Source organism: Sprattus sprattus, assembly GCF_963457725.1.
Source record: "Sprattus sprattus genome assembly, chromosome: 4".
Classification (NCBI taxonomy): Eukaryota; Metazoa; Chordata; class Actinopteri; order Clupeiformes; family Clupeidae; genus Sprattus; species Sprattus sprattus.
The window spans coordinates 901,897-973,985 of NC_137923.1; the positions used below are offsets into that span (position 1 = coordinate 901,897).

At 41.9% G+C, this 72,089-nt stretch overlaps 3 protein-coding genes across 3 annotated transcripts; 2 read left to right on the forward strand and 1 right to left on the reverse strand.

Moving 5' to 3' along the window:
- Nucleotides 1-21,832: 21,832 nt before the first annotated feature.
- Nucleotides 21,833-24,573, reverse strand: LOC308364470 (H-2 class II histocompatibility antigen, A-R alpha chain-like; the record flags this gene model as incomplete). Its single annotated transcript, XM_080837604.1, has 5 exons — nt 21,833-21,855; nt 22,235-22,354; nt 22,733-23,014; nt 23,218-23,478; nt 24,570-24,573. 5 exons carry the CDS (start codon nt 24,571-24,573, stop codon nt 21,833-21,835), a joined length of 690 nt encoding a protein of 229 aa, XP_080693730.1.
- Nucleotides 24,574-24,987: 414 nt separating this feature from the next.
- LOC308364207 (rano class II histocompatibility antigen, A beta chain-like) lies at nt 24,988-28,840 on the forward strand (the record flags this gene model as incomplete). The annotated part of the gene is made up of 5 exons (XM_080837241.1): nt 24,988-25,054; nt 25,411-25,683; nt 27,793-28,074; nt 28,468-28,581; nt 28,789-28,840. 5 exons carry the CDS (start codon nt 24,988-24,990, stop codon nt 28,827-28,829), a joined length of 777 nt encoding a protein of 258 aa, XP_080693367.1. The 3' UTR covers nt 28,830-28,840.
- A 16,911-nt stretch (nt 28,841-45,751) lies between these two features.
- Nucleotides 45,752-59,312, forward strand: LOC308364000 (class I histocompatibility antigen, F10 alpha chain-like). Its single transcript, XM_080836933.1, has 8 exons — nt 45,752-45,883; nt 52,314-52,574; nt 56,181-56,459; nt 56,770-57,045; nt 57,960-58,058; nt 58,165-58,182; nt 58,511-58,545; nt 59,211-59,312. The coding sequence occupies exons 1-8, from the start codon at nt 45,817-45,819 to the stop codon at nt 59,238-59,240; spliced, it is 1,065 nt and encodes a 354-aa protein (XP_080693059.1). The 5' UTR covers nt 45,752-45,816; the 3' UTR covers nt 59,241-59,312.
- The last annotated feature ends 12,777 nt before the right edge of the window (nt 59,313-72,089 follow it).

Sequence of the window (72,089 nt, forward strand, 5' to 3'; positions counted from 1 at the left end):
TCTGTTACTCTGGCTGGTTGATCCCTGTTACTCTGGAGTCTCCCCAGTAAGTTGCCCCTTTCCAGGGCCCCCACGGCTGAGCCTCTCGTGGCCCAGAACGCCCCCCCGCGCCAGGTGCAGTTGTGGGTTATCGCTTCTCGGCCTTTTGGCTAAGATTCGATCGCTCTACGTGTGGCAAGATCCTTGTCTTCGTGACATTGGTCGTAAAGCACGTAGAGAAGATTGTCCTTGTCCTGGCTGGTAGGATCCGGTCCTAGGCGGTAGACCTTGGTCCTTCGCATTGGGGCTCATTCCTGGAAACGACATCAACATCGGTCACAGTAAGGTAAGAGCAACTTTTATTCTCATTGTCTGGTTTTTAGTGGTTTTAGGTTTTTTAAGTATTTATTGTATTAATTGTTTTAGCTATTTATTTGGTGCTAGTTTTAGAGTTTTAGCTGTAGCATAGCTGCTGGTGTCTCCAGCATGGCGGCTCCCCATGCCGGCATGCGGAGGCACCACAGCGTGCGGTTTTTATTCACCGAGGTGGAGGGTGTGCTACTGGAGTTGTCCCGGTTGGACTTCTCCAGAAAGCTACTCCAAAAAACCCTCGGTTTTAGCCCGGAATCGTTGAATTGCATTGTGACTCTGCCTCAAGGAAAGGGTTTTGACGTTAGCTTCTGCACGGCTTCCCTGCTAGCAGACTTTTGGACAGCTTTTGCTTTGAAGAAGGATCAGCCTATGTTTAAACTGTTTAAAGTGGAGAAACTTACGGACAACTCCCAGAAATGGGTGGTTGTCCGTATGTTCAATGAAATGGTGAGCGGTGAAGATATTTGTACATGGCTGAGACAGTATTGCCAGGTTCGGGGCCCACCTGTTAAGCAGGTAGATGAGGATGGCGTGTGGAACTGCGCGTGGAGAGTTCCCATTAAACAATGGGAAGATCCACGCGGGATCCACGGCCTGAGACATATACCTTCAATGATAGTGTTGGGCGAAAACCGAGGCTACATTCATTACAATGGTATGCCCAAGCTGTGCCGCAGGTGTGGAGAGCTTGGGCACCTAGTAGAAGCATGTACAAAAGTAGTGTGTGGGAAGTGTAGAGAAATCGGGCACACTTTCAGTGAGTGTCCCAATGGCAGAAAGTGTAACCTCTGTAGTGGATCAGACCATCTCTTCAGAGATTGCCCGAAATCTTTTGCCAACAAGCTAAAGGCTAGCAAAATGGACGCCCGGCCGCATGGCCCTCAGACAAAGGAATCGGAAAGGGAGAAGGAGGCGGACCCTGGGGCTGGGCAGGAGTTTCCCGCCAAAACCCCAGGGGCGGACCAGGAAGGGGAGGGCCAGGAAGCGGCGGGCGGAGCCTTGGAGGTGGCAAACGAGGTGGAGTGCAGAGCTAATGTAGGGGCGGAGTCACAGAGCAGCGAGGAAGGGATGGAGGCCACGCCCCCCGAGGAACAAGCTAGCGAAGGGAGTGGGGACACAGTGGCCTCACTCCATATTGACTTGGAGGTGAGTGTGGCCTCCACCGGGAGTGAGTTAGTTGGCTCACTCCCATGTGCGCAGGTGGGAAAGAGAAGTCGGGAGTCTCCCCCGCCAGAAATGGTGGGGAAGAAGTGCAGGGCGAAACAGCGGTCAGGTAGCTCCGAGTCGGGAGACTCGGCGGACCTGAACCGTCTGTGGCCGCCCAGCACAACTCCACCAAACGACTTCTTTTTAAACGAAGCGCTCAGAACATCCTCGCCGAAGGAGCCGCAAGAGCCTAGCTCTGTGGTGACTGAGGCGGGGGTTATCTGCCATCCCCCTGATCCCCGTTCAATGGGGATAAAGGAAGAGCAGATTTCAATAGACATCTGATGTCACACTGTTTTAAATGCACTCTGAAATGTTTTAAACTGGGTTTGAGGGGAGTTTTAGCAATTACAGGTAAGGTTTTATTTTTTAAAATAGAATTTTTACCTGGATTGTTATTAACATGTGTTGGTTTTAGTCCCCTTTTATGGCGAATTTCAGGTGCAGAGAGGGCGGCGGACCATGCCAGGTGGGGGCCCAAGTGGGAGAGGCCACCCCAGGAGCAGAGCCTCCCAGACCCCCACCTGGTCCGCGGAGATAAATCTGCTGCCCTCCCCCTGAAGTATTTTAAACCCAGTTTTAAAATAAAGTGTGTTTTTAACCTGCCTGTCCAGAGGAGTCTGGATGGGCGGGTTGTCACTGTTTTAATTTGTGTGTGTCTCTTCTGTGCAGGACTGGGAGGAAGGGAGCCCCTGCCCTCTGGACCAGACAGAGGAGTCCGTCGTGGAAGGCAGCCCATGAGACTTCACCGGTCAGGAGCTGTGATGCGCTCCCGGAGCACAAGAAAGAGCGTGTGCAGTCCACGGCCTGGGTGCGGCAGACCAGAGCCAGTGGGGCACGTGTGCCGGGAAGCGCAGCGTGGCAGGGGACCCGTGGGCCACGACCGGCCCCCTGGCAAGCCCGAATCCATCGGTGGGGGAGGTCCGCCCACTGTTGTATCGGGCAGCGGTACATGGGGTGAGTCAGAGGCTGGAGGGTCTACCAGCCGCAGATGTCCATGCGCTCTGGCTCACTCTGACCAGTGTGAGTACCGCACTGCGGACCTCCAGGACCTGATGGTGGAGGCGTGCGACGCTGCCCCTCCTCGTGCCTTGGCGGCTGGAAACATCTGCACAGCAGGAGGCGGCGAGCATGGCCATTCGGAGGGGGTCGGGGCTTCACGCAGGAGGGTCTCGGCCACCACGGCTCCTGATTCCCGCCGGATGCCCCCCCGACAAGTGTCGAAGACCACAAGAGGGCTGGAGCTGCGGGCTTGGGGTGTTTCGTCTCCGCTGGGCCGCAAGAAGCGGCGGCCCTGCTGCTGTGATGGGGGGTGGGGGCGACGCTACCCTGGATGTGGCGAACCCCGGTCCTGCATGGAGAGATTTTTAAATTTTGATTACAGGTTTTTTCTAGGATTTTTACATACCCCATGGATTTTACAGACACAGACAAAGACTCTTTTACATACACACACACCACCGGTTTTAAAACAAAAATTGTGTAATGTATTTATTTATAATGTGTTTAAAAAATGTGGTGAAAATCTGTGAAATGTAAAACTGTAAAACTGTAAAACTGTGAAAATGAAGAAGTGAAAAAATGTAAAATGAAAAACGAAATGAAACTGTAACGGAAAGTGACAATACATTTTTTTCGAAAGAAAAAATCTGTTCTTATCAGTTTAATATCTGATACGTCCTCTACCCGAGGACTATATATTAAATGGATTTTTTGAACAGGGAGTCGGAAGAGGGGCTTGCTCCGTCCGCTCCACGCATCGACCCGGTATTGCAGTGCCACTGGGAACGGTGCACTCCTTTCTTTGTCTAAAAACAGGATGATTACCCATGATGCAGTGCAGCTGCCTGCTGCCCAAGGAGCGCTCTGTCTTCCAGGAGCAGTAGCCGAGAACTTTTCCACGCCTGTGTCCAGTCTGCAGTCCTCTAGTGAGTTTCCCCTCCTTTCTAATAAATAAATAAATAAATAATGAAAGACATAAATCCATAGATAAATCCTGTTTTTTTTTTTTTTTTTTTTTCAAAAACAAGATTGCAACTGATTGATTGATTGATTGATTGACTGACTGACTGACTGACTGACTGATTGATTGATTGTGTGTGTGTGTGTGTGTGTGTGTGTGTGTGTGTTTGCTCGTTTGATAGTTGAGTGTCCAGAAGCCACGTCTACGCAGTTCCAGTGCCTGCAACAGACAGACACACCGTGAGGGCCGCGCCCGGCGCCTTACGAGCCCCCGGGCCAGAGGCCGTGTGGAAGGCACGCTCGGGTTTCTCTTCAACTCGTACAAATCTTTCGCCTTTTACTAAAGATTTCCGTGGAGGGGAACACCCCCGAGTTTACGGTATTTTTGGAAGCTCTGCTTCGGCGGAGCATCACCTACCTGTCTAAAGTCAAGTTTTTTAGTCTGTCCTGTTCTCCTCTGGCTAGTTGATCTCTTCTAGTTGATCTCTCCTGGTTGATCTCTGTTCCTCTGCCTAGTTGATCTCTGTTACTCTGGCTGGTTGATCCCTGTTACTCTGGAGTCTCCCCAGTAAGTAGCCCCTTTCCAGGGCCCCCACGGCTGAGCCTCTCGTGGCCCAGAACGCCCCCCCGCGCCAGGTGCAGTTGTGGGTTATCGCTTCTCGGCCTTTTGGCTAAGATTCGATCGCTCAGAGTGTCCCTAGATCCTTATCCTTGTGATACTGATCCTAAGCACTCTGAGTATATTGAACTTGTCCTAGCTGACCGGGATCGGGTCCTAGGCAGTTGGCCTTGGTCCTCGAGCATTGGGGCTCATCTCGTCGAAAGACCATCTACGACCCAGCAGGTAAGCGCAATTTTTATTCTTCTTTGTCTGGTTTTTAAAGTTTTAGTGTGTTTTAGTATTTATCTATTTATTGTTTTAGTTATTTATTGGCTAGTTTTTAGTTGTTTTAGCAGTTAGCCTCACTGGTGGTGTCTCCACCATGTCGGCTGCCAGAGGCACCACAGTGTGCGCTTCGTTTTTAAGGAGGTGGAGGGCAAGCTCCTGGGGATGTCACGTTTGGACTTCTCCAGGAGGCTAATCCAGGGAGCCCTCCATTTTAAACCTACTGACCTGAATTGTTTGGTGACTCTGCCCTATAACAAGGGATTCGATGTTAGCTTCCGCTCGGCTATACATTTGACACAGTTTTGGGCTAACTTTGAAGAGGCTAGGAGCCAGTTTTCCATGTTCACTGTGGAAAAGCTTACGGACAATTCACAAAAAGTGGTGATTGTCAGTATGTTCAATGAAACAGTGACTGGAGATGACATTGCTACATGGCTGGCTAGATATTGCACCGTGCGGTCACAACCTATCAAGGTTTATGATGAGGACGGCATATGGAACTGCTCGTGGCGAGTTCCCATTAAACAATGGGAAGACCCGAGCAGTTACCTTGGCCTGAGACATATTCCGTCAATGATAGTGTTGGGCCAAAATAGGGGCTACATCTTTTATCAAGGAATGCCCAAACTTTGCCGCAAGTGTGGCAAAGATGGGCACCTAGCCCAAGCATGTAAGGAAGTCGTATGTGGAAAATGTAGACTAATTGGGCACGCTTATGACCAGTGTCCCAATGGCAGACAGTGCAACCTCTGTGGAAAGTATGACCATCTTTTCAGAGACTGCCCTGATAGCTATGCCAACAAGATGAAAACCACCAAAAAGCCACCTGGGCCGCATGGTCCGGAGGCCACTGAAATGGCCGCCGAGCCGCAAGGCCCGGAGGTCACCAAAATGGCCGACGGGCCACATGGCCCAGAACAAGAGAAGGAGAAGGAAGTGGTGGTGGAGGCGGACCCTGAGGTTTTGGAGGGAGGTGAAAACCTCCAGTCGGCCTCGGGGTCTGGCCAAGAGGTTGGGGGCGGAGCTAGCATCAGGGCAGAGTCACAGCAGGTCCTGGAGGCCACCCCCGAAGCAGTAGTACAGGAGGAGGCGGACCAGGTGGAAGAGGTGGAGGAGGAGGAGGAGTTGGTGGAGGAGGAGGAGTCGGTGGGGGAGGAGTCATCTGAGTCTGCTCCCTCTATGACTACTGTGGACCTCTTTGGGGGGGCCTCCAGCGGGAGTGAAGAGTCCCTCTCACTCCCAAATGCGCAGTCATCGAAAAGGCCCTTGGAGTCTCCTCCTGCCCCTGGGCAGGAGAAGAGGCATCGACAGCAGCGGCCGAGTAGTTCCTCAGTGGAAGACTCGAGCCGTCTGGTAGTCGATGAAGCTCCACCCTTTGAGGAGTCCTTTTCGCTTTCTGACGCGCTAAGAGTATCAACGCCTCAAAAGCCCTCGCAAGAGATTATCTCTGTGAGGGCTGAGGCAGGAGACACCTGCAAACCTCCAGACCCTAGACCAGTGGTGGTCAAGGAGGAGCAGGTGTCACAGGAGATCTTGTGATCTCTTTAGTTTTAAATGTACCTCTGTAAAATGTATTGTGTTCTTTTAAAAATGTGTGTGTTTTAAAACCATAACTGCTCATGGCCCTCACAATCTCATCAATCAATGTTAGAAGTGTGAGAACGCCCATTAGAGCACAGAGTGTCTTATCCCTTTTAAATAACATAAAGTCTGATATGTTTTTATTACAAGAGTGTGCCTTGCCGTTTTTAAAAACTTACAGAGATTGGGAGCAGCGTTGGGCTGCCGGTCCCTCTCTCTGGAGCGGCTCGCACTACAGCCGAGCCGACGGTGTTGCCATTTTAATTAAAAACCCTCACATCTTGGTGAAGGGCAGCACAGTGGTGAGGGAAGGGCGGGCACTTTTAGCACATTTGACTTTTTTAGGAAGGGATTTTAACACTTTTAGAAGACCTGCAGCCCCACATGCTAGGGAGGGCTCCCCTAGTACTTGGAGGGGATTTTAACTGTGTTTTAGGTAAAAAAGATAGAAAGAATGTAGGGGAGGATTTTAAATTAGATAAAACATCAGTTGTGCTGCAGGGCTTAGTCAGGGATTTTAAATTAGAAGACTGCTACAGAAAAATGCATCCCAGGGAGGAGGGCTTCACCTGGTTTAGTGGTGATGGTACCAGAGCCTCCCGAATTGACTATATTTTTTACAAGAGACTGTGCACCGACTGATGCTACATTAACCCCCCTGTACTTTTCTGACCACACCCTTCTCTCCTGCACCCTGTCTTTCCCCACTGATGTGACGATAGGGGGAGGGCTCTGGAGGCTAAACTGATCCCTACTACAAGATCGGGAGGTAGCGGAGAGCTACAGGGAGCAGTACGGCCTCTGGCAGACCCTCCAAGACTGCTACGAAACACGAGCACAGTGGTGGGAGATGGTGAAGGGACGGACCAAGACTTTTTTTAGGAACGTAGGCAAAAAGAAAAAAGAAAAAGAAAGGAGGCGCATGATGGGGCTGCAGAAACGTTTACAGAGATATTTTAACCTTTTAAAAAATGGTTTGGATTTTTCTAACGAAATAAAAGATATTAAAAAAGAAATTGCCAGTTTTAAAGAAGAACAAAGCAAAGCTTTTTTAAAACAAAGCCGGGAGAGAGAAATTGAGGAAGGTGAAAAATGCACACGGTACTTTTTTAAAAAGATATTAGCCAGGGGAGGGGGGATGGTTAAACTGCAAGAAGATGGGAGGGTTGAAACGAAGAATGAAGGGATTTTAAACATTGTAGAAGGCTTTTATCAAGAATTATTTAAAGAAAAGAAAGTGCATTTTAAAGAAAAAGAAGAGGTGTTGAGTTTTTTAGACAAAACTATAGACAGTCATGACATTTTAACAAAGGACTTTACCTTTTTAGAATTGTCTAATGTTTTAAAAGGTTTTAAACAAGGGAAAGCCCCGGGAGAGGATGGCCTCCCCGTGGAGTATTATAGAACCTTTTATGACATTTTAAACACAGACCTTTTAACTCTTTTTAATGAATTTGAAAGACTCGACCGACTACCCTACAGCTTTAGATTAGGGACAGTTTGCTTGTTGTTTAAGAAAGGTGACCGGACAGACTTAGCAAACTGGAGACCGATCACGCTTTTAAACACAGATTGTAAACTTTTAGCTTCACGCATGTCGACTGTTTTAGAGGACGTGATCCACCCGGATCAAACCTGCGCCGTCCCGGGAAGGAAGATCACGGACACCCTAGTGCTGGTCCGAGACGCCATCTGTTTTGCGAGAGACAGAAATATTCGGCTTTTAGTTCTAAATTTAGATTTTGAGAAAGCTTTTGATCGGGTCTCGCACCAGTACCTGTTTCAGGTACTGCAAAAGATGGGTTTCCCAGGGAGGTTTGTTAAGTGGGTGGGACTGCTATATCAGGACATCAGCAGCAGAATAATTGTTAATGGGCACCTTACCAAAGCGATAAGTGTTCGCTCTGGCGTCCGCCAGGGGTGTCCGTTATCTCCACTCCTGTTCATTGCATGCATTGAACCGTTGGCGCAGATTTTGAGAAGGGATAAATGGATCAAAGGACTGGACTTGCCAGGTGGACTGACAGCGACTTGTACCCTTTACATGGACGACGTGACCCTTTTATGTTGTGACTTTTTATCGGTCCAAAGAGCACTTGACTTGACTGACTGGTACGGAAGGGCCTCGGGCGCTAAGCTCAACAGGAGCAAGTCCGAGGCCCAGCTCTTTGGACCGTGGGGTGACATAAGACCAAATTTGGAGGTAGCTTTTAAAATCACTGACATCAAGATTTTAGGTTTGAAATTTGACAATGAGGGTGGTGGACGGGGTAACTGGACGGACATGCTAGGGAAAGTTAGACAGAGACTGGGATTTTGGGGACTAAGACAAATGACAATTGAGGGCAAAGTTTTAATTATTAAAGCTGTTGTTTTACCCTTGCTTTTACTCTTGTGTTCTGTTTTTAGTCCCCCTCGTTTTTTCCTTTTAGGTCTGGAGAGGGCGGTATTTTATTTCGTGTGGGGGTCCAAGTGGGAGAGACTCCGCCGGGAAACCGTGAAGAAGAGACCCGAGAACGGCGAGAAGGGCCTCCCAGACCCCCACCTGTTTTTAGGAAGCAAATATACCGCCCTCCACATCAGCTATGCAACGACCCCATCCACAACCAGCAAAACAGCGGCCATGGCGAGATTTTGGATGGGGTCGTATCTTCGAAAGTTGAAGATTTTAAAACCAGATCTGAGGAACCCAGTCTCTTTTACCCTACCCCAAAGTTATGTTTTTATTAAAAAGTTTTTAGAAACGCATTGTTTGGTAAAGGAAAATTTGAAGGTTTTAACTAATGGTAGGCTGCTTGTCTCCCTTGTGCAGGACCGGGAGAAGGTGAGCCCCGTTCCTGGCCTCACAACACGTGAGGCCCAACAGGTTTGGAGGAACGTGGCCCACCCCGCCCTCCAGAACAAACAGAAGGATCTGTCGTGGATGGCGGCCCATGAGATCCTACCGGTCAAGGACGTGAAGTACCCCATCTGCCCACGGTCCGGGTGCGGAAAACCGGAGACCGTGAGGCATGTGTTCTGGGAGTGCAGTGTGGCAGAGGACCTGTGGGCCGTGACCGGCCCCCTGACAAGCCCGAGCCTGCCGGCGGGGGAGGTCCACCCCCTGGGGCAGCGGTACATGGGGTGGGTCAGAGGCTGCAGAGGCTCCCAGCTGCGGATTTTGCTGCGCTCTGGCTCACCCTAAACAGGGTGAAGGCCGCATTGTGGACCTCCAGAAACCTGCTGGTGGGGACGGTGCCCCTCCACGCGCTCGAGCGGCTGGTGACATCTGCGCGGCAGGAGGCACCGCGCACCGCCAATCGGAGGGGGTCGGGGTCCCACGCAGGGGGGTCCGAGCCACCACGGTCGCTGATTCCCGCCGACGCCCCCCCGCAAAGTGACGAAACACCAAAGAGGGATGGAGCAGCGGGCGTAGGGTGAGGGTCTCCGCTGGACCGTCTGAAGCGGCAACCTTGCTGCGTGATGGAGGGCGGGGTGGAGCCAGAAGGGAAGCGGCTCACCCAAGGTCCTGCATGAGGAGATTTTTAAATTTGTGTTTTATTTCATTAATGTATTTATTTATTGGTTTTGTTTTAAAACATTCACTGATATACAAATGGACTTACACACACACAAACACGCACGACCCATGATTTATTTATTTATTTCAAAAAAGGACTTTCAAAAAATGGGTGTGAAAAAATGTGTGAAGAAAGAAAAATGAAATGGAAAAACAACTTACTGTGAAAAATGAATGTATACAATGTAAATGAAATGAACTGGAAAAACCAATTGTAAATTAAATGAAATGAACGCATACGTGACAATAAACATTTTCGAAAGAAAAAATCTGTTCTGAACAGCATACGGTGTCGTGATCTGGGTGAGAAGTGCGATGAGCGAAACGAGGTGGAGTTTCGGAAAGGATGGGCCAAGGCCCGAGCCGGGCATGGACCGTACGGTCCGGATTATCCTGGACACCGAGGCGCCGGAGGAAGTGAGGCGAAGGGCGAAGGCGAGGCTGGACCGCCGATGGGTGGTCAGGAGGATCCTGAGGGACCACTTCGGGATCCAACTGATCGCCATCAGGTGTGTCCTGGACTACACGTCAGCGGGCTTCAAATTCTTGAGATAGAGTTTTAAACGGTAACTCCGGGGTTTTAGAACAAGATTTCAACATTTCAGAAACACAGACATATCTTAAAGGTTTTAAACAGGGGAACGCCCCAGGCGAGGATGGGCTTCCCCTGGAGCTTTTTAAAACCTTTTTGAAAGACTACCTGACAGTTTTAGAGTAGGGATAGTGTCGCTCTGACTGACACCCCCTGAGGTGAGCGTGGCGGTCCCCAGTAAGGAGGAGGGGAAGCCGGAGGAGTGTGTGCTGCCTGAACCTGGGGCGGCAGGAATGGAGCTGAAGGCCCCAGAGCCACTGGCTGTGACGGACCCAAACTATGACCCCAACGACCCGCTGGGGGAAATTGGGGTGTGTATTAGAGAGGACCTCATGTGCTGGTACGACCCCTGAGAGACTATTGGGGGTGGTGGGAAGTTTTTTTGTCGCCGGGTTTGTTTGAAAGTGTTAGTTAGCCTTACGAGCACATGTGGGGTTTCCTTTGTTCTTTTGTTTGAAGTGTGTTTGGTAATGGGGTTTGGGGATAAAATGTATGGAATGTAAAATGGGTGTTTCTTTGTTCTTTTGATGGAAGTGTGTTTGGTAATGGGGTTTGCTAGTTGGCTAACTAGCCAGCTAGCACGAGCACATGTGGGGATTTGGAAAAGTGTTTTTGGCTGTGTGTGAGTTCTTTTTGGTTTCTGGGTTTGAAGAATTTGGGTTTGGGTGTTTCTGTGGATGAGTTGGTGTTGTAATAAGGTGTTTGGAAGGAGACCAATTTTTTTCAATACATTTCTGAAAAGAAAAAAAAAACTGTTCTTAGGGATAGTACTCCCCGTGGAGTTTTATAGAACCTTTTACGACATTTTTAACACCTGTTGACTGTTTTTAATGAATTTGAAAGACTTGACCGATTCCCAGACAGTTTTAGATTAGGGACAGTTTGTTTATTACACAAGAAAGGTGACCGGACGGACTTAAAAAACTGGAGACCGATCACGCTTTTAAACACAGACTGTAAACTTTTTAGCAAACTTTTAGCTACACGCATGTCGACTGTTTTAGAGGACGTGATCCACCCGGATCAAACCTGCGCCGTCCCGGGAAGGAAGATCACGGACACCCTAGTGCTGGTCCGAGACGCCATCTGTTTTGCAAGAGACAGAAATATTAGGCTTTTAGTTCTAAATTTAGACTTTGAGAAAGCTTTTGATCGGGTCTCGCACCAGTACCTGTTTCAGGTACTGCAAAAGATGGATTTCCCAGGGAGGTTTGTTAAGTGGGTGGGACTGCTCTATCATGAAATTAGCAGCAGAATAATTGTTAATGGGCACCTAAGCAAAGCGATAAGTGTTCGCTCTGGGGCTGTAGAAAAGACTACAGAGGTATTTTAATCTTTTAAAAAATGGATTTCATTTCAGTTACAAAATGAAAGAGGTAAAAAAAAAGTAAAGCTTTTTTTTTAAACACTGTTGCGAAAAAGAGATTGAAGTTAATGCACAAGGTACTAAAAATATATATATATTAGCCAAGGGAGGGGGGAAAAGACGGGAGGGTGGAAACAAAAAATGAAGGGATTTAAAAAAATAGTAGAGGGCTTTTATCAAGAATTATTTAAGGAAAAAGGAGGTGGATTTTGAAGTGATGGATGAGGTGTTGGGTTTTTTAAGATAATAAAATAAACAGTCAAGATGTTTTAAGAAAGGACTTCACCATTTTAGAGATGTTTAATTGTGCAGGAATGTGTGCAAACAAGCTTCGTTTTAAGGGGTGAGTCATTTTTTTTTTTTTCAAAAACAAGAATAAAATAAAAGGGACTGAATCCAATCTCTTTTCTAGAAAAATCAGTGGGACTAAACAATTTAACCACGTCAAAAGTGTTAAAAGTGGAGCTCCTACTGTTTTGCCAAGAAAAAGTAGGAGGTATTTATATCCTCACTAAAAGGGATCACCTGTCTTATTAAAAATCAAATCACCGTCCCTTATCGGGAACCAGCGAAAATGCTGTGACAAACCTTTTCGTTTTGTTTGGCTAAAAAAAGTCGTGTTTTTTTGTTGGGAGTATTGTAAGTTGGTTGGGTGAATTCCCCTTCCTTCAATAAGATAGCTGTTTTATGGTAAGGGGGCTTTTTGTTTTTTATAAGCACCCCTCCCTTAAAATAACTTTTTGTAAAATGTGCAAAAAGGTTTTAAACCCTCCCAACTGGGAGGCACTCTGCTCTTTTTGAGCAGCTACAATCTTGCACAAACACGTTCAAAAGTGCAAAGCACCACACACACACTTCCTATAAGAGAGAGCCGCCCAAACTGATCACACCTTAAAAGTGGAGCTCCTAACGTTTCATCAAGTCGTGACTTCCTCAGAAGAGAATTAAAAGTGAAGGAAAACAAAAACTAACTAAATAGTGACGTTACTGCCAAGCTACTGACAAATGTAGTTTAGCTACTGCCCATCACTGCCCGAGGACTATATAATAAATGGATTTTTGGAACAGGGAGTCGGGCTTGCTTTGTCTCCTCCACGCATCAACCCGGTATATCAGTGCCACTTGGTACGGTGCACTCCTTTCTTTTCTTTTTTCTCCGACCTTATGGGGAGGGCTGTGAAGACTAAACTGCTCCCTATTACAAGAAAGAGAGGTAGCGGAGAGCTACAGGGAGCAGACCCTCCAATAAGATAGCTGTTTTTTGGTAAGGGGGCTTTTTGGTTTTTTGTAAGCACCCCGCAAAATACCTTTTTGTAAAATGTGCTAAAAGTTTTTTAACCCTCCTAAATGGGATGCACTCTGCTCTTTTTGAGCAGCTACAATGCACAAACACGTTCAAAAGTGCAAAGCACCACACACACACACACACACTTCCTATAACAGAGAGCCGCCCAAACTGATCACACCTTAAAAGTGGAGCTCCTACATTTCACCAAGTTGTGACTTCCTCAGAAGAGAATTAAAAGTGAAGGGGAAACAAAAGTAGGCGTATTTATAACCTCCCTAGGCGGGGCAACAAGGGAGTTCCTGATAGGTTGGAACTCCCTGCAATCAAAGGGATCACCTCTCTAATTATAGTCAGGAGGCTAAACAACGCGACCGTGACCGGGGTGATAAAAGCATGAAATTTGGCACACAGTTAGCTTTTACCCTACCAAATGATATTAGAAGGGGTGTCCAAGTGAAACTGCTTGTTTTTTCGTTTTAAGGAGATTTGGAGTTTTGACCGATATCAAGATATGCGTTACCTGTGGAACTGTTTTTTTTTTGCCTAGAAATGCTCACCAAATAAGTAATAAAACTGTTATTCATGCATGTGTGTGTTTTCTATTTTTTGTTTTATATGTATTGGTTTAAGCAAAGTAGCGAAATTAAAATAAACAGACAAAAATACCATGCTCAAGCTCATCCTAGATTGCGGAACGACGTTCCTGTGGTACAATAACAACATAAATAGCCTTCACAGCATGTTTTTTTTTGACATTGAGAACTGACTTTTCAAGTAATATATGTTTCCAGTGTATTTAGCTTACAGGCTACTCTACCTTTCACGACTTCAAATAACGTATTGATTAAGCATATAGCCCTATTCAGTGAAGCAACAGCTCCCCGCTCACGTTTCTATGCGAGAGCACCTCATCTGTCATCATGAAAGTAAACAACAAAGTAAAAAACAAAAAAATATTAATATTTTTCTACTGATCTGTTCTATAAATGTATTTTCTGCATGATTACAATCATTTCGAGCATTTTTTTTTAATCTCTGTCCCTGCCTGTGCCCGCCTATATAGATGGAACCGGGAAGGCTGGCTTGTTACCTGCATCATCGTATTTGAAAGCACGTTATCAAAAGTGTTTGCCCCTGTCTTAATGCGATGTTGTGCGAACCAAAGCAACGTTTAAAAATGTGAGTTGATCTTCCTCAGTCCAACTGTACTTGAGGCCTTTTGCGGGCAACTGTGTGAGTGAAAGCACTCGATGGTCTCTTCAAAAATCGGCTGATATGCATGGCTAATGAATCCATCCCGAACGGTAGGCAGACAGGCTAATCCCCAACGTGTATAATACAGCGCAGATAAAAATGATTCAGACTACAGGGTTTATATGTTCAACAATATGAAACTTAGTCTAAGGTGATTTAAAATGACACCAAATTTATTTCTGATTATTCCAACGGCAGAATACAAGGCGCAGGGAACTTTGAGATGCAAAACGCCACTTTGAGATGCGTAAACGCTATTCAGAGGTGCGTAAACGGTGTTTATGAGCGTTTACCCTCAAAAACAGCCCTGGATTTAACATAATATTTTGATCAAACGAGTTGCAATAAAGTGCTCACATTAAGGAGAGTAAGGACTGCGTTTATAACGTGATATAACATTTTAGTTGACGTTGTCCAGGGCCCCTTAAATGTCATGTTCCCCTGGGCAAGTGCCCAGTTGCCCTAATGGTTCATCCAGCCTTGGTGGCGTTTGGCATGGGATGCCACTATTCACGTATCGACATTAACACAATCTGTTTTACTCTTGGAGAGTCAAAGTTACGAGCCCTACCAGTCTTCCACGCATTCACTGGGTGTGACTGTACTTCGCAGTTCTGTGGCATCGGGAAAATGACGGCATGGCGAGCATGGCATTTAAGTCAAGTAACACCTGCCTTGGAGCACATTGCAGCTCATCCCTTTCAGCATCTGAGTGTCTTCCTGAGATATTTCAGATGCTGGAGAGATTCACGGTCATAATGTATGACCAATCAAGTCCCCTGATCTCTGTTAATGAGACGCGTATGATGCTGTTCTCAAAGCGCAACAGAGACTTGGACCATATTCCTCTGATGCAGATAAAACAGAGTGTTAACGGTAGTTGATCGGTAAAGTAAACCAAGCATTTTAATTTATAAAAGACTGGAAGGAGTTAAACACTTCATTATCGATAGCGATTGTTCTCAATAGCTATAACCATAAACTAAATCTTACTTTTTACATAATTTCAGGATGCACTTCTGCAACATGTTCGGAAGGCAGTGTACCAGGCAGGCCTTTGGACGTCATCTGAACAGGCAATGCAGGATGTACCTTCTCCTACAGAGTTCTCATGGGTCCAAGGAGAGAGCAACCACGGATCACGGACAGCCTAGTGCTGTTACGTGACGCCATCTGTTTTTGCGAGAGACAGACACATTCGGTTGATAGTCCTAAATTTAGACTTAAAGTCCGGGGCCCAGCTCTTTGGACCATGGGGTGACGTCCCGACTGGACTAAATCTGGATTTTAAAGCTAAAGACATCAAGATTTTAGGCATCAAATTTGACGAGGAGGGAGGGGGACGGGGGAACTGGACTGAAAAGTTAGGGACATTTAGAAAAAGACTTGGGTTCTGGGGACTTCGGCAGTTGACATTTTTTCCTTTTAGGTTTGGAGAGGCGGTGTTTTATTTTCTGTGGGGGTCCAAGTGGGAGAGGCTGAAACGTGATACTGTCAAGAAGCGTCCCGGCAGGAACGGCGGGAAGGGACTCCCAGACCCCCACCTGTTTTTAGGAGCAATGTACACCGCCCTCCACATCTAGTACGCAACGGCCCCATCCAGAGACAGTAAAACATCGGCCCTAGCCAGATTCTGGATGGGGTCGTACCTAAGGAAGTTGAAAGTCTCCAAGCCAAGTTTATGTTGTCCAGTTTCTTTTAACCTGCCCCCCTGCCCCCCCCCCAGTATCTTTTTATCAAAAAGTTTTTAAAACAGTATGATCTGGAGGGGCAAACTGTCACAGTTTTAACTAATGCAAAATCACTTGTCTCTCTTGTGCAGGACCGGGAGAAGGTGAGCCCCGTTCCTGGTCTCACGACATGTGAGGCCAAACGGGTTTGGAGGAACGTGGCCCACCCCGTCCTCCAGAACAAACAGAAGGATCTGTCGTGGATGGCGGCCCATGAGATCCTGCCGGTCAGGGCCGTGATGCACTCCCGGGGCATGCCGCAGAACGCCATCTGCACACGGTCCGGGTGCGGAAAACCGGGGGTCGGGGTCCCACGCAGGGGGGTCCAGGCCACCACGCCCCCTGATTCCCGCCGACGCCCCCCCGCCAAGTGATAAAGCACCAAAGAGGGATGGAGCAGCGAGCGTAGGGTGAGGGTCTCCGCTGGGCCGTCTGAAGCGGCAACCTTGCTGCGTAATGGAGGGTGGGTCCTGCATGAGGTGACTTTTAAATTGTTTTATTTCATTAATGTATTTATTTATTGGTTTTGTTTTTAATACATTCACTGATTACACAAAAATGGACTCGCACACACACCAACATGCACGGCCCATGATTTATTTATTTATTTCAAAAAAAGGACTTTCAAAAATGGGTGTGAAATAATGTGTGAAGAAAGAAAAACGTGTGAAAAATGGAATGGAAAAACAACTTACTGTGGAAAAAAAGGAAAATGAATGTGTACAATCTAAATGAAATGAAATGAAAAACCATTTGTAAATCTGAAATGATCTGAAACACTGTGACAAATACAATTTTTTTCAAACGAAAAAAATCTGTTCTTATCAGTTTAATATCTGATACGTCCTCTACCCGAGGACTATATATTAAATGGATTTTTTGAACAGGGAGTCGGAAGAGGGGGTTGTTCCGTCCGCTCCACGCATCGACCCGGTATTGCCGTGCCACTGGGAACGGTGCACTCCTTTCTTTAAAAAAAACAGGATGATTCCCCATGATGCAGCTGCTGCCCAAGGAGCGCTCTGTCTTCCAGGAGCAGCAGCAGAGAACTTTTCCACGTCTGCTGTGTCCAGTCTGCAGTCCTCTAGTGAGTTTCCCCTCCTTTCTAATGAATAAATAAATAAATAATGAAAGCCACAAATCCATACATAAATCCATTATTTTATTTTTTTTAAACAAGATTGCAACTGATTGTTTGATTGCTTGTTTGATAGTTGAGTGTCCAGAAGCCACGCCTACGTACGCAGTTACAGTGCCTGCGACAGACAGACAGACACACCGTGAGGAAGGCACGCTTGGGTTTCTCTTCAACTCGTACAAATCTTTCGCCTTTTACTAAAGATTTCCGTGGAGGGGAACACGCCCGAGTTTACGGTATTTTTGGAAGCTCTGCTTCGGCGAGGCATCACCTACCTGTCTAAAGTCAAGTTTGTAGTCTGACCTGTTCTCCTCTCTGCTCCTCTGGCTAGTTGATCTCTGTTAGTTGATCTCTGTTAGTTGATCTCTTCTAGTTGATCTCTGTTACTCTGGCTAGTTGATCTCTGTTACTCTGGCGTCTCCCCGGTTTCCCCTCTCCAGGGCCACCGCGGCTGAGCCTCTCGCGGCCCAGAATGCACGCCCGCGCCAGGTTTAGTTGTGGGTTATCGCTTCTCGGCCTTTTGGCTAAGATCAAGGGTTTTTTCTAGGATCAACCAAAACGATGGCGGGAGGTGGACGTGCAGCGGCCGGAGCAGCGCCCTTGAAATGGTCGGTGAGGATCGAGGTGGAGGAGGAGGCAGAAAAATATTTACGTGATGGATTTAACAGGGACATGTTTGTTACGAGGATCTTGAGGGAAGTGATGGAGCAGACACCGGAGGAAGTGCTGGCAGTGGGATCAACTGGGAGCCCCCTCGCTTTTGAGGTCACGTTCAGGAGCCAGGCGCTGGTGGATGTTTTCGTCGAGCGGTGGAGGAGGAAAAGGGAGGAAGGGGCACTGCCGGGGCTTCTCCTAACCCCCCTCTAAAAGAGGAGGCCTTTTCCGGTGGTGGTGAGAGTTTACGACCCTTTCTTGGACCGGGTACACATCGAGTGGTACCTGAAGAGTAGATGTGAGGAGGTGCTGGGGGGGACAGAGCTGCTGGACGTTGGGGGTTTTTGGACGTGTAAATACAGTAACACAGTGCGGCTGAGGGAGGACCCGAAGGTACCGGGTGGGGTTGTGCACCTTCCTAACACGGTGAACATTGGCCCGGACAGGGTGGTGATTTCCTATGTGGGGCAGCCACTGAAGTTTTGGGTGGAAAATGTTTGTAAAGGGTGTGGGGTTGGGTGAAGGGTGGGTGAGGCTGACTAGCACGTAGGCTAGTTAGCCGCACAAGCACATGTTGGGTTTTTTGTCTGAAGTGTGTGGTAATGGGGTGCTAATTGGCTAATTGGCCAGTTAGCAATTGCACATGGGGGATTTTGGAAATGTGTTTTTTTTTTGGTTGTGTGTGAGTTCGTTTGTTCTCTGGTTTTGAATATAGGGGTTGGGGTGTTTGTGTTGATGTGGCGGGTGGGGGATAAAGTGTATGAAATGTAAAACGGGTGTTTTTGTGTTTTGATGGAAGGCTGTTTGATAATGGGTTTGGCGAATTGGCTAACTAGCCAGCTAGCAAGAGCACATGTGGGGATTTGGAAAAGTGTTGTTGGGTTGTGTGGGGTTTTAGTTTTCTTGAAGGGTCTCAGTGTTCACTCGTTGTCTCCTACTTTGTTTGGGCATTGGGGCTTTGTGAAGGGTTTTGTCTGTGGTGTTTGATGTAGGACATGTTTGATGATGTATGCATAAAAATGGTGCAGGTTTGGTTGGAGTTTTTGGTGAAGGGTTGTGGGTGAAGTGTGATGTAAGTGTAAAGTGTGGAATTTTGTAATAAAAACAATTTAAAAGGAAAAAAAATCTGTTCTTGTCAGTTTAATATCTGATACGTCCCCTACCCGGGGACCATTTATTAAATAGATTTTTGGAACTGGGAGATGGAATAGGGGCTTGCTCCGTCCACTCCACGCATCGACCTGGTATTGCAGTACCTCCAGGAACGGTGCACTCCCATCCAGGGAGAATTTTCATGTTAAAAAACTTCAGCGCAAAACATTGCGTTTGGTTCGTAGTGGCCATCTCATAGTGTGTCAGTCATTGCGTTCTTGTTGATAAAGCATAATTATGGAAGCACCAAGGATGAGAGGCCGTTGTGACATGTGGGAACACTTTATTCTGATCGATCATGATAAGGTGCGCCTGCTGTTAAATATTTAGGCTATAGGGAAAGTAGACTGTATCAGCAGGCTAGTCCTAAAAGGTATCTGTCTATCTGTCTATCTATCTGTCTATCTAACTTACTAATTATAGGCCTATGATAAGTGCAGTCATTCAGCTAGCTTTGAAGACTAAATGCTTTTTATCTTTACAAGTAATATTGATTAAAAATATCTCTGCAGGTGCGGCGTTTGGCCTGAATTGAAGTACCATGGAAATACTTCATCCATGAATAGGCATTTTACAGCAAAGCATAGAGCTTCTGTTAATCAGGGGAACACAAGTCATGGTAAGGTATATGTTTTATTATTAGACACACTCTATTGCTATATTATATAAGTCCATGACTATTTATTATGTATGTCTTTATTTATATGTTTTAGTTGAGCGTAAGCAAGAATTGGATGAGGCTCTGGTTAATATGGTGGTGAAAGACCTGCAGCCTTTTTCCATTGTGGATGACAGTGGCTTTAAGAACCTTGTGGCTTTGCTGGATCCAACCTACACTCTGCCATCCAGGCGGGCTCTTAAGAACATGGTGGTCCAAAATTATGAAGAGTGATATGTTTTACTAAGAAGCGGAAAAATCCAGACATACAAATTGCACTCTATGGACAAAGGGTAAAGCAAGTCCAAGTTATTCGGTTTCTGGGAGTCTGGATGGATAGTAAAATGACCTTCGGTGAACATATCCAGAGAGGTGTGATGAAATGCAAAAAGGCAATACATATTATGAGGTGCTTAGCTTGGAGTGGCTGGGGAGCCAGTATGAATTCCCTTATGCAAATTTACACTGCCATAGTAAGAGCAACTTTAGACTATGCATGTATCGCGTATAGTTCAGCTGCCAAGTCACAACTGTCCAAGTACGATATAATACAGGCACAGGCTATCCGGCTGTGTTGGAGGGCTTTTAAGACCTCACCAGTTTCAGCTCTTCAGGTGGAGGTAGGAGAGATGCCATTGTCCTTGAGACGTTTGCAGTTATCTATGGTATACTGGACTAATCTGCAAGGACACACACAGGCTCACCTAACCAAATCAGTTTTAAAGTCATGCTGGGAACATGGGCGCACAAAGGTTAATAGTTTTGGATGGGTAGGAGATGGCTCTGGTTATCCAATTTGACACACAGTTGTTCAGTACCACTACCAGCAACCCCTCCTTGGCTTTTCCCCATGCCTACTGTGGACATTGAAATGACAAAGAAGGCAAAGAAAGGTATTGAATTTGATGGGATGAATTATATGATACAAGAGTATATTAGTACCAGGTATAACGGATCAATTCAAGTATTTACAGATGGGTCAAAAGATCCAGGTACGGGTAAGACAGGGGCAGCAGTGCACATACCGCAGTTTAATGTCTCAATTAAGAAAAGAACCTCAGATTATTTTGTTATGTTCATACAGACATGTTCTGTCTGTGTTTGCGCCTTGAGTATAGCACAATTCATACTCCGTGGTAATTCAATGTGCTTCACATAAATAAAAGCAAAAGGTCAGTACATAGTCATAAAAACAGTAAATTATAGGAAATAAAAGCATGAGAACAGTAAGGCATAAAAACAGTAAAAGTTGGAAATAAAAGCATAAAAAAAGAATAATAAAAAATACTAGGTTACTACTGTAAGCAATAATACTTCAAGGAACTGTTCATAGCAAGTTAGCAGAGAGCATCTTTGTGAAGACACAAAGCAGAACTGAACCCGTTCCCTTCTGGTGGAAAAGGGGTATCAGAGGACTGTGAGCTCTGACTGAGACAGACGGACACTATTATGAAGCACAGAATTAAAGATGATAGCCAGTATCAGCAATGGTCTCCCGCTTCTCTTCCCTCCACAAGTATTTTCCTAGTTACTGATGCTGTCATAAATTCGTATTTTGGTCAGTGTCAAATAACCCATCAGTGAACTCATAGTGGGCTTATAAACCGGTGAGTCTGGTGTTTTTGGCTAGGTTAACATCAATAGTATCTGATCCAGCACCATGTCAGTCAGAAGAGGAACTGTGATGTTACGAGGAAGCAAGTGGCTTTGCATGTGACTGTTCAGAAGAACGATGATTAAACCATGGAACATTACTGGGTTGTTGTTTGTTTTTTTCATGCCATGCTGTTTCCACTAGAGGCTGCTATGGCTGGTGAAGTGTTAGGAGTTTTACTTCATCCATAAATTGCATTCACACTGGATAGGATTACTGATAAATGGGTAGTAAGCTCATTGCAGTAGCAAGTCAAAACACCTCAAAACCTACTCCTTTTTAATTGGTTTAGACTGAAGAAAGGTGTTGAACTGTGTACTGTGAAAGATTCCACTAACCCTTTAAGTTTCAAAAGTGACTCTTGTTTTTATTTGAAGAACTGGTTGCATTGGTTCACAGAAAGGGCTAAGATTCAACTCTTTCAATGTCAGCTAAAGTGAAGACAGCTGTCTCTGCTTCTACTCTGATGGATGAACGCTCAGTAGCTTTATTTGTCTTTCCAAACAACTTCATCTGATATTATTGCTTCACTCTTGGAGAGAAGCATTGCTATAAAATAGGGTACAGGTACAAAGGGAACAGTATCCATTAAAGCTATAAATATTGATACCAAATCTGGTGTACAATTTGGAAACAAGTGAAAAAGGGAACACAAAACAAGAAAATAGCAATGGGAAACTCAACGTTAAAAAGGAACTTTAATTTAATTTAAAGCCAGTGTCTTGGTTTGTCCGTTCTGGGCTACTGTAGAAAGATGGCGATGCATCATGGTGGACTCCGTGGGAGATGACCTACTCCCTATGTAGACTGAAGGGCTCGTTCTAACGAAAACACAACAATTCATAGATACAGGAAGTTATTACAAAACATATTTATTCTACTACTAAACACCACTAGAACCTACACACTGTAGCAGGCTTAACATAATACGTGTAACGTCTTAAAAAAACAATCATGAACAATCATGAACAGTGCCCATGTTGGAGGATGCATGCACCTAAATGAAAAGCTCTGGTTTAAAAATATGAATTTTATATAAATATTTCTATATTTAAATGTAATTCCATGGTCAGAGTTTGTTTAAAGTATGCCATGTTAAAAAAAAAAATACTAATTCCTGGGACACAACAAAATTGCTGGTTTAATTTATACAACAGCAAATAAATGAACTGTCATGTAATGTCTGCTCTGTTCTCATACCTGCATTCTCTTTTCCCTTGACGAAGAAGAACATTCCGGTAGCCGCTCCCAGTATTCCCAGAGTCAGACCCACTCCACAGAACACTGAGGGACCAAGACTGGGCTCTGACACCTCAACATCTGAGGAAGACACACACACACACACACACACACACACACACACACACACACACACACACACACACACACACACACACACACACACACACACACACACACACACACACACACACACACACACACACACACACACACACACACACACACACACACACACACACTCACACACACACACACACACACACGATATGTGTATGATAGTTACACCGGTATTGCAGATTTGAAGACCTTCAATACTTGATTACTTGTCCTAGATTAATTGTTTAAGCACTTTTAGAACTGAGAGGCTCATAACTGATTGCAAAGCCTTTTGTTGTATATAATATATCCAGGTTAATGGGGAATAAGTCACACAGTTTATTTGCTGTAGCGTCTCACCCCAGTATCTTGTCAAGGGCCCCTCCAGTGCCGAGTGCTCCACAGTGCAGGTGTAGATATCCCCCTCCTGAGGGGTGAACTTCAGGGTGGAGAACTGGTTGAATGTGCCGTCGTTGTTTATGTGGATTTGGCTTGAGCTCACTTCCTGTGTCACGTTGTTGTTGTTCCTGGTCCACTTCACCGTGAGTCGAGGAGGGTAGAACCCAGTGACGTAGCAGATGAGGGTGTTCTCAGAACTCAAACGCACCTCATCACGGACATACATGACACTTACCGGGGGTTCTGCAATTAAACAGTTATTTCACTTTATTCTTAAAAAATAACACAATTTAACATTCACTTTGGCCTTGTTAAAAAAAAAATAAAAAAAAACAATATCAATCGGCATTAGAAACATGTCAAAAGTTAACGATACTCACTGCAGTGTTAAGAGTACTAACTTTTCAATTCAAAGTAAAACTTATTTTTAAAAAGCTGCATTTTACCTTTTGCCTCTGGAGGATAACCAAGTTGTCCTGCAATGTATTCCATGGCATCCTGAAATTCCTTCATTTCATTGTAAGCGTATGAATATATCAGTCCATATAATTTATCCCAGGATATGGGGTCTACAACACTTGGTATTGTGATGACGACTGTCTTGTTCTCAAAGTCCACATACAATACCTGATTCCCATCAAGATCTGCTGAAAAGTATTCCTGGTTTTTGTCACAGTATATGTCGTTGACGGCATCTTGATACACAACTGGAGCACAAAAGAAAAACACAGTGTATACATTATCTGTGTGCATGCGGGCAATAGAGCTACAGTATTTCCCCCCTTCCCCCCGTCCCACCTTCCTGTCTCCACCCGGCCGACCTCAAGCAGATGGGTCCCCCCTTATGTGCCGTGGTTCTGCTTAAGGTTTCTTCCTGCCCAACAGGGAGTTTTTCCTTGCCCCTGTTGCCGTTGTGCATGCACTAAGGGGGTTCAGGCTCTGGGCTCTGTTAAGCGCCGAGAGGCAATTGTATTGTTATGGCGCTATACAAATAAAATTGAATTGAATTGAAAGTATAGGCCATGGCATTACCTTTAAATGCCGGTTTCAGGTTTAAGTATTTGCCTATCGAAATACAATAGGCCTCCTTAGGCCTCAGTTCAAATGGCCTACTCCGTCAGTAGTTCTACATCTCAGAATGTGTAAAACCACGTCATATTCTTAAAGGAGTCCATGTTGTATTCCTTTCTGCCTTTTGTTCACTTTAATTTAATCATCAAAAATACTTTGTGGTTTAATAACAACTAATGGTAATATACTGAGCCTTTAAACTCATTCCATGATTGTGGGAATAGGCTATTGTAAAAACTGTTTATTGCTATTAATTTAATGGTCAATTCATCTGCTGGACCTCTATAAGAACCCAGTTTGGTGGATAGTTCAGATTTGACCAGAATTACCCAGAATAATGGTTTATCAAAAACAATCAAACAGAATGAAAAACAACTTCTCTCTTCAGATCCTCATTGCACGCGAACTTCAGAAGATGTTTTGATGTGACAATTATGTAAGGGATAATGTAAAGTCCAGACATTGTTTTGTAACATATATAATAATTGTGTTTATTTTACGGCTCCTCAGAATGTTCCAATGAATGTTTTAAAAAAAAAAAATGTAATAATGACTGCTGGACTACACATTGCCTTATCATGTCAACAATAACTTTTAGGGTAATGTTTTAAGGGTGTCACTACTTACATTGAATTCCTGTGCCCTTGACACATGTTATCCAAAAACAGATGACAGCAATCTTCATATTTCAAATGCGCTGATTGATATACCAATGTGTGCTGCTGACCCATGTACTCGGACTACAGGAAAACCAACTGCAGCGCAGAAATGTTTTCCACCTCTTTCAATAAGTTGTGGCTGAACAGAAATATCCAATAGGAAGGCCAGGTTAATTAACAGTCATTAGTATCTGGGTAAGATCCAGAGGCATATCTAGGGACAACAGGTTGGATTTGAGTATATTTAATGAATTGTATTTGATGTCATGAACTTGTAAAGACACTGTGTTTTCTAGTGCTGCCTTATCTTTGTTCATCAACTGAAGACAGCACTTGTGATTGGTACATTGCTCTGCCATTTAACTTATTTGATATAGCAGTTTGCCTGGAAACATATGACACTGTATCTTCTTATTTTCTTGATTGGTCTGTTGCACTGAGTGATACCAACCTTCACACACTGCTTTCTGCTCACTGAGGGAGACCATGTCCAGGTCAACACTGATTTGTGCTTCTGTCCTCCTGCCATTGGTATATCTTCTCCATGGAGTCGGTAGGTGAAAAACTTGTACATCAGAATCAGAATCAGAATCAGAATCAGAATCATGTTTATTGGCCAAGTACATTTTCATATACAAGGAATTTGTTGTGGTGTTTAGTTGCTCTCAATGTACTTTAACTGAAAATGTGCAATATATCACAACAGTTTAGGATCAAATAAATAAATATAATGTAATATAAATATAATAATAAATATAATAATGTACATGCAGTACAGTAACAGAAATAAAGAGTAATTAAAGAGGAGTTATGCAGTTAACAGAAGTCTCAACTTTGGACATTTTAAGCTATTCATAATATCCTAATATAAATAGCCTGTAATGTGTTTGATTTTTGTTTTGTTTTTAGATGGATATTGCCAGTACAGATGGATTCGTTGCTACTCTAATTCAATGAATTTGTCGGAAATGGTGTTTGTAGAGTCGTACTTTTATAATAAAATGGAATTCTTAGTATTTAACAGCACCGTCGGCTGGTATGTCGGCTATTCAGATTTTGGAATTGCTCTAGCACGTGGAAAGAACGAAGATGAACACCTTCTGCCTTATGAGCGCGGCTCTGTAGACAGACTATGCCAAGTCAATGCTCATGTCTACAAAAGCCATGGAATGGACAAAACAAGTGAGTATAGGAAGTTGAATGTAACCAAATACGTGACCAGTCATGAGTGACTGAAATTTGAATGGAATGGAGTTAAATATGTCATTAATATTATATACTGTTTATATCATATATATATATTATATACTGTATATATCATATATATAATGTATCAAGTCTTTTTCCAGTTTCAAGATGTTTTACATGTGGCACGGTTTCTGAAACCTGTGCTAAACCTAATTCTATGCCAAACACTTTGTTTTTAACTCTTCTTACAAAAAATAAAACCCCCGATTGAAGACACAACATTCAGAGATGGATAATCTTAGTGCCTTTTCAATGCACTGCCCTTTAAAATGATACGCACACAGAGTGTACCAGTATGAAAGGAGGGTATTGGTTGCAAGGAGTTGCATCCTTGCACCAATTGCACACAGTCTTATTTTATGCAAAGAGTAAATGTACAAAGCGGTTCATTTAGTTGTATATGTCTTACATTCAGCAAAGGGCATATCGTACATTGTAGCACTGGAAATGTGAAAGGTGCATTTAATCTGTGCATCTCTTTGGCAAATAGGATTTTGGAACAAAGTTCAACTCAGTGCTGTATTTGTGTGTGTGCCGTTACTGTTACTACAAAAGCCATAAGCCAAACAAAGATAGTATTTTAGAGTTATCATAATATTGTGTAGTTAGGGGTTGAAAAAGTGTAACCACATGAAAAGCTATGTCTGCCATGTGACACAGAAAAAGGGAACATGGTGTAGAAAAGGGAACATGGAGTAGACAAAAGTTGCATAAAGTGAACATAATAAAAAGGAACAGTTTAAGTCAGGCACGTGCACAGACATTCTGGGGGCCAGGTGCTCAAACCAAAAAAAAGTGCACCCATCGCCAAAATAATGTTTGACATTTTGTAAATGAGATAATTCAATGTTGTGCATAATATTCAAGAGTGACTTACATAATCTCTATGGCGCTGACAACACAGTACACACACATTGGTTTTTACTGTTTTCTGAAAGAGTTGAAGCATAAGATAATAAGATAAGATAAAACTTTATTGCCACACAACAATGTTGGTGGTATTCTTTGTCATAGGTAGCTCAGGCCAGTAGGAGGGGAGAGAAGGGGGTAGGGAAAACAAAAATAAAAAAATACTCCAGGTCAGCATTGAGAGTTCAGGAGTCTGACAGCAGAGGGGAAGAAGCTGTTGTTGAAGCGTGTCGTTCCAGCTCGCATGGACCTGTAGCGTCTACCAGAAGGTAGAAGTTCAAAAAAGTCATGGCTTGGATGGGAGGAGCCTCTGATAATGTTCTCTGCGCGATTTAAGCTACGCTCAGCATACAATGAGAGGACTGATGGAAGGTCACAACCTGCGTGACATTTGATTTATTGTATGGCTTTGTTGCATTTATTTCATGCCAGTATTATTATAAATCTTGTAAACTCATCTCTGTGTATGTGGACTTTATTTATGTACCTTGGGTTTAGTCAGCTGGTGCACTGGGTTGGGTGCCGATTTCCATGCCCCCAAATCCCTGCACGCTCTCAGGCGTGAGGGTAGACGTGGCGATGTCCTGTGCTGCCGTCAGGTCCTGGTTCGAGGTAGATCCACCTCCCGTGAGGCCATGAGAATGTGTGTTACCTGCCAGCTTGAATTTCCCACGTCTCCGGACGTCATTATAGCGTTTTCGGCATTGTGTAGACGTTTTCTGGTGCCCCGTAGCAGAAACAATCAGGGCAATATCTTCCCATGCTTGCTTGACTTTGCTAACTTTTGGAGGGTTTCTCACATCCCCATATATATCTATCTCCTGGCTGGGCGCAAGTGTGTTTTTTCCGCCGTTATAATAGCAAATGCGCCATAGAGCCGCCCACACAGCTACTTGTGTTTGGCGCCGTCCTACTTGCGTTTCTGATCGTCTAAATAGGGCCCTAAGTGTCACCTAATAATCTAAGTAACACACAGAGAGACACAGAAAAGCCATGTTCCTGCTTACATAAAACCATGATTCATACAAGGTAATTATTAATAAAAGGCACTTGATTAATATATCCTTATGTCATTTACAGTGTTGTAAAATGATCGCCACCATTCATCACTCTGAAAAAACTGCACTTTTACAGTTGAGCCCAGCGTGAATCTGGATTTGGTGAGGCCATTCAGTAGCCATCATCGCGCCATGCTGATGTGCAGTGCCTACAATTTCTACCCACGAATGATCCGTGTGACCTGGTACAGAGAAGGCCAGAAGGTGACCAGTGATGTCTCAGCCACGGAGGAGCTGGCGGATGGAGACTGGTACTACCAGATCCACTCCCACCTGGAGTTCACCCCCAACGCTGGAGAGAAGATCTCCTGTGTGGTGGAGCACGCCAGCCTCAAGGAGCCCAGGGAGTTTGTCTGGGGTGAGGACTGTTATGTTTATATATTATATAATATATAATTATATAAATATAATTCATTATATTTATATATTAACAGTTATGTCTGTTTCAGCTGCCTCCTCACACGGCACCTGCTGTAGTTATAGTTTTGTACATGCTATTGTCATTTCTGTGTTTAGTTTTGAAAACAAAGTAATCCAAAAGCCAGTTGTATCATAATCGATACACACTTAAATCGTGCTGACTACTTCTCTGTGCATGAGATTAGCAAAATTACAGAAAACTAAATTAACCAAAGACGAGGAGGATGTCAAAATATGTGGTGTTTCGATTTCTTATCATCTAATGTTCAAGCTGTATCCGAAATCCTTCTCTTCAGCATTGCAACTGTGTGTGTACCCTCTATACTGACAGACTCCTCCATGCCCAAGGCTGAGAGGAATAAGATTGCCATTGGGGCTGCTGGCCTGCTGCTGGGACTGGTGGTCTGTGCTGCTGGACTGCTCTACTACAGGAAGACATCAAGAGGTTAGCAGTTGAGAGTTAGAACAAACATGACACATTGGATTACTCTAGCGTTACTTACTGTTATATGGAAAATGTATGAGTATATTACAGTGTTTCATTATAAACACATCCTAGACAAACTCAAAACAACCACAAGATGGAGCCAAAGTAGAAATAATGAGAAAGAAACAGTCTACTGGGTTTCTAAATATATGTTTTCATGCACAGGGTGGATCTTGGCTCCTCAAAGATCAACCCCTACCCATTGACGGCATAATTCATGTTCCTTCTCATCCTCCAGTGCTTCCTTTACATGTGCCATCATTGCCAATCAGACATTATGACTGAAGTGAAAATTGAATTCAGTTTCTTCCATGGATACCAACACTGGAGTGGAAGTCTGAGTAAGCACTGATCTAACAGTTCCCAAGGTTTAATGTATCTTTCTTGTGTGTTTAATTTCCTGCAGTTTTCAAATAGGATACATTCTTTGGTAAGTTTACATCCTTATGCCTCAGGTCAAGGTAGTGCTTACATCCAGTAGAGAAACCTGTCAAGAAATTGCCAATTTTGTCGTGGCACTATCATTTTTATTAAGGCTAACATTCAGACAGGCGAACATTTTCAAAAACATCTTGGTAAAAGCGTGAATAAAGAAAAGAACATCAATGAACTTGTGTTTGAGTATTGTGTTCTCTTAAAAGACTGTATCAGCCCTCAGACATGCTGTCAGCACTGGTTCTCATTGTGCGTCTAACCATCACAAGATCATCTCACAGGAATCAGTTTCTGACATCCTCATATTTAGGTTGATTGAGGATTCAGTTGATGAAATGTGGTAGTTGACCCCTTCAACATACTTGGATCTACACACAGATCTACACCACACACCCTTTAATAAACACTAAAGATACACAGAGTTCAGTTCAAAATATTCTAGATCAGTTCTCTGTAGGGAATGCAACATCCCTTAATTTGACATCAGCCAATGACTTAATCTGGACTTTCTAAAAGAGCCAGCACTCAATTCAATTCAATTCAATTTTATTTGTATAGCGCCATAACAATACAATTGACTCTAGGCGCTTAACCAAGCCCAGAGCCTAAACATGCATTGGGCTTCAGCATTCATTCCTCCCAGCAAGTAGCATGGCACCCGTCCAGTGTGTGTACCAGTCTACCAGAGCCAGATACTTTGGAAGCTCACAGCCAAAGAAACTGGGCTACATATTCCGGCATGATTGTTTTATTGATGAGGAGGGTGATTTGAGATGCCCAGGCAAGAGAGAAGGTAATGTGTGTTAACTAGGTGTTAGTGTGTGACACTGGTTCAAGAGGTAGAGGAGTCGTTTAGCAATCAGAAGGTAGGTTGCTAGTTCGATCCCGACGACTCCACACTGAACCCCCAACCGCTCCCGATGCGCTGGTTGGCAAGTTCACTGTTCTCAGCCTGCATGCAACACCAAAAGGGTAATATATGCTCTGTTTTAAGGCTGATTTATGCTCAGAGACGTAAGCGTAAGCGCAAGCGCAAGCGCAAGCGCAAGCGCAAGAGGCCCTTGTGCGCCCTTGCGCGACTTCTGCGTCGGCCCCTTTTTCTAGACTTGCGCCATTTTTTACGTAAGCCTATTGTTCTGGGTGTGAATTGCTTGGCAACACCCGCAACCATTCAGGGAGCATGAATTGCTATGAGTAAATTTTGCTCAACAACGTAACACCAACGCAGAAGCAAGCAGGGGCCTTAAATCAGCCTAAAGGGTACTGCTAAATACTGCAGGGTACTGCTAAATAGAATTCATAGCTCACTATGTACTGTTCGAGGGTCCTGTTGAAATACGTTCACTAAATCGGTTGAGTGACTTTGACGATCTCAGAAAAAAAAAAATAGCCTATACAATTTATTTTTTTGGGGGGGGATACGAAAAACATGGGGTTTATACTAACCTGCCCCAACTTGCTCCAGAAATGCTGTCTCATTTTGTCAGATGCTATATATGACCCAGATGTCTTGTGATAGTCACACATCGGTTTTGGTGCTGACCATGTTCAAACATATGAGCTTATAGGCATGACCCTGTGGATGTCTGGAATGAATAACCTTATTTAATATAAAGTAATTTAAGTATGTGCGTCAATTCGTATCATTTGGAAATGTATACCATTTCAATGAAGTCCACATAAATCAAACATCCACTTCAGTCTCCTCAAGTTAAAAGGACTAGTAGTGTTCATTTGATCATTATTCACCTGTTTGGCCACACTAGAGCAGTACCATACCAGTAAGACTCTCATAGCGAGGTTAATTTGGATGACATTGCACAGGTGATGGGACTTATGTTACTGTATTGAATATCACTTGGAATCAGAATATTCCATCAGATCCATATGGTTGTATTATGGATTACTCATAAATAAATTGAGATTAATCTTTATATTGACAAACCTTGCCCATGCCTTGACACATTAACTTTGATAAAAGAACCAGAGTCAGAAAAATATACCTGGAAACTTGGACATGGATTGCCTCCAGTGAGAGACAATAGGTATTCAAATACCTCAGCTCTGTTTATTGCAGCATCACAAGCAAATATTTTAAATGATGTGCTACGATAAAGAGGGGGCAAATCTTGTATTACTTAACTGGTACTTTCTTGGTTACGGTTGCATGAATGTATTATTGCAGGTGAGAGGCCCTCCCCAACTTGGAATTCAAACTGATATTCCTTGTCCCTATGGTATGGAATTCAAACTGATATTCCTTGTCCCTATGGTAGCACTTCAGCATTGCCTTGCCCTTTGGCTCCATTGTGTGGCCAGAGTGTGTAACAAGCTTGCAATTGGACTTCAACAGTGGAGTGGCTGTATCCAGACATTTGCTGGCTGTTTGCATGTTTTTCTTAACTTCAATGCAACCCATAAACATTTCAAGAAATGTCTTCCTTTCTCTCCGTTTTTATTAAGTTGCCTTTTTGCTTCTGTGTTTTGCACATACAGAACGGTGGAGCAAAACATCTGCCTTCTCTTGCAGGAAGTGAGAAAGAGTGAGAAACATCTGCCTTCTCTTGCAGGAAGTGAGAAAGAGTGAGAAACAACTGCTAAACAGTAATTGTGTTGATGAGTCTTGAAAGAGTGAGAAACAACTGCTAAACAGTAATTGTGTTGATGAGTCTTGAAACACCCAGATCCTTCTTCGTTTCATCTGTAGACTTAAGGTCATAAGCCTGGATAGGTGATCATTCATTCATTCATTGAATGAATCACAATTAACAACTAAAATCTGATAATGAAATATTCAGGTCAGGATCACAAGCTCATCAATCAATCAGATCATCTAAATAAAATACATTAAAACACCTTAATAAGAAATGCAGACAATGTTAGAGAGTTTAATGCCATTATTTTTGCTATAACCTTCGTTCTCTGTGCAAAAGAGAGATACATGAAGTATGTTTTCAGCTTATCAGATCAAACTGATATAAGTAGTACAAATTAGTTTGGTCAGATGAACCTGAAAATATAATGGATACACATGTACAAATCTTTATTTCATTAGAATTAAATAACAAAATACATACCCTTAAAGTAACCCCATGACCAATAAAACACCAGTTACACAGGAATCTGGAAAATAGTTTTAAGCAGATCTGACAATACAGGGAAGGCTGTTCTAGATTTTAGGGTCCAAAATGGCAAAGGAGAAATCACCCGTTGCTTTTAGTCTGAACTCTGGACCAGCCTGCAGATCATGATGATTGCCCTCACAGGAGTATAGGGGAGTAGAAGCTCTGATATAAAATTTGATGCCACGCCATGGAGTGCTTAATATATAATCCCCCAAGACCTTGATATTCATGCAAAAACATACTAGAAGCTTTTTGAGAGACACTAGCATTGGATGAATATGCCTGTGAGTTCTTGTTAAAAGCCTGGCTGCTGTATTCTCCACCACCTAAGGTTGAGCAAAGCAATGCTGATTTAACCAAGTAAACAGAGCATCAGTAGTCCAGATGTGAAGAAATAAAAACATGATTGACGAAGAAAATCATATCTTCCTGTCCATTCTTCTTCCATCCCTGTGTAGAGTTCATCATTTTCTATGGGTCTTCATGTGCATGGCTAAAGAGTATTTATACCGTAAGGCCTTCCCACAATCTGGACAGTTGTATGGCCGCTCGCCTGTGTGGATTCGCTGGTGTTTCTCTAATGTACACCGGCGGTGGAAGCTGTTTCCACACTCAGTACAAACAAAAGGCTTGATGTTAGAGTGGAGCTGAATGTGCTTGTTCATTTCATGGATAGTGACGAAGCATTTGTCACACAGGGGGCAAGCATACGGCCTTTCCTGTGTGTGCCGGCCAATGTGGCATCGAAGGCCTTTAGCGTTTGAAAAGGTCTTGTCACACATGCTGCAGGGGAATGTCTGCATTTTGGCTGGCTTTTTTTGACCTGTGTGGATCCTTGTGTGGTCTTTTAGCTTGTAGGAAAGAAAAAACGCTTTCCCACAGGTGGGGCAGATAAACGGCTTCACCCCGGTGTGTTTCAGCTTGTGAATCCGCAAACTGCTGGAGTTAGCATAGATATTACCACAAACCGAGCAGGGGAATGTCTGCATTTTTGCCTGCGTTTTTTTACCAGTGTGGACCCTTGTGTGGACTTTTAGCCCGCCTGCCTGAGCAAACGCTTTCCCACAGGTTGGGCAGACGTGAGGCTTTTCCCCAGTGTGTATCCGCATGTGAACCTGCAAACCGCGGGGGTAAGCAAAGATATTACCACAAAGCGAGCAGACATGCGGGGTCGAGCTTTTTGGTTTGGTCTTTGCTTCAGAGGTTTTATTTTTTCTGCCTTTACAAGTTTCTTTCTCACTGTGTTGTTGTTGTTTCTTTTGCACTTGGCTTCTATACCTCAGTAGATGGCAAACGCGGCCTTCCTGATTTAACCCTTCAGGTTCATTAAGCACCAACACCTCAGAATTGTTGTGATCTTCTTCTGCTTGTGGTGTTGGATACAGCAGACTTTCTTCTGAGAATTCACCCAGACTTTCTTCTGAGGGTTCTGGAATATCATGGTTGTGTACTTGCTCATTCTCAGGTTTGACCAAACAGTCTTTGAACGGGTCCACAATCATTTCAGCAACATCAAAAGAAATAGGTTCCTCAGGTTCAGACTTAATCTCCAATTTGAGGTTCAAAAGATCCAACTTCATCTTCTGATCATCTCGACTGATTTCAGTTTCTCTCAAGGGCACCTCAAGTGAGAGAAAATATGGATCTAAATCTGGCTCTGGTTTAACACTGATGGGAACCACAATACAATTAGCTGCCTTAGGATCAGAACATCCTGTGATGTTACATTCACTTTCACACTCAGGTTTTGGTTGTGGCGATGGGATTGAGGCGCAATGGCTGTGTGGCTGCTTCATCATTTCCACTTGTATGTCCACACGTAGCATGAACCACTTTTCTATGTTTGGTTTGTAACACCTGTATTCATTTCCTTCGATTATAGTTTGCAATCTTGGCAGTGGTGCACTCCTCCACACCCTGATGATGGTTCAGCCTCAGTGTTTGGCTCTCTGGGCAGTCCTATGGAGAAAGAAAACATTTGTTTGCTTTAGTCTGCACTAGAGAATATCCAGATTCAATTAATAAATAATGTCACAAACACAATATTGAACCTTGTGTTCTCCCCCAGCTTAATTTATTAAAGCTATTTTGACAACCACACTTAACTTTGATCCAATAGCTTAAGGCTAAGATGTGTCTCATGCATTACCCTATACACCATATGAGGTTAATGTATGAGTTTAGTGACACAATATTATTGCTATTCTTGTCAGAGATAACGTTAAAGAAACTAAACGCAAAAGCTGAAATGTAGGTTGTCAACGTTATCCACGAGGCGGAGAGCCTTTGTGTATTTCAAATCTGAGCCAAGTCTTATACGCTATGGTTTTCGTAAAACGGTTACACTTTTAAATGCACATGCAATTTGTCCATTAGTCTTCATCAAGTTTTGAAACAGAACTATATAAACTTCAGACTATTTAGCACAGGGCTGCCCAATTTGGGGCCCGCGGGCCAAATGTGGCCCGCGCTGGATTTATTTTGGCCCGCGCTCCGGTCAGAATTATAGTTAGAACGTCATTCGTTAGACAGCATTTTAACCCATTTTTAACAGGGTCTCTGTTTCAACGTCATATTTAACTAAGACTGGTTGCAGTTCACTGCTTGGCCACAGTTTTTACATTGTTTCAGATGGGTCAAGGGGGGCGCTATTGACCTTTTGTCAATACAGATCCATATCTATGGTTATCTTGTTGCTATGCTAGCTAACTAGCTAGCTTTTACCTTAACCTTAAACGATTTAAATGGAAGAGCTCCGTTTGCATGAAATGATAGCTAGTTATCTAGCTGATGTTATAGTCTTCTCAACTTACATGTATAATGGGAAAAGGTAGAACAAGTTCATATTCATGAGTTCAAATTCACACATGTCAACACGAGTTTAGCAACTGCCAACTGTAAGTACCTTACTTATGTTTGTGTAAAGAATGTTGATATGAAATATGAAATCAACCAGTAGTCAATGTGCAAGCTCTCTCTCTCTCTCTATCTGAGTTGGGGCAGTCTGTCCTTCAGTTGAGGTCAAGGCATGACGCTCTCTTGCTACAAGTTTCACCTGTACGTGTTAGCTTAACAAATGTTCGTGGAGGTAGCCTTTGGAGTCAAGTGCTGTCACGGCGCTTGTTTCCACGGCACAGCTTACGCGTAACTGTTATATCTTTCTCTTTTGACGGATACAAATAGAAAATAATGGGAGTATTTCCATCGAAACATCAGCAGTCACTCTTGTTGCCTGCAATCATGTTTATTAGCCTTTAACTTGCTGTTAGTTGATTGGCCATTATAGAAGTCCCCTACCTATCTTCCCTGTGTATACTAATAGATTACATTAAATTAGTATGATATGTTAATAAATGTTTCTTTTTTTACCTGAAGCAAATGTTATCTTTCCCCAATATTTTCGTCTTGGAGTATACCAGAATGCTTAATTTAGGCCTACATGTTAAAATAACAAAATAATCTGGGGGGGATACCCCCAGACCCCCCTACAGGGGCTTGGTTTGTCACCTTTTTTAGCCCTTCTGAGTTTCAGGTATGTATATTAATGGTAATGTTAATTGGGTACACATATGCAATACATTTCAATATAATGGGACCTGACCTAACATGAAACTCTGGTTTTGGCCCGCGGCCCTCCACTCCGATTAATATTTGGCCCCTGACGAGAAAGAATTTGGGCACCCCTGATTTAGCAGATCATCAACCTGCTATTAGCCAACTTTTTTAATGGCCAATGTAATTTCGAATACTCACGCTCAGGCACGCTACGTGTAACCTTTTTGACAAAATGTATGAACATAAACAGATGAATAAGTACAATCTAATGTATAACTTTCATTTTACTTCAATAACTTACAACGTTACATTGGTTTAAAGTTTCGAGGTACTCCCATCCGGCAGTGTTCAGTGAACGACAAGTCAAATCAGCTCGAGCAACTTTCGGGTACGCTTTTTCAAAATAAAAGTCCTTTAATAGCCCCGTGTTTCATAAACTGTCAGAAATATTAATTTCATAGAAACATCAAAATGGGTTAAAAACGATTCACTGATGTTAAAAAGAGTATGATTTTCATGTTTAAATATAGGGAACACTAAATGACTAAATAGGCAATTTTGAAAATATTGTAGTAAGACACAGTAAAACACACCACAAGGATTGTCTTCATTAAAGTTGGTTGAACATGTTCAGAACACTGTAAAGAAAGGGTAAAAAATGTTAATTAGCAATGATTCTGGTGACTTCAGATTGTGTCTCAATAAAAGTGGGGTGGAATATGTTCAGGATTATTTAAATTAAATAAAATGTGAGAAGTAGTTGTGATTTACGTCCCTGAATGCTCCAATTCAATTTTCCAAATTGAAACTCATTAAGACCTACCTGAGGAGCAGGAGAAGCTGAATGGTCTGGCTATCCTACCCATTGAAAAAGCAATCATGCATCACCACTTTTGTGTTTGAAAGGCATCGTTTTGGCTTGCAGGCCAGCTGTGTACAGTCAAAATGTTAGTCTTGACGTTCAGATTTTGCGCCTAAACTAGCTATATCGTATTGCTCGTCATAGGACAACAACATACATATTACCCAGAAATCATTGCAAATCTTTAATATTTTTATAGTTTCTATAGAGTATGTAAGATAAGCATATCATTTTGTTATAGATTGCTACTATTTTTACCACAAATAATACATTCCATGATGGAGATCTACCTACGTTTACCTTTTCAAGTCTCTAGCTAGCATTACTCACTCTCTGAAATGCATTACCAGTTCTTCTCTGTATTTATGCTGCAGAAACTGGAGTCATAGACTTCTGTCAGACGCAGTATAAGAGGGTGATGGCATCAATTTAGACATAACATGTCTATGGGCCCCCAAGAACTGCGGGCCCAGGTTTAACCACACCTGCTGCACCCTTCAGTTAAGGACCAGTACCCAACTGTTATTAATACATTAGAATATATTATTTTACAAAGAACTTTTTTAGGGGATCTGCATGAAAAAACAGTTGAATAATAGTGTTATAAAGAGACTTAAGCAGTTAAATAATGTTGTTTGCTTGGTATTTCTCAGTGAAATTGAAGGGGATTTGATGTACAATAGACATCAACTGGATGTACATTTTACTGAAATAACTGGTTTTTATAGCATAGTGGTCATGCAAAATCAGCATAAATCCAATGTTAAATGTACTGGTTAACCCTGCAATATTATACATTATAAACTGTTAAAGATACATATTGCTCTGTCAAGCCAAGGAAATTATACATTTTGAATTTCTATATATTCAGTTATGGCTGGCAAGATGCTACATTCCTTGTGCTATTGGCTGGGGACTTCCCACAGCAGCCAAACCTCTCAATGTTACATGCAAGTACACTGTAAACCTTAACAAATTCAGAGTACTTAAAACTTTTGATGTAACCGATTACATAATAAAATTTGAGAACATATATATATTTTTAAGTAAACTTAACTCGGCTATTTTTGTTATCATTTTCATAATTTTAAAATTCTCTGAACTCATATTATTCCCAAATCTACCAGGATTTTGCCTTGTCGGATGTTTGTGTTTCTCTTGGTCTTTCACAAACAAGTTATTACGGCCTTACGAGTTTTTCAAAGGGTATCTCCCTTACGTTCCAACTTCTTGCGCAAGCTCTTACTGTAGAGAGAACTGTCATTGGTCAACTGCCTTCCCAGTGTTGCAAGATGTACATTTAAATTTACATCTGTGATTTAGCAGACGCTTTTATCCAAAGCGATTTACAAGGAATTTTGCATTTACAGATCAGGAGCAGTTTGGGTATTCACACTTATACACTAAACGACTCCTCTCCCTTTAGTCTGCTGTCTCTGTCTCAACACAAGAACTTTGCAATGGTGTTCTCAAAGACGTTGATGACGTCAGATACTAAAAAAAGATGAGTTATCAGGCAATGTTTACTCAAACAAATACATTCCAATACAATTAAAACGTCTTCACTTGCTCAGAAAACGTAAACATTTAAAGTTGGGTCAACTAAATACCAGGTTTTAAGTACTGAATACACAATGCTAATAAGTTAGTAGAACAGTTTGGGTTTACAGTGTAATCATACCAAAACAACTTAGACTATGTTATACATCAGGGTACTCCACAACCAGGATACTGATACTAAACAACAGCAACAACAGAGATGCCTTTGTGGGCTCTTCACTGGGGTTGTCAAGTGGACAAACTCATCTCTGAAAATGTCCTTTTATGCTAGATACAAATACGTTTGTATCCCTTGCAGTGAGATGTTTATTTCACTATCTATAAACTGTTCATGTAGTTGATCACCTGAAGGTGGAGCTGTAAGGCTAAAAACAACAAGGCCTTGTTTCAGGGGCTTTCCATGATCTGACTCATTGAAATTGATTACCGTACCGTATGGAGCCACTGGTCACATCGTGATCTGAAGTAGTGGTCAGGTCAAAGGCAGTTTATGTTTTTCATTGGTGTTCATACCTTTGGATAGATTAGGTGATGATGTATGTTTCTGTGTATGTGTGGGTGTATGCAACCCTTTTCTGTCGTAGCCATCAGCCTACATGCAATAGAACACGTCTCTCTGACTCATCTCCAGCTCCAGGTAGAGCACTGATCACTCAACATACTCCCTGATTTTGCACCAGGATCCTGACATATAACATCCACCAATGAGTGCATAAATGGGCAAAATGAACTAGATGTTTTCCAGTTTAAGTTTGCAGTAAGTGGTGGAAGCTTCTTCGCAATTCTCTACTAACTAACAGACTGATGGTTTAATGCTAAAGGTCTATATCCCTCGTCCGGGATAATTTTATTTTTGAGTTTTCGTCTTAGAGACATAAAAAGAACAACCATGGAAACATTACACCCTTTTCTAATATTATTGCTGAGGTCTTCTAGAATATAATCATATATTCCATTTGTGCATCAATGTTTTTAGTTAAGCAAAATGTACAAAAACATCAAGGCATGTCAGACAACTTAGAAAAGTTTAAAAAGCCTTGGACCTTAGAGTGTTCAATACGTTACAGCCTTAACTATGGTCAATAACTAATAACTAAACTAAACTATAACTAAGTCTCTAAAACATTTTTGTTGTAAATGTGGCCAAACATTTGGTTTCATTCCACGTTGTCCAGCATATAATGGTTTGAATTCATGCTTTTGTGATTAGATGGCTTTCTTCATAATGGAACACATTAGCGCTGCAATATGATAGTTACAAACATAACTCAGCAGAATGCAGCTTTGGTCATCAGATTACCGCTTGGAACAAGGCTTCATCAAAATGTACAGATGTACAAAAGTGATCCATTTAAACCTCAACCGCCTGTCATTACAGTAAAAGCTTTAATGCATTAAGCCATTAAGTTAAACGCTTTTGCAGTTTTTAATTTTCAAGACCTAGACAGAAGTGTTTCTCAAAGCATTACACCAATGTCCTTTTCATTAATGTAAGGTTGCGATCCAAAAGGTTTGCAATAAGAAATACAAAAAGGGCATGTTCACTTACTCAGAAGATTCTTGTCTTCCTATAGTCCAGTATGGTTTTAAATTGAGCAGAAACTCATCTGAATTGACTTAAACAGTGTACATAATTCATACGTATTTGTGATCCTTGGGTATCAAACCTATGTCATTGCTTTTCTTATGATTTCTACTACCAGTTGAGCTGCAGGAGTTCTTCACAAGACATGTTTTTGTCCATTGACATGATTTGAATGAATCTAAATCATGTTCAGGAGTCAATATTTTACCTCATTCAAAATACGTCTTTGTCAAAACCATGTCATTAATTGAAAAAACTAGAAATTTCAACAATGTGAGGTATTTTTCACTGTGCAGTTTTGGTTTGGTATATTGGGAAAAAATCCTCCTTCAAAACATAACATCTGGTTACAGGACTTGCAAAACAATTAATAAATCACACTATCATATTTAAGATGAAGCAAAGATGGTTCCAGTAATTCTTCATCCATCTAGACAGCAAATTACCCCCACTATGGTCGTACTTAACATATCTTTTGCTGCAGATTATACTTTCGGTTTCCAAAGCTAACCTTACAGAACAACTTCTGCCACTGAACAGATGACGTCTGCACTGTTTTAAAATGACATTGGGTGCCAGTCTCCTTTCCAGAAATTCTAATTGGTGGCATGTCAGCCTACTATTACTTATTCCTTCTGAGTGCCGTCGTTGTATGTCAGTTGCAAAGGGAGTTTGATAGAGCAGTACCGTGTAGTCAGGAGGGAAATAAAATACATTATCACTCTGAGTTGTTTACATCGGATGAAGACAAATATGACGACCACAGCGCTTCTGGTAGTCCTTTGCTGTTTCCATGTTGCTTCAGGAGGTTAGTTTGTTGTTTTTTATTTTCGTATAAAGATCTCGCTGGGTTTTTGTTTGCTGTCCCTTTGTGCCGTGGAGATTTGGCAGAAGGTTCATACTCTTTTGGAAGATAAGAAAAAACTGTGTGAAGATTGAAGCTTGCTTGACTTGAAAGTCACCCGTTTAAACTCCATGAAGAGTTTGATAGGTGCAGATGTTATTCTGTTGGTTTAATGCGACGTATCGGTAGGCTGATAAGCGTTCTGGTGTTTGCACATCTTGTAACTCTTTAGAGTATTTTACACTCAAGGGATTTGATCTACCACATGGCAATGTGTTGGTTATGCTGGAATTTTACGCGTTATGATCGCTTAAATCCCTGAGGTTATGCTACTGCAGTTAAGGTTAAGGATACGTTTGTTGTGAGACAATTTGACAGAGTAAAGAGCTGTGCCATTATCGTAATTGTCATCGTGCTAACCTGTAACCTTACCCATTTATACTTTTCTATACCGTTTGATTGCCATAATTAGTTTCACATTGTGTCAAAGTGAAAGATACCCTGCAGTTTCGTTTTATTTTACAAACCTATTACAGAAGTTCTACCTAGAGACTGATGACCATGGGCCTAGGAGGTGTGTCTCTTTGGAGAAATGAATAGCGTAGTGTTTCCAGATATAAACATTAACAATAACAATTATAGCAACAACCAAAACAAGAATAATTATTTAAGCACTGACAAATATCCTGAACTTGAATCTAAACCAAGGTATGTACCAGCGTCTAAAATGCAATTTTTCCAAGGGGGTCGTTAACTTCAACAGCGGATAACTCTAATTTAGCTCCAGGTAGAGCACTGATCACTCAACATACTCCCTGATTTTGCACCAGGATCCTGACATATAACATCCACCAATGAGTGCATAAATGGTCAAAATGAACTAGATGTTTGCCAGTTTAAGTTTGCAGTAAGTGGTGCAAGCTTCTTCGCGATTCTCTTCTAACTAACAGACTGATGGTTTAATGCTAACTGGTTTTTAATACGTTACAGCCTTAACTATGGTCAATAACTAATAACTAAACTAAACTATAACTAAGTCTCTAAAACATTTTTGTTGTAAATGTGGCCAAACATTTGGTTTCATTCCACGTTGTCCAGCATATAATGGTTTGAGTTCATGCTTTTGTGATTAGATGGCTTTCTTCATGTTGGAACACATTAGGCCTAGTGCTGCAATATGATCGTGACAAACATAGCTCAGCATAATGCAGCTTTGGTCAGCAGATTACGGCTTGGAACAAGGCTTCATCAAAATGTACAGATGTACAAAAGTGATCCATTTAAACCTCAACCGCCTGTCATTACAGTAAAAGCTTTAATGCATTAAGTTAAAAGTTTTTGCAGTTTTTAATTTTCAAGACTTCGACAGAAGTGTTTCTCAAAGCATTACACCAATGTCCATTTAATTAATGTAAGGCTGCGATCCAAAAGGTTTGCAATAAGAAATACAAAAAGGGCATGTTCACTTACTCAGAAGATTATTGTCTTCCTATAGTCCAGTATGTTTTTTATTGAGCAGAAACTCATCTGAATTGACTTAAACAGTGTACATAATTCATAAGTATTTGTGATCCTTGGGTATCAAACCTATGTCATTGCTTTTCTTATGATTTCTACTACCAGTTGAGCTGCAGGAGTTCTTCACAAGACATGTTTTTGTCCATTGAAATGATTTGAATTAATCTAAAATCATGTTCAGGAGTCAATATTTTACCTCATTCAAAATACGTCTTTGTCAAAACCATGTCATTAATTGAAAAAACTTGAAATTTCAACAATGTGAGGTATTTTTCACTGTGCAGTTTTTGGTTTGGTATATTGGGAAAAAATCCTCCTTCAAAACAAAACATAACATCTGGTTACAGGACTTGCAAAACAATTAATAAATCACACTATCATATTTAAGATGAAGCAAAGATGGTTCCAGTAATTCTTCACCCATCTAGACAGCAAATTACCCCCACTATGGTCGTACTTAACATATCTTTTGCTGCCGATTATACTTTCGGTTTCCAAAGCTAACCTTACAGAACAACTTCTGCCACTGAACAGATGACGTCTGCACTGTTTTAAAATGACATTGGGTGCCAGTCTCCTTTCCAGAAATTCTAATTGGTGGCATGTCAGCCTACTATTACTTATTCATTCTGAGTGCCGTCGTTGTATGTCAGTTGCAAAGGGAGTTTGATAGAGCAGTACCGTGCAGTCAGGAGGGAAATAAAATACATTATCACTCTGAGTTGTTTACATCTGATGAAGACAAATATGACGACCACAGCGCTTCTGGTAGTCCTTTGCTGTTTCCATGCTGCTTCAGGAGGTTAGTTTGTTGTTTTTATTTTCGTATAAAGATCTCGCTGTTTTTTTGTTTGCTGTCCCTTTGTGCCGTGGAGATTTGGCAGAAGGTTCATACTCAGTCTTTTGGAAGATAAAACAAAACTGTGTGAAGATTGAAGCTTGCTTGACTTGAAAGTCATCCGTGTGTAAACTGCATGAAGAGTTTGATAGGTGCAGATGTTATTCTGTTGGTTTAATGCCACGTATCGGTAGGCTGTTAAGCGTTCTGGTGTTTGCACATCTTGTAACTCTTTTTAGAGTATTTTACACACAAGGGATTTGATCTACCACATGGCAATGTGTTGGTTATGCTGGAATTTTACGCGTTATGATCGCTTCAATCCCTGAGGTTATGCTACTGCAGTTAAGGTTAAGGATAAGTTTGTTGTGAGACAATTTGACAGAGTAAAGAGCTGTGCCATTATCGTAATTGTCATCGTGCTAACCTGTAACCTTACCCATTTATACTTTTCTATACCGTTTGATTGCCATAATTAGTTTGACATTGTGTCAAAGTGAAAGAGACCCTGCAGTTTCGTTTTATTTTACAAACCTATTACAGAAGTTCTACCTAGAGACTGATGACCATGGGCCTAGGAGGTGTGTCTCTTTGGAGAAATGAATAGCGTAGTGTTTCCAGATATAAACATTAACTATAACAATTATAGCAACAACCAAAACAAGAATAATTATTTAAGCACTGACAAATATCCTGAACTTGAATCTAAACCACCAGCGTCTAAAATGCATTTTTTCCAAGGGGGGCGTTAACTTCAACAGCTGATAACTCTAATTTAGCTGTGACTCAGGAAGGGTTATCATACTAAAATATCATCAACAGACATGGATGTTTTCAAAAATTATAAGTAACCTTTGCCCCCTTGAGTGGTACCGACATCTGGTCTGGCCCATGGACTATTAGACTATGTTATACATCAGGGTACTCCACAACCAGGATACTGATACTAAACAACAGCAACAACAGAGATGCCTTTGTGGGCTCTTCACTGGGGTTGTCAAGTGGACAAACTCATCTCTGAGAATGTCCTTTTATGCTAGATACAAATACGTTTGTATCCCTTGCAGTGAGATGTTTATTTCTATATCTATAAACTGTTCATGTAGTTGATCACCTGAAGGTGGAGCTGTAAGGCTAAAAACAACAAGGCCTTGTTTCAGGGGCTTTCCATGATCTGACTCATTGAAATTGATTACCGTAGCGTATGGAGCCACTGGTCACATTGTGATCTGAAGTAGTGGTCAGGTCAAAGGCAGTTTATGTTTTTCATTGGTGTTCATACCTTTGGATAGATTAGGTGATGATGTATGTTTCTGTGTATGTGTGGGTGTATGCAACCCTTTTCTGTCGTAGCCATCAGCCTACATGCAATAGAACACGTCTCTCTGACTCATCTCCAGCTCCAGGTAGAGCGCTGATCACTCAACATACTCCCTGATTTTGCACCAGGATCCTGACATATAACATCCACCAATGAGTGCATAAATGGTCAAAATGAACTAGATGTTTTCCAGTTTAAGTTTGCAGTAAGTGGTGGAAGCTTCTTCGCGATTCTCTACTTACTAACAGACTGATGGTTAAGTGCTAACTGTGGTTATTAATACGTTACAGCCTTACTATAGTCAATAACTAATTACTACATTTTTGTTGTAAATATGGCCAAACATTTGGTTTCATTCCACGATGTCCAGCATATAATGGTTTGAATTCACGCTTTTGTGATTAGATGGCTTTCTTCATAATGGAACACATTAGTGCTGCAATATGATAGTTACAAACATAACTCAGCAGAATGCAGCTTTGGTCAGCAGATTTCCGCTTGGAACAAGGCTTCATCCAAATGTACAGACGTACAAAAGTGATCCATTTAAACCTCAACCGCCTGTAATTACAGTAAAAGCTTTAATACATTAAGCCATTAAGTTAAACATTTTTGCAGTTTTTAATTTTCAAGACCTCGACAGAAGTGTTTCTCAAAGCATTACACCAATGTTCATTTCATTGATATAAGGCTGCGATCCAAAAGGTTTGCCATAAGAAATACAAAAATGGCATGTTCACTTACTCAGAATGTTGACCTTGCCAGTGATATTAAGATTCTTGTCTTCATATAGTCCAGTTTGTTTCTTATTGAGCAGAAACTCATCTGAATTGACTTATACAGTGTACATAATTAAAGTATTTGTGATCCTTGGGTATCAAACCTATGTCATTGCTTTTCTTATGATTACTACTACCAGTTGAGCTGCAGGAGTTCTTCACAAGACATGTTTTTGTCCATTGACATGATTTGAATGAATCTAAAATAAGTTTCAGGAGTCAATATTTTACCTCATTCAAAACGTCTTTGTCAAAACCATGACATTAATTGAAAAAACTTGAAATTTCAACAATGTGAGGTATTTTTCACTGTGCAGTGTTTTTGGTTTGGTATATTGGGCAAAAATCCTCCTTCAAAACAAAACATAACATCTGGGTTACAGGACTTACAAAACAATTAATAAATTACACTATCATATTTAAGATGAAGCAAAGATGGTTCCAGTAATTCTTCATCCATCTAGACAGCAAATTACCCCCACTATGGTCGTACTTAACATATCTTTTGCTGCAGATTATACTTTCGGTTTCCAAAGCTAACCTTACAGAACAACTTCTGCCACTGAACAGATGACGTCTGCACTGTTATAAAATGACATTGGGTGCCAGTCTCCTTTCCAGAAATTCTAATTGGTGGCATGTCAGCCTACTATTACTTATTCATTCTGAGTGCCGTCGTTGTATGCCAGTTGCAAAGGGAGTTTGATAGAGCAGTACCGTGCAGTCAGGAGGGAAATAAAATACATTATCACTCTGAGTTGTTTACATCTGATGAAGACAAATATGACGACCACAGCGCTTCTGGTAGTCCTTTGCTGTTTCCATGTTGCTTCAGGAGGTTAGTTTGTTGTTTTTATTTTCGTATAAAGATCTCGCTGGGTTTTTGTTTGCTGTCCCTTTGTGCCGTGGAGATTTGGCAGAAGGTTCATACTCAGTCTTTTGGAAGATAAGAAAAAACTGTGTGAAGATTGAAGCTTGCTTGACTTGAAAGTCTACCGTGTAAACTGCATGAAGAGTTTGATAGGTGCAGATGTTATTCTGTTTGGTTTAATGCGACGTATCGGTAGGCTGTTAAGCGTTCTGGTGTTTGCACATCTTGTAACTCTTTAGAGTATTTTGCACACCAGGGATTTGGCCTACCGCATGGCAATGTGTTGGTTATGCTGGAATTTCACGCGTTATTATCGCTTAAATCCCTGCTACTGCAGTTAAGGTTAAGGATACGTTTGTTGTGAGTAAAGAGCTGTGCCATTATCGTAATTGTCATCGTGCTAACCTGTAACCTTACCCATTTATACTTTTCTATACCGTTTGATTGCCATAATTAGTTTCACATTGTGTCAAAGTGAAAGATACCCTGCAGTTTCGTTTTATTTTACAAACCTATTACAGAAGTTCTACCTAGAGACTGATGACCATGGGCCTAGGAGGTGTGTCTCTTTGGAGAAATGAATAGCGTAGTGTTTCCAGATATAAACATTAACAATAACAATTATAGCAACAACCAAAACAAGAATAATTATTTATAAAATATTTTACCCAGAAATGTGACTGCGGGGCAAGCCCAATTCCAGACATGTAAAGTGCATACTTTGTCCTGTATCTATTATATTTAACTTGGAAATCCAGAGAATGATTGCATTGATAGTACTGACCACAGTTCGCATAGAGATCTTTTCATACATCAGTTAATTCATGAATGAATGGATTGCATTCACTGTTGCAGTATTCAGTACCACAGGTTCACTTAATGTTTTTTGAGTGTGCAAATGAGCACTCCAGATTATATTTAATACATAAATGTTAAATCTTAAAAATATATAAATTATATTGGATTTTTTCCCCCAAACCATGCAACTAATGGTTAATTGAAAGCATAATCGACAGATTGAGCTAATACATCAAAATATGAGATATCAAAATAGCTAATTGTAGACCTGTTTTCTGTTGCCCTATGTGTTGTGCACATATTGAAAAGTAGAAGTGATGGTTTTTCTTCTGAATATGCCTGGGTTGTAGTGTGCACCAACAGGTTAGGGAAAGTTGCATTCTCTGAGCTCACTCTTCTCATTCTTCAGGCCACCAGTGCACTAGACTAGAGAGATAACGAGGCCTCAACATTTTAGTATCATAATGTGGTCATTCAACCCAGACATATAGTAAATTCATTTGAAGAGAATAGGAATAATTCTCAGCAACTGTGGGTGTCAGTGATAGCCTACCTAGAAACATTTAATTTATGATTCACTGTGGAAAAAGGAAAACACATTTGCTAATTTTGCTACAAATTGCAAAATTGTAGTGTACATTACAATTTATAGATGTTGTGTTTTTAAGCAAATTGTATTGTCATTTTTTGTGAATATTTTGAAATGAAATTGTATTTAAACCTGAATATATAGTGCCTTGCAAAAGTATTCAACACTATTGAAAGTCATCACCATTTTCTTGTTAACAATTTTCATTGTGAACGCTTAACCTCTTTATCTAAATAAGTCATTTAAACTGAAATGAAATATTAGCAAATTAAAAACTAAAATATTTTGCTGGCAAAAGTATTCAACCCCTATACACTAACCCTGGGTAGAGAATGCCTTTGCTGCTTTTGAAGTAGAATAGGTGGGATGGGGCTCCTGGACTATAGTGCCACAGATTCTCACTAGGATTCTGATCAGGGCTTTGACTGAGCCATTCTAGAACATTCATGTTACTGGTTTAGATTCACTCCAGTGTTGCCTTAAGGTCGGCTCAGACTCAATTCAGAAATGCAACTACTTGGAACCAGCAACTTTTTCCAAACAAAGCCTTCCAACAGACTACAACATGTCCTCTTGTGATTTCAAGTAAAGAAGTTTCATATTTCATATTTCCTTCAAGTTTCCCATTTCCAACACATGAGAAATATCCCCACACCATGGCATTACTGCTGCCATATTTCAGTATAGGGATGCTGTTGCTATAGGCCGTCACGGACTTCAGGGAACACAGAGACGTGAGTGGACAGAGTTTATTAGATACAGCCAGGACAGCGGGGAACAGGGGAAATAACAGGGAGAACACAAAAGTTAACTGGTAATTAACGCTCAGAAGATATTTTCCACTAGTGCAAAGCTCAGAAGCTCACTGTCCAACATACCACAATGCTCAGGAGTTTTTGAGCAGACATAATTAGTAATCACATGAACTAGGAAAACAAGTGCGAACGTGGAGAGATAGATCAGGAAAGGAGACAGGGATGAACACAGGAAGTGGAATAGTCCATGGAACTTCTGGAACTGGTCCATCTGAAACATGGCCAGACAAGGAAGTGAGGAGTTTATATAGTGGAGAGAGTGACAGGTGCAGGTAATCAGGTAATCAGGGAACTGGGAAGGTGACTGAGGCAGGTGAGTTGAACCAGGAGGGGGCGTGGCAGGAGCAGGACACCTACAGCTCTCTCACATTGTTGCGTTGGAATGCGTTGTTTCAACGGAAGGCGGAGGAGGAGTCTGGCGCGTGGGGTTCTGTTGATACCGGAGACGTTATAGTGAGATTGACAGGTCAACAAACCAATCACGTCACTAGCAAGCTTTTACCCTGTGAGTAATAGCATGCCATCATTAGACAGGGTGCTCAAACACCTCGCAAATCCTATGATAAGTATTTTTCAGTTACAATAAAGGGGTTTTTACATTGTACAGTGTCTATTTCTCGCTAACTTTAAAAAAATCTAACCAAAAAAAAGTCAAACAACCAACTTGTAAAATTGAAAAATACGTATCATAGGATTTGCGAGGTGTCTGAGCACCCTGTCTAATGATAGCACGCGAACCGGAGCCACAATTCAGTTCGGCAAAGGATGACGTCACCCCACTCAAAGTGGATGGGGATGCGTTAACGCTGACGCATCAACGCATTCCAACGCAACAATTTGAGTGAGCTGTCATCGCTGGTGTAACAGTGGCATTGACAGTGTTGGATTAACGCAGCATCTAGCGCTTTGACAGTTTGGCCAAAATGCTCTAGTTTGGTATCAGCTGGACATAAAACCTTTTCTCACATCTTAAGCAACTCCCATACATGCTTTTATGTGGATCTTCCGAAACAATGACTTATTTTGCCACCCTCCCATAGAGTGTTGCTCTTTAGGGTGTTGACTCCAACTCCTGCCAATGAACTTTTTCCTTTTTTGCCACGCACACCCACACACAGATACACACTCACACAGATACACACTCATACACACACTCACACAGATACACACACTCACACACAGATACACACTCACACAGATACACAAATATACACTCATACAGAGAAACATACACACACAGATACACACTCACACAGATACACAGGCACACATACAGACCCCCATTCCACTCACAGTGCCAGTGCAGAGTGTTGTAGTGTCACATAGAGAGGGGTCTCATTAGAAAGGAAAGTGGAGAGGCAAACACACTAAAGGCCAGTACAGCTTCACAGACACTAAAACATGAAGTTTGGAGTCAAGTCTGGTTTTCGCACACACAAGGTTATCACAAAGTCTCTCTCGCACGTAGAAATACACAATACAAAACCGGTCAGTTCAGAGCTTCTTGCACAGAAGGCTAGGACATAGCCTTTCACACATACAGGTGTTGGCTTAGTTTCTTTCAGTGACTCTCTCTCCCTCTCCTACTCTGATAAAAAAAACCATCATGGAGAATAAGAGAATCTGTCTGTTTCCCTCTCAAACACACACTTACATAGTCAACCTACAGCTGTGCTCCCCCTCACTTAGGCTGAATTTACACGGACCCTAGATTCACTGAATCTGGTTCATTTTTCACACCTATCGAATCTTTTAATTTCGTAAAGACAGAGCCTGGTAATGAGAGATTTGCGTAAAAACGGAGCCACCAGATTATGTTGAACGGGCTGTAGTACATACCCCACGCCTGTGGGTGGCGCTGTAGCGCTGCTACATACAACTGAAAAAAACGTGAAAAACGTACAGGAAGGATTACACAGCACACGGTAAAGCAGCATAGCACACGGATAAACACATTACACAAAACATTCAAGCTCCAATTAGCAACATTACATTATGGTGGTTAATAAAATCAGTGGTCAGACTAAAGGTTATGCAAAAATGAATTCTATTTTCTACTGATAATAAAGAGTTTGGAACAGTACAACATGACATGTCTGTAATCCCATTTCCCATGAGGCATTGCTCCGACCATTTTACATACATTTATGAATAAAAAAGCAAATTAAATCGCAAATTAAAATCGCCAATTTATATTTGTGGTCATGAAAGTTATGTAAGGTCTGAATAAAAAGAATTACATCACACGAGTGACATGTTGAGGGAGAACAAGTGATATATATATTGGTTGGAGATCGCGAGGTGATCACGTGGGGCAATGACGTCATCAGGTTGCGTGAATCCGTGCAGACGAACACCAGCCCCCGTACTGATTCAAATCTACTCACTTTCTACCCCAGACTTCGATTGTTGCGGATCGAGAGTGCGGATAAAGAGTGCTCGTATAAATGATAGGGCTATCTGTATTAGCTATCAGTATCAGATTGACAAACTAGGGTCCATGTAAACGACACTTAAGGTCAGTGTGAGGCTGCTGCCCCAGGTGTTGAATGAGGAGGGAACTCAGGAGGGGGTGTCACACATGCATACACTTACAGATTCACACACAAACATGGACATTCACATAACGTGACACACATGCACACAGAAGAAGCTCAGACCTCACAGGGAATCACACAAGGGCAAGAGATGAATAGCTGGTGCTTTGAGAGGAAGAGAGGAGAGGTACACACACACCTACAGACAGAGAGGAAGAGAGGAGAGGTGCATACACACTACACAGACACACACACTCACAGAGAGGGAGAGAGAGATGGGTCTCTACGTGGCTGCAGTCTCCTGATGTGTGTTCTGCTACTGCTGCTGGACTGTGTTCGTTCGTAAGAGGAATCCTACGTTGCAGACCGGTTTCCCGACGCGGCACTTAGCTTAAGTTTATCTTTCGTTGAGAAGAATTCTACGTGTGGTCAGGACCAGTAGTAACTTCACACTTAGCGATGCAATCCAGTAGTAACTTCACAGTTAGCGATGCAATCCACCAGGGGTGTCGTTCGGCCTATTATAGAAGAAATCCAAACGATGTTTCTGTGTATAGCACATCATGAGAATGTCATTGTTTCACCTGCCTATTCCCATCAAAATAGAAATAAAGAATATTGAGTATTTGAAAATAAAGATTAGGCTATACAAAACTAGTGCAGTGCCCGTAGGAATTATGCATTCTGTAGTGTTAGCAGACGTAGAGCTGTTGGGTAGTGTAATGGCAAGACATATTTGCACTCCACATAGGTACAGGTTACACTGAAGTATTATTGTGATGCATGTTTCCTTTTCATTAAGACATGTGTTAATGGTAGCCTTTTTGGAGAGTTACCAACAAATAAAGTTTGAGATTATGTAGTGGATGCAGTTGAATATGTCAACGTTGCTGTCTAAACTATAAACTAAATGTCATAAAGAAAGAAATGATTTAAAATGAAGTTATGGTTGAAATAGGATCACTTCTTTATTGTAAGGGTAAGTGTAGGGTAAGAATGGTCATGCAGTTGGACTCAAATGTAGGTTAATTTTATTGAATGTATGTAGCCTACTGTACTGTATGACTTTGATGATGCTAGCTTTGACAGCCCACTCTCAGACAGATCGTAATAAATGTCCTTACAATGGGAACACAGTTTAAATACTCTGCTGGAGATGGCGTTACTATCCCCGCCCCGAATTCAGTGCACACTGCACGTTCGATGCACGCATAGGCTAGCTAATTTCACAGCAATTAACGTAAACAGGTTAACGTGACGTAAACAGCTCCTAAGAGATACTTAAGAACTCGTGCACGTTGCGCTCGTGCACCTGACTTTAAGTTGATGGTTGGGAAACACTCGTAAATAGAAAGTGTTACTGAGTCTACTATGTCGCGAAAATCCACGTAGAACGTTAAGATACGTCGTTATCGGGAAACGAGGCCCAGGTCAGCGACAGCCTACCCAGAAGGATTTCATATGTATGATTCATGGTGGAAAAAGGAGTGTCAACAAAGACTAACAAATTTGCTCAATTTGCCACAAATTGCAAATTTGTAGTGTACATTACAATGAATGGATTTTGTCTGGCAGCAAATGGTAGATAATGTAGGAATATGATTTTGCAGGTATTTCTCAGGTAAATTGTCTCACGATACGCCATTTTTCTCTTTCAGTGATACACACTCATCAGTATTTCTATACTGGCACGTCTGGCATCCCAAATTTCCCACAGTTTATAGTTGCTGCTGATGTGGATGGGCAACAGATTAGCCACTATGACAGCTTCACTAAGAGACTGGTACCAAAAGCAGAGTGGGTCGCTGCTGCAGTAGACATTGATTTCTGGAACAGAAACACCCAAGGCTTAGTTGGACATGAGGCAGTAAATGCTAACAACATAGCTGTTGCCAAATCCCGCTTCAACCAGACTGAAGGTAAGTTTTCATTACATTATTTCTGCTCTGCTCTCCCGTCTTTCCAGTCTTTAAAAGATCATTGAGTCAACAGTGAGTTAAGAATGTGACCAAGTGAGGTGCACTACAACATTCAGTGCGCACAAATGTTTTTCACTCAGTATTCAATTGATGTAAATATGTAAGATTTACTCTTGGGGTCGTACGAAAATACCATAAAAACACAGACATGCACAGAGCAAGCAAAGACACAAACACAATGATGTGAGCTTTCATAGATTTAAAAGGCAAATATTTATAATTTACAAACACAAGGAAAGCACCTTCACAGGAATATTTTTCATAGAAAAATGGCACTTTAATTTACCATTGCTGCATTAAATTGATCATACATATTTGTAAATACATTAACAATACCATTAGTATTTTTAAATTGTTATATTCATCACATTTCAGGTTTAACAGACTTAATCAAATGATTTTTTTCACAGACAGTACTGTTTCCTCATAAAATTAATTCTACCAAGATTAGAAATTACCTTCTGTTAGATTTGTAGCTGTATGATGACATTTGCACCATAAGTGTAGTATAGAGGAGGGTATGAAATAGTAACATACAGTCTGGACCACATTATTCCTGCACAAATGTTTGACCAGTACCTTACAGGAAGCACTCCTCCAGCATCCTTTCATTTGCACTGCATTTCACACAGGTTATCTTCCTTCAGGCTACCTGGGGTAAGGGGTGTGTGCTTGAAACCCATTTTATGTTAAGTGAGGAGGTTGTGGTGGGAAAGCCCCCCAGAAATACAAACCCAGAATAGAGTGCAGGACGTAAAAGCTGCGATACAAATTCTAGGCACCCTTGTAGCACCCCAAAGTGGTTCACTTTTGGGACTATGTATTCACTGTGGAAGCCCTGTTCAGGTTCACACCAAACATATGGACCCCATCTGAGCCTAACAGCTCTTTGGTACAACACTGCCAGATTTAACTTTGCTAAAGAACATGGAAAGAAGCCTGATGAATATTGGAAGCACATTCTTTGATCAGATGGGATCAAACTAAATTTGTTTGGCTCAGATGGACTCGGAAGAATGACAGACGTTTGACGGGTAAACGAAAATCTAGGCTCTAGTGAAATTTGATACTTTATCAAATAATTCTAACTTTCGAGCCACCCCTTCTCACAAAAAGAAACTCATCAGTTTGCTCCATGTCTGTGTACAGGCTTTTAAGTGCAACATCCGTATTTATCTGTATATTTGTCTGCTTGATGACCACATTTTAAACCAAACACTTAATATTTACACGGTAGAGGCCAGAACATGTCTCCTTCTCTTTTACTTTTCCTCTCTTTCCTCCACCTTCTGTCCACATCCCATTCATACGGTTTGTTCCTTCTCTCTCACTGTCTAAGCCGTCACATACTTACATACAGTACATACATACACATATATTCAAACACTCACACACGCACACACACACACACGCAAACACACACGCAAACACGCACACTCACACGCACACTCACACACCCACATACCCACACACACCATGGCCAACCCACACAACTCAACACTGTTACCCCCAGCACAACACTGTTACCCCAGCACAACACTGTTACCCCCAGCACAACACTGTTACCCCAGCACAACACTGTTACCCCAGCACAACACTGTTACCCCCAGCACAACACTGTTACCCCAGCACAACACTGTTACCCCAGCACAACACTGTTACCCCCAGCACAACACTGTTACCCCCAGCACAACACTGTTACCCCCAGCACAACACTGTTACCCCCAGCACAACACTGTTACCCCCAGCACAACACTGTTACCCCCAGCACAACACTGTTACCCCCAGCACAACACTGTTACCCCAGCACAACACTGCATGCCCCCAGCACAACACTGTTACCCCCAGCACAACACTGTTACCCCCAGCACAACACTGTTACCCCAGCACAACACTGCATGCCCCCACTACATCACTAGTAATCACAGGCTAGTGCAGTGAGATGAGAGGATGGGGTTCTGAGATTTAATGGGCTGATGAAGGTTCGGCACAGAATGAAGAGCAGACTAGCCCAACCCCCATTCCACACACAGTGCCAGTGCAGAGTGTTGTAGTGTCACATAGAGAGGGGTCTCATTAGAGAGGAAAGTGGAGAGGCAAACACACTAAAGGCCAGTACAGCTTCACAGACACTAAAACATGAAGTTTGAAGTCAAGTCTGGTTTTCGCACACACAAGGTTATCACAAAGTCTCTCTCGCACGTAGAAATACACAATTCAAAACTGGTCAGTTTAGAGCTTTTTGCACAGACGGCTAGGACATAGCCTTTCACACATACAGGTCTTGGCTTAGAGTTTCTTTCAGTGACTCTCTCTCCCTCTCCTACTCTGATAAAAACACCATCATGGAGAATAAGAGAATCTGTCTGTTTCCCTCTCAAACACACACTTACATAGTCAACCTACAGCTGTGCTCCTCCTCACTTAGGTCAGTGTGAGGCTGCTGCCCCAGGTGTTGAATGAGGAGGGAACTCAGGAGGGGTGTAACACATGCATGCATACACTTACAGATTCACACACAAACATGGACATTCACATAACGTGACACACATGCACACAGAAGAAGCTCAGACCTCACAGGGAATCACACAAGGGCAAGAGATGAATAGCTGGTGCTTTGAGAGGAAGAGAGGAGAGGTACACACACACCTACAGACAGAGAGAAAGAGAGGAGAGGTGCATGCACAGACACACATGTACACACACACTCACAGAGAGGGAGAGAGAGATGGGTCTCTACGTGGCTGCAGTCTCCTGATGTGTGTGTGCTGCTGCTGCTGGACTGTGTTTGCTCTTAGCCCAGCTCTGAGATTGTGCCCCAGTGTGACAACTTACCCCCCTCTCCCCTACATCATGTAAAGGCAACATGAATAAGGAATAAAACCAGGAATTTAACATCATAACAGAACAGAAGCAAGACATGAAGTGAATGTAATTCCATTTGCATGCACTGCTTTTTGTTTTTCTGTCTCCTGTGCACACACATGTATACACATACGAATGACTGGTCACTCATGTGAGAAGGCCATGCACTCATCATGCACTTGTTAGATATCAGTCTATTTAACGTGATCAAGCTGGCCTCCTGACCCTTTTGTAATCAATGGGATTTAATCAAGGTATTCATTCAGTGAGATTAAATCAAGGTCAAAGTCCTTATTAGCAATCATCCACTCAACTAGTACCAACCTCTAGACACACCCACTACCTGTAACTTATACTGTATAAAAGAAGTGAACTCCTGTTAGTATGTTGAAAGAACCGTTCGTGCAACATGCGTTCGGATTGTCCTGTGACGCTGGAATAAACGTATTTCTACTATTGGACACTTTCCCGAGTTTTCCTGAATATCTGCAAACCTGAACTTGGATCAAAGTAACAGACTCTTTCACACTCATGAAAGCAGATACAAGTTCATGCTGATGGTTGCACAACTTCTGGGTGACAGTTGAATGAATATTAGAATGATGCAGATGATGAAGGTAGTGAGGAATCAGAGGTGTGATTCTGATGAGTCTGAAATCTTTCTCCCCATCCTACCCTCAGGTGTGCACACGTTCCAGCAGATGTATGGCTGTCAGTGGGATGATGAGAGTGGAGATGTTGATGGATATCGTCAGTTAGGTTATGATGGAGAAGACTTTATCTCACTGGATCTGAAGAACCTGAGATTCATTGCATCAAATCCACAGGCTCTTATGACAAAACACAAATATGACAATAACAGGGCTTTCTTCGAGGATCAGAAGCAGTACTTCACCCAGGAGTGCATTGAGTGGCTGAAGAAGTATGTGCAGTTTGGGAGCAGCACTCTGGGGAGGACAGGTACAGCAGCACACACCACTGATAACTGTATTTGCTCTACAGGGGGCAGGATTCCAGTCCTTATGTTGAAACTCATGTCCTCCACCAAGAGATATCTTCTTTTCAATCTCTAATCAAATATATTCACTTTATTAATGTACATCAATGTAGTACAGTGTAATGGACTCTATGTTCAGATAGTTATTCCATGTTGACAAACATTATACCATTCTGTGCCTTTGCTTTCCTGTATTGCTGTCATTTTCATTGTTACTGTACTGTTTCTTTTTCATGGTTTCTATCCCCTCCTCTTACTTCCTTTCCCTTCCAGTCCGCCCTGAGGTCACCCTCCTCCAAAAGGACTCGAGAGTGGTGTGCCATTGCACTGGTTTCTATCCTGACGGAGTGATGATCACCTGGAATAGGGATGGAGTGGACATGCATGAGGACGTGGATATAGGGGAGACGCTGCCCAATGAGGATGGAACCTTCCAGAAGAGAGCCGAGCTTAAAGTGTCACCTGAGGAGAGGAAGAAGGGAAATTTCACCTGTGAGGTGGCCCACAAGAGCGGAGAGACCATCGTTAAAATCTTGATTGTGGAAGATGGTAAGAACCAACACCTTAAACACCACTATGGAGTAGTGGAATGTCAATAATGACTGTAACATTATATGCTTTTCATGAACCAAACCTTGCACTATGGCTCATTTGCTGTGTAATTGTACGGATCTGTGTTTTTTTTGCCATTTGTGTATAATGCACATTATATACAACCAGTGAGCCGTGATGAGTGATCTACTCCTGTTCACCCACTCATTGCTCTGTCTGTCACTGTAGTGGTGAGGCTTCAAATCTGGACCACTGTACTTTATACACCATACTCCCAATAACACCACTAATGGGGTACTGCAGCGCATCGAATATCAAAACTAGTCTCAAACATTTCATAATACTTTTCAGGTCCAAATCTTCTGGACCTATGCGAACAGACTTACAGAAAGGTGTGAATCTAGTAGAGGAAATAGATAATGTAGGGCAACAAACAGAATACATTTCATCAATGATAGAAACTACCAAGCTTCTATGCTTCCACCTGATGTGATGAGCAGTAGATCCAACCCTAACTTGGAGCGATGCTTCCAGAAACGCAAAATCATTGGCAGTTGTAGCCATAGTTATTGTAAGTGGCACTCTGTCCATAAGCCACTAATGGAGCAGGCTTCTAGCAAAATTCAACAAAATTACACAATGTGATTACGCATAACAATTTATTTACACTTTTGAATCATGTGTAGGCTATATTATAAAATTAATCTTGTAGTCCTCTAAAATCAGTGTTGTTCTACTTTGAGGTCTTCATGGCGTTTTCAGTGTTATGTACAGAGAAGGTAGAAATACTGCTTGACTAGTTTCATTTAGCAGGTCTGTGCACCATCCCAGACTCACTGTAGGATGATCAGGGTCATATGTGCATTTAATGCTGTTGCGGTGGCGATTAACAGAGACCTTTTCGTCTGTAGGTAGTAACCTTGGCATCATCATTGGCTGTGTCATCGCTGCTCTTGTCTTGATTGGTGTGGTTGTTGCGGTTGTCTTTTTCATGACGAGGCCGAAGGAAGGTAAGAGTAACCTTTTTCATGCAATTTCATTGTTTTTGATCAAATAAAACTGTTTTCAGCCTTGATGATGCATCAGCATACTAATTATTCTATTGTGTCTTTACAGTGTACAACGAGGCCAAGCGTGAGTACCTCTTGCAGCTACCTGACCAGATAAAGTTATTTTGAAAAACTCATTCTTCTAGATTACTCAATTATTTGATATTTGATATTTTGCTGGTATCTAGGTCATCAATCTTTTATCATCCATTATACATTTGTGTCTTGTCATCTTGTCAAACCACATTTACTTGATGGCAAGGCATACTGAAATTATATTATCAATATCTAACTAAAATAAAAATTGCTAACAAAACAATATACATACTTTAAATGTTGTTGTACTATACGAGTGTTATAGTTAATATTGTGATTCATGTCTTTGTTTTATATGTGCCTTGACCTTTTCACAGAGTCCGATTCCGGTTCTGATACCTCTGATCCCAAGGTACGGTTCAGTCTTCAGTTTAGACCAGGGGTTCACAAACATTTACAAGCCTATGCTTCCCAAATTGAAAGAAAAGATTTTGAATGATCTGTTATGAGTGTATGTGTTGGTGTTGCACTTATGTTATAAGAATGTGATATGAATTAATATATAATAAAGGCAAGAGTATAGTGCTCAGGAGGCTACAGGCGATTGCAATGCTAACATCTTAATGGCAATGCGGGGCACAACCCAGAGCAGGTGGATTAACGGAGATAACAATTAGATCAGAAACCTAAATCACTTTTTATTTTTATTGCAAATACGAAACCAGTGTTGGGGATCTCAAGGCTTATCTCAGTAGGAAGAGAAAAGAGCTGGAATGATGGAAGGTACATATGTAGACTAAGCTACTGCAGACAGAAACAATAGGATGAAAAAAGCTTATGATCATAACTATCATCATAACTATCAGTTTTCATTGGCCAGGCTGAAGACAAAGGTGTGATTTATGTGAGAACCACTAGTTTAGACCATTTAGTCTTATATGTTCTTATATGTTTTCTACAAGACAGGCAGATATGAGTGTTTGTGTTCCCTCTGTGTCATCAGTTGTGTACTGAGGGTCATCATTTTGTGCTGATTAAGTTTGTTAATCTAATATCTGTTGTGTCAATTCCCTCCAGGAGCTAAGGGTGTTGACTGCCAAGCATTAAGAATGAGGAAGGATCATGCAAATCAACAGATTGATGTTTTTCTCTGTATATGCAACAGCTTATTTGCAACGTGTGATTTATCCATAACATGCAGATTTCAGCTTTATTTTGATTATTCCGGTATTCAGCAATAACTCATCCTTTTCAAATCTGCTGTTTAGATTGTAAAACATGTTTAGTGGCTGTTAAAATCTGTTTCAACATACAAAATCTGCAAAGATTCTTCTACCTAAAGACACATCTAAATATCACATCTAGCATCTTTGTCAAGCCACTGATATTGTGCTTTCTTTAATTGTATTGTGTTGGTTTGCATTTGGTTAACCTCTTTAGTTGGTGGTGGGAAGTGGGCAATTATTGATACTTTACTGTAGAAGGGAACAGTCATCCACCATGCAAAAATATAAAGTATTCTTATTTTCCTTTGATCAGCGTAATATTAGTCAATAAACAGATAATTACAGATAAACCTTTACCTTCTGGGTTAGGGTTAGGGTTAGGGTTAGGGCTAACCTTTACCTTCTGGGGAGCATGTCTGGCAGCGCTGCAGACTGTCAGTACTGGGAGAGGCTCCTGGCCAAAGAGTGCAGGTCTGATCCACCCTGTTTGGCATGCTGTGCTCCTGAAGTATCTGCACAGACACCTGGGATATTCATCCTCCATCTGTATTAAGCTGTGTCAGGGCATCTCTTTATTCATTCTTTCATCAGGCGTGTCCACGAGGGTGGGGTTGGACAGGCCAGAGTGTTGTACATTTACTGAAGTTTGAGGCCTTGGTCTTCTTGGTTGGATGTTTGAAAAAGATTATGCAATGAAAATTTTAGTTTTCTCCAATATCAGTCAAATGACAACAGTGAACATCATGAGCATCCTTGACGAATTTAACTACTTTTGTTATGGACTATTTTATCAAAATAAATGTGTTTTGTGTGTGTAAATTGGTTTGTGTTTCATTTTTATGTATTAAAGGAATCATTTGTGATAGATTTTGATGATTTGGTTATGTAATGTTTTGTGTACTACTTTTTTTGTGGATTTTTTTGGTATATTTTTCTTTTGCCATGTAGTTTGTTAAAACAGGTCACATAAAGAGGTGTGGAAACAAAGTGAAGTTTCCAACCACCAACAGGTAGCGCTATAGGTGATATCAGTCAGGCATATGTACGCGTTCGGGCCAGATCCAGCGTCCACCCTAAGACATTTTCTCTGGATCAAACAATGGGCCTCATTCTCGACCTTTTTCTGTAATTCTTCAGAAATGTTTCTTACACGACTTCGCAAAAACAACGTAAGAGAAACGCTTCCGCTGCATTCCCGCACGCTTGAAAATGTGTTCATAACGCCCGACTCACATTGTTGCGTTGATGCAACGGACGGTGGAGGAGGAGTTTGGCGCATGGGGTTCTGTTGATAACGGAGACGTTATAGTGAGATTGACAGGTCAACAAACCAATCACGTCATTAGTAAGCTTTTACCCTGTGAGTAGTAGCATGCTAACCCTAACCCATCATTAGACAGTGTGCTCAGACACCTCGCAAATCCTATGATACGTATTTCTCAGTTACAGTAAAGGGGTTTTTACATTGTACAGTGTCTATTTCTCGGTAACTTTTAAAAAATCTAACCAAAAAAAAGTCAAACAACCAACTTGTAGGTACAAATACGACCATCTACGGAGTTTGGCAGCCATGTTTTTTTTTTTAGTTTGCCGCTCTGTAGACGTGAGCATATACGGGATATGATTGGCTAGTGCCTGTGCTGTCAGTTATGCATGAAAGGCAATATTGCCTGTTGAAAAGTTTAACCTTCTTCAACTCTTGTCGCGAGCAAAGCATGAAACGCAACGCACGCGAACCAAACGGAGCCACAATTCAGTTCGGCAAAGGATGATGTCACCCCATGCAAAGTGAATGGGGATGCGTTAACCCTGACGCATCAACGCAGCAATGTGAGTCGGGCGTAAGATTGATGCGCGTTCTCGTGAAAGTGGATTTGCATACATACACGCCCTGCCAGCTCCTTATTAGGAGACGCAATTTTAGAAACGTGTGCTGTCGCAATCTCCTGAATCCACCTCGTAACAGGTGTTCATTAATAAGGTGGAGATATTGTATTACGTTGAACGTCCAAGTCCGTAAAACACATTTAAGTAGTCACTTTTTTATTTTTTTTAAATCGATAGTCACCATAGGTGTGAAGACCGGTCCCGAGTAGGAGTATAAATTGCAGTCAGTCCTGTTGTTTAAAATGACCACCATAGGGGTGAAGACTGGCCACGAGTAGTAGTATAAAATGCAACACATTCATGCCCTAGTTCTTAGAGATTGGGTTTAGTGTTTATTTATTTATTCACTTACATTTGCAGTGTTCATGTCATACAATTCTGTCATTTAGCAGACGCGGCCTTTGTCCAAAGTGACGTTCAAAGGAGAGAACAGTCAAGCTGCGAGCCATATAGACCTAGTGTAACAATGAATACTACCTCGTATAATTATGACTATAAATGTGAAACGTAATTGTTAATGATACAAATATTCTCGTATTTATTATTATTATAATTATTTTAATCCGAGGATGTCTATAGAGTTGATGTGAACGATTTCTCACAAATTCAGCCGTTAAGCCTTTTAACACGGACGGATTTTTTAAATGTGATTCCTCAAATAACCACAAGATGGCCGTGGAATCGCATTTGAGAAGATTCCGGCAGTTACGACTGCTATTTCGAGTTCTGAAAGTTGTCTGAAGTTCAGAACAAAGCACAGAAGAAAAAACTATGGAGAATGCAAATGTTTTCATAAATGTTTCCGAAGTGGAGTTCCTTCGGAAATCCTTCGGAAAGTCTTCCCAACTGCTGTCGAGAATGAGGCCCAATGTTCGCAAGAGTTATAATAGACTTTGGGCCTCATTCTCGACAGCAGTTGGGAAGACTTTCCGAAGGATTTCAGAAGGAACTCCACTTCGGAAACATTTATGAAAACATTTGCATTCTCGTTATTTTTTTCTTCTGTGCTTTCTTCTGAACTTCAGACAACTTTCAGAACTCGAAATAGCAGTCGTAACTCTACCAGAATCTTCTCAAATGGGATTCCACGGGCCATCTTGTGGTTATTTGAGGAATCGCGTTGAGGAATGACATTTGAAAAAACTCCGTATTACAGTAAAAGGGTTAACGGTTGAATTTGTGAGAACCCGTTGGTGATTGCGTTCACGTCAGCTCTACAGACATCCTCGGATTAAAATAATTATGATAATAATAAATACGAGAATATTTATATCATTAACAATTACGTTTCACATTTATAGTCATAATTATACGAGGTAGTGTTTATTGTTACACTAGGTCTATATGGCTCGTAGCTTGACTGTTCTCTCCCTTGTACGTCACTTTGGACAAAGGCCGCGTCTGCTAAGACTGATTGTGAATGACATGCAGAGGCGGATCTTCCATTAGGCAAACCTAGGCAAGTGCCTAGGGCCCCAACCAAATCTGTCTTTATTAGGGGCCCCCAAATCTGACCCCCCCAGCCATTACTTATGTAAAAAAAAAAAACACATTTCTAGTAGAGAAAAATAACAAAAATATCAACATAACGCCGAACTAATGCCTAAATAATAATTTTCCAGCACACATGCTCCCCTCCATTGTGCATTGGACTAGTCCAGAATATGATCACGTAGTAACGCATGCAGCGCGAAATAACGTTACTTCAAACCAAAGCAGAGGGATCCCTAGAAAGGTTGCCCCTGTTGCAAAGCAATAAACCTCCAGAACAATAGGTAATTTGCTTGGCAGATAGAAAACAGTTTCCCTAACAGAAAGTCTGAAGCTTGAAGTTATTTTCAAACCTTTACTTGGGTAGCACTGTAAAACTGAGCAGACATGCAGAATACATTTTAGTAATCTCATCTCGTAACATTCGTTTCACATAGCATTGCGTGTTTAAACTGTGATAGAAAATACGTTAGCTTAATACTAACGTATAGGGGAAATTACAGAGACTGCGCTAGGTATTAGCATCAATTAATTCAAGTTAATGTTTTTGTATATGAGCCTGACATTTGCTCGGCAGATAGATAACAGGTTCTGTAACAGATACACTGCCGAAATTGACGGCACGAACGACTGGAAAAATGTATCAGCCTTCCTAAAAGAACACGAGAAGTCTGCTGATCACCTCGCAAATATGGCTGTTTGGCGAACGCTTCAGCAACGTCTCCAAACAGGTAAAGCCATAGATCATGTAAATCAAGAGCTGTTTGTGAACGAAGTAAACAAATGGAGAGAGATCTTGAAACGTCTGATCGCCATTATTATACACTTGGCCAAGCGCAACTTAGCTTGTCACTCACTCACTCACACTGAACCACTGCTTTGCCTGTCTCTCACTCACACACACAGCCACTGTTATTCCTGTCCACACACAAAATCTTTTCATTGGTCCTGTTTAAATGTAAATGGTGGTTTTCATTGACTCATATCCATTTTGTATTTTAGTTCTGTTAAGTGCAAGATCATTTTGTATCTCTGGCAGAGAATGGAAATTCTAATCTCTCTCTCTCTCTCTCTCTTTCTCGTTTGATCTGAGTAATAAACATGTAATTTTGGCAAAGGCTGGAGAAATCTGAAACTGATTTTACTGTGGAGAGTTGAGTGGCAGTTCACTATGGGTTTATTGCGATTCTAAGAGTATTGGGATGGTTATTTGTTTTGTGTACGTGTTTCAAAAATGAGGGCCCCATGTCTATATTTTGCCTAGGGCCCCAAAATGGCTAGATCCGCCCCTGATGACATGAACACTGCAAATGTAAGTGAATAAATAAATAAACAATAAGCTCAATCTCTAAGAATTATGCATGAATTTATTGCAATTTATACTACTACTGGTGGCCAGTCTTCACCCCTATGGTGGCCATTTCGAACGACAGGACGGACTACAATTTATACTTGTACTTGGGACCGGTCTTCACACCTATGGTGCCTATTTTTCGATTTAAAAAAAAAAAAGTGACTACTTAAATGTGTTTTACGGACTTTGGACGTTCAACGTTATACAATATCTCCACCTTATTAATGAACACCTGTTACGAGGTGGATTCGGGAGATTGCGACAGCACACGTTTCTAAAATTGCGTCTCCTAATAAGGAGCTGGCAGGGCGTGTATGTATGCAAATCCACTTTCACGAGAACGCGCATCAATCTAAGAAGCTAATCGGAAGGAACCCAGCTGAGAAGACTTCGGCTGCTTATGAACACATTTTCAAGCGTGCGGGAATGCAGCGGAAGCGTTTCTCTTACGTTGTTTTTGCGAAGTCGTGTAAGAAACATTTCTGAAGAATTACAGAAAAAGGTCGAGAATGAGGCCCTTTGTGTTTTGTGGCAAGCACTGGCAAGTTGGCAAAGTTTGAGGGTCTGCCACGCCCACACCTTCCGACTAATGAGAAAATCCAATATAACTTTTAGTCGCCCATGGCTGAAGAGTAACCTGACCACATTTCAAGGCGTTACCATTACATTTGTCGGAGGAGTTCGATCAGATGCGAGGTGTGCAAACGCCGTCAAAACGCATCTTCCACTCAAAATGACCGACTTCCTGTGGACCTGCCACCATGGCGTCGGAGACTTTTTGGTGCGTCCAAGCATGATGAAGACGTGTACCGAATTCTGTCAAGCTACGCCAAAATAACCCCAATGCGCAGGGTTTTTTACAATGTTCTAGGGGGCGCTACAGCCATTTTGCTCCATCCATGGACAAAAACTCTACCGACACAAGCATACAAGAACAATTTTGCCCTCCAAGGCCCTTCGGTTCTCGGGATATTCGAAGAAAACTGTCGCGCCACCTACAGGCCAGTTGGTGTATAATCATTCAAATCAATTTATTGCGAACGGAATTCCACAAAACTTAACGTGCAGTCAGAAGGTGTCATAATGATCCCACACCTCCGATTTCGTGCAGTTCTGACCTTGTCAACTTACAATTAAAAGTTTTTACAACACTCCATTTTTGCTTTTTCATTTTAAACTAGGTGGCGCTATACATGAAATAAGTGGTTGTGGATTGGTTGACGTGGTCTCTTAAGACCAACATACAAGAAAAATGGGGTCCTCCTAAGCCCCTCGGTTTTCGAGATATTCACAGAAAACTGAATCGCCCCAACCTCTTTAAAAAGGGTCCAGTCCGACGGGGGTGCAATTGATCAAAACGAAAATCAATGATTCCACGCTAATCTAGTGGGGCTATATGCCCACCAAATTTCGTGCAGCCCGGTGTTTCAGTGTCCCGGGAATCGTTGACAGAAAATCGGCCGGCTGAAAAAGCAGGGGGAAAAAAATCACGACTACAATGAAAAAAGCTCTCTGCGCGGCGGTCATAATAAGTGGTTATATACAATTGCAATTTTCGCATCACTGTGCAGTGTGTTATCACATATATAAAAAAACAAGCAGATCTCTTAAATATCTAAACTGTCCCTTCTGCTTCTAAAATGTCTTGCTACCAGAATTTCACCTCAAATAAACACTAGAAGATAACTGCATGCCAGAGTAGGCTATAAGTCGTGTGTAGCCCAGAAATACTAAGATGGGGGAAAAAAAAACTTTGTATACTTGAACAGTCCTGAAGATGTAATCTGCCGATGTGGTTGCTATGGGTCTTGGAGACGGGGAGGTCGCCGTAGTGTCTAGGTGGTGAGAAGGTGTCTGATTGGCTAATTATTGATGGCTCGTGAACATTTCAGCCACTCTTGAAATGGCTTTCTGTTTTGCCCATTCTTGGTCACTTTCGGTAGCGGATGTTTACTTGATTAAATGTAATTACCAAGCTTGTCATTATTGAAAGATATTGCTCGAAGCTGTTTTTTTTTTTTGTACATAGCATTGTAACAAAAATATTTGGATTGAGCGGGTCATTACAGCGTTATGGAATACCAAGAATACGCAGGCATCGTTGCCATTTATATGGAGTTTATAATATACTTCTCGCAGAAGTACCAGTTGTGCAACTTTATTTTGGAGACTGGACACTGATCAGACTCATCGGCTCCTTTCTACCTGGACAGGAGAGGTATTTAGTTCTTGCGGGTATTTTAAAATGAGAGTGTGAGTTTAGCCTAAAAAGTGTTTTTGAAGGTGAGTTGGAAGAGTCCTCATTAAATGGGGTCACACATGCACAGACTGATGTAACAAGTCTCCTCTTAATACTAGCCTGCAAACGCTGCTAAGGAAACTTATACTGTTATAATTTGTTAGAATTACAGGTTTGCTTTATTAATCTATTGCTCTGTTAAATTCTTATGTATGATTTGGATTTTTTATTTCACTTATAGACGGAATTGCGACTAGAAAGAAAGTTATGTGCACGATGTAGATATATTGTGTAGGCCTACTGCTTCTTTCGCCTCCATTTTATAATACCCATTCTCAGGTCGGACACTAAAAAGTTCTGATTAAGTAGGCTAGGCACGTGATTGGGAAAGGTGCTTTTCGGTGGTTTATATCGGTCATATCATTCATTTTCAAATCTTCTCAGGTCGACATTTCTATAATGTATTTTAAATTGTAATATTTTGAGGTACTGGGTTTTTGATTTCCATGAGCTGTAGGCCATAATGATTCTAGAATACTCGAAGGTGTCACTTTTTGTAATAAATGACGGAGGGAATAGCTTGTAGCCATATTCAGTTGACACGTAATGCGCGTTTACTTTTTACGTTAACTTTTTTTAATCGGTGAAATCTAAAAAATGATCGCAAATGTATAATGGACAAAACTTCACTTGGACAATTTGCCTCCAAAATAATAAGTTATTAAAATCAGCCTCTTGGGAATATTCCTTTGTAAAAACCATACTGCGTTTTGTTTGAAATAGTCTCAGCATATAGGCTAGCTGTACCAAATGCAGTGTCTGGTGCTCCGTCCTTTCCAGACCACGACCTGGTATTTCCATTTCTTGTTATACTAATACAATATACTTTATATATTATCTGTGAACATTAGAAACGTTTCTTAACTGTCAAATGTAGACGTATGCACTTGTGGGCACGTTATCCTCGTCGCGGGCTGGAACCGTTGTTTGGAAACGGATGCTAGGGTTCGTCGGAAGATTTAAGAGCTGCACCAAACACGAGGCTTCTTTGAATTTGTGGTCTGTTTTATGTCTAATAACCAGCACAGTATGATTTATGTATGGTCCAGTTAACATCCATTAGGTGCATGTGAATATATGTACAACGAAACACTTGGAACGGTAATGCAGTCATATTACCACCGTCTGTGTGAAATGGATGACACTAAGTGCAGTACTCTCGCTTGCCTCATCCAACTCATACTTACCTGGCAGGGGAGATACCATGATCACGAAGGTGGTTCACCCTTGAACCAGGAAGGAACACCCAGAGACACCAGGATTCACATGGACCAATGGCACAATGCATTCACGCATTGATCTGACCCTGATGTCGCAGGGGCTTGCTGTGAGAGGGTCCGTTGTGGCACCAGTGTTTTTTTCAGACCACTCAAGCTTGACTTGTAGGGTGGATGTCCCTGGGACCACAAGACCTGGCCCAGGATACTGGAAACTGAACATAACTCTCTTGGACAACAAGAAAACCGAACAAAGATATGAAGAACACTTCCATGATTGGACAACCCTAAAGAGTCTTTTCTCTTCAGCTACTGAATGGTGGGAGGACATTAAGGGGCGAACAAGAAGTTTCTTCCAGAGAGAAGGAAAAAGGAAAGCTTGTGGGAGAAGGGCATTCCTGAAGAGGTCACAAGGAAGACTACAAAGACTTTATAAAATGCAGCAAGAGGGTTTTGAAGTGCAAGAAGACATTACACTTCAAAAAGGGAATATGGCTGCCATTGCCGGTGAACACGCAAGAGGGATTTTAGAGAGGAGTAGGGTCCAAAGAACTGAAAAGAATGAAAAATGCACAAGTTACTTCTTTAGCAAAGCTCAGAAGCCTCGGATAACAATTCAAGAACTTAAAAATCTAGATGGCACCAAAGTAAACACACAAACTGAGTTAATGAAGGTAGTGGAAAAGTTCTACACAAACCTTTACAAAAAGACCGTAACAAGCGCTCTACAGCAACAATGGTTTCTGAACAAAATTGATAAGTTCTTGTCAAATGAGGAGAAGGACAGATTAGATAGTCCCATTACACTGCAAGAGGTACAGAAAGCCATAGATACCCTGCCAAAAAAAAAGGTTCCAGGTCTTGATGGCCTACCAGGGGATTATTACATGACATTCAAAGACATCTTGGCAGGAGAACTCTTGAGGGTTTTCACAGAGTGTCAGGAAAAGGGAACACTACCTGGCAGCATGCGGGCAGGATGTTTTTCTCTCCTCTTCAAGAAAGGGGAAAAAGCAGACATGAAGAACTGGAGACCAATAAGTCTTCTAGGGACCGACTACAAAATCTATGCGAAAATGATGTGCACCAGACTACAAACAGTGATTGCCAAGGTAGTCAGCCAGGAGCAGTCTTGCGGAATACCCAAGAGAAGTATCTCGGATAACCACACGCTAATACGGGATACTCTGCTTTACTCCGAAGAAAGAGGGACACCGGTGAGCATTGTAACGCTGGACCATGAAAAAGCTTTTGACAAGCTTGACAGGGGTTTTATGATGTCGATCCTGGAAAAAATGAACTTTGGGCCCTTGTTCCTGTCCTCAATAAAAATGATGTACAAGGATACTTCCAGTATTACTTTGATAAATGGTCACCCATCAGAAGCCATACCACTGCACTCTGGGTTAAGGCAAGGATGCCCTCTATCTGCATCATTGTATGTCCTATGTATGGAGCCCTTAGCCAATGTGATCCGCTCTGACATGAATTTAAGAGGGGTGCCTATTCCCGGTGGGAGCGGAAGACAGGCCAAACTCTCTATGTACATGGATGACATCACCCTCTTTGCTGTGGACAACCTCTCCATACGCACAGGCTTGGCTATATGCGGTCAATTCTCTGAAGCCACTGGGATTAATTTGAATGTAAATAAAAGTGAAATCCTGTACACGAATTGGACAGAAAAGAAAATACCCCTTGGCTTGGCAGAACAAGAAAAAAATATTAAGGTGCTTGGAATACATTTTGGAAAAGAAACAGAAAAGAAAAATTGGGGAACAAGAGTGAACAGAATCAAGCAAAAGTTTTTCCTATGGAAGTCACGAGACCTAACAATGCTTGGAAGAGTCATGATTGCTAAAATGGAAATCCTTTCAGCGATGACATACCTGGCAATGATCCTTCCAGCCCCTGGCCCCTTCATCACACAGGTCCGCAGAGAAATGTTCCGCTTTATCTGGGGAGGAAAAACAGAGAGGGTGAAAAGAGAAACCATGCACAAACCAGAAGCGTTAGGGGGCAGAGCAGTGCCAGACATCACAAAGACCTTTAATGCAATGTTTCTGAGTAAGATCCTAAAGGGAATGGCGGAACAAGGAGATGAGAACTTGTGGACCCTCTTTGCTAAATTCTGGGTGGGCAGATACCTACCTGGGAAGAACTGGGAGAGGAGATCTCTCACTTTACCATCCTCAGACACCAGACCTGACCTCTATCAAAAGGTCAAGGATTTCCTGGTCCAACACAGAGGGACTCTTTGTGCAGACTCTGATCTAAACAGGAAAACAATCCAAGACTTGTTGACAAGATCTAACCTGAGAGTAGAAACTATCAGGGCACTGACAGAGAACCAGTGTTCTCAAGCTTGGAAACGCTCTTCTTCCTCATTTCTGTTAAATAAGCACAAAGATGTGGCTTGGAAAGTGGCCCAAAACTGCTTACCGACAAGAACAGTTCTCTACAGATGGGGGGTATCACCTAGTCCTAAATGTATTAGAGAAGGCTGCCAAAATGAAGAGACAATTGATCATGTTTTCTGGGACTGTACATTTGCTAAACTGATATGGAATGTTTTTAAGCCATGTTTTGGAAATTTTAGCATTGTTCTGTGTAAAGAAACTGTATTATTTGGTTTATATACAGGAAAGAATGAACAAGAATTTTGTAGGCCTTGGGCAGTTATAAATTGTATAAAATGCACTCTGTGGGTGGTGAGAAATATGCTATTCTTAAAAAGAGAAACGATTCCTCTGGGCCGAGCAAAAAGCATGGCAATGAACTCTATTAAGGACTATGTTACAAGAGACTGGCTGAAACACGGTGAAGACGAAACAAAAAAAATGTGGGGTCTTAATAATAGGGGGAACTTGTTTTGATTGAAGCCCATGTATTGTAAAAGAGATTGTATGAATTTAATACTACTTGATACGAATGTAACTTTGTTTGTTATTTATTAATAGTGTGACTGTGATATGTATGTTCTGATATGGACTCCCAGACTGGGAAAATTTGTATGTATGTTTTTGTGTGCCTCAGAAACACAATAAAATTTGAAAAATTGAAAATTGGTTCACCCTTGGCGAGGCTCGGCCATTGCACAACCGGCCGTTGCTGACCCGAGCGAATTTCTCAAATGTAGAAATCTCGACTGCATAATTTGTGGTAGTTGGGGACTGCGTTCGCGCTATCCCCTGATATAATGTACAATGTCAGTAATCATTCCTTAAATATCTAGTGTGATGAGGGGAGCTATGCTTTGAAAGATTTTCAACATGCCAGGGTCTAGCTTGTAGAGAGTTTGAACAGTAGAACACATTACTAATATCGTCCCTGGCATGTTTTATTCCAGTACGATAGTTTTTGTTTGAAATGCATTGCTACTAGGAGGTCATTTTTGTCGTTCTTCTAAGGTTTGAGTCCCATTCTACAAGCATGATGGCAGGGACTCTGATTACAGGAGTTGCTGTAATGCTAATGTAGCCAATTATAGTGTCATTTACATTCTTGAGATCCTAGTATCTAAAAAGTAGTTCCACTCAAGAACATTTACAACTAAATATAGGAGTTATGAGGTGCCAATAAACCAAAGCCCCCCACTACAGGACTTCCTGAAATGTGCTATTGATGTCCTACTTTCTACTTTCATGCCTACATGTTGAGATTTTGGGCCCAAATGAGTGTCTGTCAACAACTGATAGTTTCATAATTCAGCAAGATAAGGTATGCAAAAAAAGGCACAACAACAAGAGCTGCTTCCCTTAAAAATGTTCACACCTTCTCGCGAAGACGATTCCGTCAGAGCGGCTTACAAAAAAACACATGTAAACGCAGCTAATGATCTTTCCTGCAGACCTGACTGTCCGTTGGAGTCTATTCCTAACCAGTTTGGTGGACGATGACTGATGTGTCGTCTGCAAATTGTGTGTGATAACAGGGGGTGCAGATGATTGTGTGAAGTCAGAGTTGGAGCGCGTGAGGGGTGTGAATGTGGGGTGATCAAACCTGCAGTAAAACACATTCAGATCTTCAGCCAGTTGAGGGTTCTCCATAGTGTGGGGGGAGGTTTTCCTATAGTTGGTGATGTCCTGCAGGCCCCTCATTCTACAGTCCCATTCTGAGCAGTCTGCCTTATCCAAAATATTTCTTGGCAAAATGTTCTCACAGTCCTCTAGGTGTGTGTTGTTTGTGTGCACTGAAAATAAAAAACCTCTTGTGTTGGTCCACAGTTCTGGGAACGAACCAATTTCAGTGGCTTTAGAACGTAAATCTCAACAGCCTTTCGCCAGAATCAGACTGCACCTTAAACTAAAACCCAACAGGTGTTTTGTCACTGCAAATGTGGTGTAATTTGAACTGTTGCCCACAGGGAGGTGCTTTAGGACCATCAAAGCAAAAACACAGAGGCTGAGAAAAACCTTCTATCATAGCACTTAACAATGCACAAAACTGACCTGTATTTGTCTCTCTGTTGCGTAATATGTC

Bases quoted from the DNA above. Each gene is read 5' to 3' on its own strand.
- LOC308364000 (XM_080836933.1), top strand. From the start codon at position 45,817: ATGAAGACAAATATGACGACCACAGCGCTTCTGGTAGTCCTTTGCTGT. The intron at 52,575-56,180 runs GTAAGTTTTCAT...TCCTACCCTCAG, and splicing joins CCGCTTCAACCAGACTGAAG to GTGTGCACACGTTCCAGCAG. The intron at 57,046-57,959 runs GTAAGAACCAAC...TTTCGTCTGTAG, and splicing joins AATCTTGATTGTGGAAGATG to GTAGTAACCTTGGCATCATC.